This window comes from Salmo salar, chromosome 11 (genome assembly GCF_965601325.2).
Source record: "Salmo salar chromosome 11, fSalSal1, whole genome shotgun sequence".
Lineage (NCBI taxonomy): Eukaryota > Metazoa > Chordata > Actinopteri > Salmoniformes > Salmonidae > Salmo > Salmo salar.
In genome coordinates, this window is record NC_138301.1 from 90,412,998 (window position 1) to 90,485,086 (window position 72,089).

The window sequence follows — 72,089 nt, forward strand, 5'->3', positions numbered from 1 at the left end:
CGCCAGCACAGGCAAAAAGATTTCTCCTTATTCCTATATTGTCCTTTTGCTCGTTTGATGACTTTGTGGAAGTCATAGCAGCACTTATTTGACTTGTTCCTCTCCTCAGCCATAGCCTCATGGTTGTCTGCGATAGCCCTGTGTGTGGTAGCCCTATCCTTTAGTTTAGCACCAACCTCTGTGTTAATCTATGGACAAGGCAAAGCTGAAAACAGGTGATCAACAATCATGTAACAATGTAACTACAGTAACAGTCAAAAGTTTGGACACACCTACTCATTCAATCATGGAATCATGTAGCGACCAAAACAGTGTTAAACAAATCATCATATATTTTATATATGAGATTGGTCAAAAGTAGCCCTTTGCCTTGATGACTGCTTTGCACACTCTTGGCATTCTCTCAACCAGCTTCACCTGAAAATCTTTTCCAACAGTCTTGAAGGAGTTCCCACATATACTGAGCACTTATTTTTTGCTTTTCCTTCACTCTGCTGTCCAACTCATCCCAAACTATCTCAATTGGGTTGTGGTCAGGTGATTGTAGAGGCCAGGTCATCTGATGCAGCACTCCATCATTCTCCTTTTTTATCAAATAGCCCTTACACAGCCTGGAGGTGGGTTGGGTCATTGTCCTGTTGAAAAACAAATAATAGTCTCACTAAGTGCAAACCAGATGGGATGGCGTATCGCTGCAGAATGCTGTGGTAGCCATGCTGGTTAAGTGTGCCTTGAATTCTATATAAATCACAGTGTCACCAGCAAAGCACCCACACACAATCACACCTCCTCCATGCTTCGCGGTGGGAACCACACATGCTGAGATCATCCGTTCACCTACTCTGCATCTCACAAAGACACGGCGTTGGGAACCAATTGCTGAGGCTGGTAACTCTAATGAACTTATCCTCTACAGCAGAGGTAACTGGATTTTTCTTTCATGTGGCGGTCCTCATAAGAGCCAGTTTCACCACAGCGCTTGATGGTTTTTGAGTCTGCACTTGAAGAAACTTTCAAAGTTCTTGAAATTTTCCAGATTGACTGACCTTCATGTCTTAAAGTAATGATGGACTGTGGTTTCTCTTTGATTATTTGAGCTGTTCATGCCATAATATGGACTATCTTCTGTAAACCACCCCTACCTTTTCACAAAAGAACTGATTGTCTCAAACACATTAAGAAGGAAAGAAATTCCACAAATTAACTTTGAACAAGGCACTACTGTTAATTGAAATGCATTCCAGGTGACTACCTCATGAAGCTAGTTGAGAGAATGCCAAGAGTGTGCAGAGCTATCATCAAGGCAAAGGGTGGCTACTGTGAAGAATCTCAAATATAAAATATATTTTGATTTGTTAAACACTTTTTTGGTTACTACATGATTCCATATGTTTAATTTCATAATTTTTATGTGTTTACTATTATTCTACAATGTAGAAATAAAGAAAAACCCTGGAATGAGTAGGCGTGTCCAAACTTTTGACTGGTACTGTATGTAAACATTTTGTTATGTAACTACATGTATGGGTGTCACGTCCTGGCCAGTATAAGGTTAATTGGTATTGTAGTTTGGTCAGGACGTGGCAGAGGATATTCGTTTTATGTGGTTCGGGGTGGTGTGTTTTGTTGAAGGGGCATTTGGTTTAAGTATTCCGGGGTTTTTGGGCACTGTTTGGTTTTCAGGTATTCTATGTTTAGTCTAGTATGTCTGTTTCTATGTTTGGTTAATTGGGGTTGGGACTCTCAGTTGAAGGCAGGTGTTGTCTATCTGCCTTTGATTGAGAGTCCCATATATTAGGGTGTGTTTGTTATTTGTGGGTGATTGTTCTGTGTTGAGCCTTATGCTTTGCCAGACTGTTTGTTGTTGGTCGTTCGTTCTAGTGGTTTGTTATTTTGGTATTCATTTTGAAAATAAATAAACGTCAAGATGAGCCTGCACTTACCTGCTGCGTTTTGGTCCTCCTTCACCGACGACAAGCGTGACAATGGGGGGGGGGGTGAGGTTTTAAGTTTATCTGACAAAACTTGGGAGCATCGCCTCACAGAAGAAAAGCATAAAAATAAAAACACAAACTCAAGTGCAGTCCCTGATTTAAATAAGTGGTAGGTGTGCGCAGTCGGGGTGATGGTGGCTCGGCGGGCCGTGATGATCCTGGTTGGGCCGGAGGAGGGCGGTGAGCCCCCCTGTCCTCTCCATAGAGCAGTGTGAGGGGGTGAGGCTCCCGCCACCTCAGGCCAGATGTGATGTTGTGGTAGTCTCCTAGGAACTAGAAACTCTCATGGTCTAGTCTACGCCCCGGTTTGGGTATGGAGAGGCTCTGATCCTGCTGGGTTGGTTCACTAGGGAGTGAAAGGGTTTGTGGGTCTTCAGAGGTTGTGGTAGGGCCTTGAAAAGTACAATGGACGACACATTATACCACAACACATCAATGCTAAAGTAAGCAAATAGGCTAATATTGGATAGTGTGCGTAATCATACCGATTAATAGATGAACATGGGTTCAGAACGTCCTCTTTCGCCGTCAGCAGAGATTCATTAATTAATTGCTTGCATTTTATAACGGTAACTTTTCAATAAAGTTTAGTTGCTTTATCCACTTGAGTCTGTTTGAAACACACATAGGCTAAGCACACTAGACACATTCACTCACTATAATCCACAAGATCGTGCCAAATTGCACTGTTTTGTAAGATTATTTTCATGTGGTTCTTTAGAAATGTTGTGAACCAGTCCCTGGATTGCTGCTCATGAGAGAGCCTATTGGTCATTCATTGGCCACTCCACCTGTTCAGTGTGTGTGAGATGCAAAAGTAAATATATTCTATTCTAGTCTCATGACCATGCCTAAAGTAACAGTAACTTGGCTTCAGAGAGATTGTTTATGTTCTGAGTGGTATCCTCCTCTGAGCATTGAAACATCCACAGTAGGGCTGTCCCACTGCATTTTTTTAAATAATAATCATTCAATGGTGAATGTCTTGAGAAATAGCCTAAACAATTCAACATGCGTGATGTGTCCATAGAGATCCTACTAAATTACTAGAGGGGCTATGTCATAAACCCTTCAAAGTTCCAGAATGGTGTGAAAATGGCAGCCATATTGATCAGGGAGAAATCCAAACTAGTCTAATTGGAATGAATAGAGGCAGTAGAGGCATAATCCTGATTTTACATATGCAGGAAAATACAATGCATGTGATATATCAGAAATTATGTAATATAAATATTGTCAAACTAAAATATTGTCATATAATTATAAATACAGTTTATACCGGTTTTATACAAATTTTCTATATAAATAGCCTAAAATATATGCAAACAGACCTAAGGTTGCACATTTGGGGGAATATTCAGAGGTGGAACCTTTCTGTAGGAATTAACGGAAATATATGGGAATTAACGGGAATATATGGGAATTAACGGAAATATATGCAAATTAATATCATTTAAATGTAGATGTTTTTTGCATTGGATATACAGTATTTACCATATCATATAGAGACAGAAACATAAACCTTTTACCTTATCATAAGTAGACATAATTGAAAATTATTAAATTCTTCCAATAGAAGAAGAAACATTGTTTTACAAATTGAACTTTAATTATATGAGTTGACTCTTCACATGGGATGATTTCACTGAACAACAAAAGAAAGGGAATATTGAATGATCCCCAATAATCCATTGCATCTCCCAAAAACATTTTCAACATACATCTGTAAAATTATGGTCTAGAAACTAAAGCTTTGTTGTCTTCCTCTCAGGCTTCCATGTCTTCTCCCTGGACCTCCTCCATGTCCACCTCTTGAACATCAGACTCTGAGGCCTCATCTTCACTGTCACTTTCCAACCCTGTTGAGGATGGCTCAAAAAGCCTCAAATTTGCCCAGATGTTCACCAATTTTTTAACCCTTATATTGGTCAGCCTGTTGCGCGCTTTGGTGAGTGTGTTCCCAAACAAGGAACAGTTGCGCTCTGAGGTGGCTGATGTTGGTGGGATTTGGAGGATGATGGAGGCAACACGAGAAAGAGCCTCAGATCTACAAAGTCCTTTCCACCAGGTGGCTGATGAGATATGTTGGCATGACTGCCATATTGCATCTTCATCCCAAAGCCCTTGCTTGGAAGTGTACTTCGCCAGACTGCCAAGACCCTTGCCCTCATCCAGGCCAAGGTGGCGAGACACAGTAGTGATGACACCATTGGCCTTGTTGATCTCTGCACCAGACAGGATGGTCTTGCCAGCATACTTGGGGTCCAACATGTATACTGCAGCATGTATGGGCTTCAGGCAGAAGTCTTCATGCTTTTTGATGTATTTCAGAACAGCAGTTTCCTCTGCTTGGAGCAACAGTGAAGTGGGCAGGGCAGTATGGATTTCTTCTCTTACATCTGTAAGGAGGATCTGAACATCAGACAGGATGGTATTGTCTCCCTCAATCCATGCAATGGCTACTGCTATAGGTTTCAGGAGTTTCAGGCTGCCTACCACTCTCTCCCAAAATACATCATCTGGGAGGATCCTCTTGATGGGGCTGTCCATATCGGCAGACTGTGATATGGGCATTTCTTGGAGAGACTCCTACCCCTCCAGGAGACTGTCAAACATGATGACAACACCACCCCAACAGGTGTTGCTGGGTAGCTTCAATGTGGTGCTCTTATTCTTCTCAGTTTGCTTGTTGAGGTTGATTGCTACTATAACTTGATGACCCTTCACATACCCAACCATTTCCTTGGCTCTCTTGTAGTGTATCCATTGTTTTCAGTTCCATGATGTCCTTGAGGATCAGATTCAATGCATGAGCAGCACAGCCAATGAGTGTGATGTAAGGGTAGTACTCCTCCACTTTAGACCAAGCAGCCTTCATGTTTGCAGCATTGTCTGTCACCAGTGCAAATACCTTCTGTGGTCCAAGGTCATTGATGACTGCCTTCAGCTGATCTGCAATGTAGAGACCGGTGTGTCTGTTGTCCCTTGTGTCTGTGCTCTTTTAGAATACTGGTTGAGGGGTGGAGATGATGTAGTTAATTATTCCTTGCCCACGAACATTCAACCAACCATCAGAGATGATTGCAATACAGTCTGCTTTCTCTATGATATGCTTGACCTTCACTTGAACTCTGTTGAACTCTGCATCCAGCAAATGAGTAAATAAAGCATGTCTGGTTGGAGGGGTGTATGCTGGGCAAAGAACATTCAGAAATCTCTTCCAATACACATTGCCTGTGAGCATCAGAGGTGAACCAGTTGCATACACAGCTCAAGTAAGACATTCGTCAGCATTTCTCTGACTACTGTGATGACCCTCACACTCTGTCTGCCGAATTCTTTCTCTTTGCTCTTGTTTTCCTTAATAGGATGTCGGTGGGAGGGTCGTTAGCAAAATGGGACACATCTGGGCCCGGGTGTCCCGGGATACTTACGCCTTTTCCCCATTCTTTGAGACTCTCTCCATGCAGATACACTGTTTAATTTTGGTTGTGGCATTTTTGTGGCCATTTTGTTTGGTTGCTTTGGCACCTTTCAACATTTCCCAGTATCACATCTATACGCACAACCACTCAATTACGCTGCTGATTACTGACTACACACACCATTGTTATTTGTATATAGGTTACCTCAGTAAATAAATATATATTTGTTATTCCTTATCTCCACATTCTCTCTCTTTGTTACGGGCTATGAGCCGGTTCGTGACACTACATTCCTCCATTGAGTCAAAAAAACATCTGATTCCAGGAGGACCATGAGCTGTTGCTATCGATAAGGTGTCTGATTCATAATTTTCACCTCGACTAGAAGTAGAGGGACTTTTGTCAGAGGGTGATTGTTGTGAGCACTGACGGAACTTTATGCACTTGGCCAGATGTATCTGCATCTTTGTTGCATTCTTCAGATATGATTTGGCACAGTATTTGCAAATGTACATAGCTTTTCCTTCTACATTAGCTGTAGTAAAATGTCTCCACACATCAGATAGTGCCCGTGGCATTTTCCCGTAAAGATTAGATAAAAATGAGTAAAAAACATTATATGCGATTCCATGTACCGAATAAATAGTTAAATAGTAAGATTAAACTACTCCTTTGTAAGATAAATGTTTTAAACTGAAACATGTATGGAAACAGATGAATTAACACTCCTCAGTTAGCAGGCTCAAGCAAGCTAAAACCCACATGGTAGCAAAAACTAACTAGCAGAAATTGTTAACAAGTTAGAAATTATTTATACACACTTTGCTGTAGGCTACTATTTACTAGTTAACAAAAAAAACATGTATGTCATATAAACTATATTCACCCCACCCAGTATTGTAATCAAAACTTACCAGAAAGCATGTAGTCCTTGGCTGACTGTAGTAGTGTGGGCCCAATAGCATCTCATTACTGTGCAAGATCTTGAGAATCAGCTGTACATGTGATGGAAGAATGCACTGTGCATGCAGAGGGTTGCAATTCCATTAAATTGGATGTAGTTTAAATTTAAGCAAAATTCCCCAAATTCCCAGGCTTAACTTCCCATGGAAAATTTCTGGAAACATTTCCGGAAAAAAGTTTCCGACCATTTGCAACCCTAAACAGACCATCAATGTCTCAATTGTTGTTTTCTTGGAAATCTGTGAGTGCTATTATACAATATCAGTACTACTTGTTGCATTTACAAGTTGTCTTAGTCCTATCATCAACTGATTTCAGACAGTGCATGGCTGTGGATTGACTGCATTGTTTGACTGGAATGTTGGCATATTGGCAGTTTATTTTTTTATTGAATCATTCCTCTCTCTGGCTATCTAGCTAAACAAATATACAGCTCAGATAAATTCTTCAAATTCATAATTCTACATAATATTTTATCACAGCACTGGCGAACCATGGTTGGCAAACTCCCTGACCAAAATGGCAGATCCCGTCATAAAAAGGTTCATTTCCATTCTAGTATTCTAATGCGGTAAATAGGTCAATCGAACTCGACCAAAACAATGGAATTGCAATGGAAACGCGTGGAGGAAACGCGTGGAGGAAACGTGGGGGAAAGAGCCAGTCTCCCCCCAGCAAAGTGTGCCTACATTTAGGCTATTGTTTATATGAGTATGTCACACTATGTTGAGGTAAAAATCTGAGTCACATGTTCATGTCATCTCACCAATCAACTGCATTAGTTAAAAACGGTTTTGACTACCACCACCGATTTTTGTATGCTAGCTATGCTAACCGTTTATACAAACGGGAGTTAGCGTTTAGCAGTCACTTCTTCTAAACCTGAAAAAAGGGACAACCTAGCGAAAACTGCCAAATATATCAAAATCAGACTTAAGTAACCACATTGTAGGCCTGTTACAATACATAAATAATGATGGATTTGAGGAATATCCACTTTGTTAGATCAGATTTATTGAATGTGCACCAATCTGGTCAACAGAACGGCCTGCGCCTCTGTGACTCCTTTACCCCATGTGTCACAAAATTCTTTAAAGAACGCTCACTTCAAGAAAGTTCCATGAAACTCTTAGTTCTAGAACGACACACTCAATAATTGTAACTTTTGCTGCAGCAACATTATTTCCTTCAAATTGGTGGCGCATGCGGTTGCTGAGCAACAGGCGTCTCACCTACACTTTGACCAGACCAACATTAACCAGCAGAAAGTGCCAAAATTCTTTCTCTGAGGCATTCTCTACTGGCATGGATCGGTGCACAAACACAAAGGCAGGGGAATATTCAAAACATTCACAGCAAAACACCAACTCCTCTTTCTCACACACACACACACACACACACGCTGAGCTGGAGGAGTGGCCAATGTAATCTCTCTCATGAGCTGCGATCAAATGACAGGTTCGCAACATTTTAGAAGACACATACATTTACAAAACATAACATACAAAACATTGCAATATTGCATGTTCTTGTGTAATATAGTGAGTGGGTGTGCCAAGTGTGTTTAGCCTATACGTGTTGCGAACAGACTAGAGTTGATGAAGCAACTAAACTATTGAAAAGCTACCGTTATAAAATGCAAGCAATTAATTTAGACTGCTACAGCCTTTCTCTGCTGACGGCGAAAGAGGACGTTCTGAACCCACGTTCATAATTGGTATGATTACGCACAATATTTATTCATAACCTACAATAGTAGTTGTATACTTTAGCATTCATTTGCATGTGTTGTATAATATGTCGTCCTTGTAGTTGTTCAACGAGTGTTTTGTATTGCGCTCGCCTTTCATTACGATCTTGGTTTTTCAGAAAACGAAATTCAGGTTGTTTTGTGATAGTGAGCAGCTTTTTGTATTAGGATTACATTTGACATTAACACTTACTGTTATAGTTTACTCACTAATGAGTAGGCTACATTCTATAAAGTCGGCCTGCTATAAATTGAGGGGGCAAAAAATACTTTTAGCAGAGGATGGTTTCGATCCATCGACCTCTGGGTTATGGGCCCAGCACGCTTCCGCTGCGCCACTCTGCTACGACGAAAATATGGTCAGTCAAAGACAATATGGCTGGTCTGTATGTATCGCGCCCCCACTGGTCTAAAATGTTTTGACAGCTCTTTGCATTGGGTACTCTCGTCTCATTGTCACGCTCTCATCATTGGACCATCAAGCCACATCAAGCCAATTCGCTATATGCCGACTCACAACATGAACTGATGAAGTTAATTTCTAACCTTAATTCAATTTCAAACCTTAAAAGTCATCAGACCTACACAATGTGTATTGCAATGTAGTGAATAGTAGACTATAGGCCAGGGGACATTTTGCACAGACTAATAATATATAGTATGACTAATGCTATGCCCTATGGTGACTTAATTGATGGGATGGCCAAAATGTAAGTAATTTGAGTGAAATTATATGTATTTAGTTTTATGCCAGTCTGATTCATAGCCCTCCATGAGGCCAGCCTGGTAGGAGTTGCTGATCCCTGCTGTGATTTCTGTCTGTCTGTCTGTCTGAACCAAATAGCCTTGCTAGATATCATGTCAGACTCAGGTCTGAACAAATCGGGTGCACTTAGTTGGATGTAGCCTGCATAAGGTGCATTTTCTATTTGTACATTCTGTCTAAACGACTAAGGCCTTACCTTGTAGAATGTTGTAGAATGGTGACGACTGGCTGAGTAGCCTTAAGTAGTTACATGGGCCTCTAAACCTATAGAGCTTCAACTACTGTATTTACACAGTATGTGTGAGAAGTGCTTAAACAAGGCTTATATTTGTGTTTATTTAAAGTGCTAAAAATGCACTGGTCAGACGAGTGGCGCTGAAACGAGACGTTATCGTCTCCCTAGTGGATAGAACATCCAGATAAAAAACTAGACTATTCTGAAGAGGATTGGAGTTATCTTGCTTCCCATGTTTCCTCCTCCACCAAATTCAATCTCAGCATCTCTGCTCCCATGCTCTGGTCTCTAAAACAATGTCTCTCTCTGAACATTCAGGCTCTATATGATTGGGCTGTTATTCAAATCGTAAAACTGTCAAACTGCTGAACTTTAATGACAGTGTGGTGAGACATAACACTATGCTACATCCAGTGGGTGCTTAGGTTTGACCTGTGAACATTCTCTGATCTAGAGGCTGCCCTAAGGAATGCATTCCAGGGACACAGACAGAAAAGGTCCCCATTGTATTAAGCTTGATCTGGATTACAGGTGATCCACACACATACACACACCACATCCATAATCCTCATACCCAGCTCCCTTCTGCATTTGCCCCTTCTAGGGTGGACCATTCTGGGATTAAGTGGTGGGGTGGCACAGGCCCCTGGCTGGCTTGGCTGTAGTCAATTGCTCATCAAAAAGGGTGAGAAGGAGAGTTGTGTCTGCTAGTTGTTAGTCGTGCCGTTGTGCATGCTACCAGCTTTGGGACACAATGGCCCTACTGTTCTGTAATCATTTATTACTGGATACCTAATCATTTTCCCCCTACACACTGTGCAGTTGTATGATTATGAGATAATTATTGTGTGAAATAGTGAACTACAGCCAATTCTCTTTCTTCCCATTTATTTTGCAGGGCATTGTTTGCATCTGATGGCATCACAAACAACCTCAAGCTGTCGGATTCTGGGGGTAAGCATGAATGACCGAAAACCTATGACCTGCCCTCTTATGACCACTAGGAAATCAACACAAGTCATATTTCTCGGACTTGAACTGCCGCACATAGGCCTGCATGAGCTCATGCATTTTATGTGTTTATATTCTCCTCTTAAGAACCACAGGTACAACTTTGTGCAGGTACAAATGTGTAAATAAAAAAATACCCTCTCCCTCTCTTTCTGCAGCAGGTGATGTGTCTGACCTGGCAGGAAGGTTCCATCCCAGACGTCCCCTCTGCAGGCTCTGAAGGGTAGGCACAGACCACTGCATTGTTCTCATTGCCTGGTGTGAGCTACGGATGACAATCAAATCATTTCTAGCTCATTACTTAATCAGTCACACACACACACACGTGAAGTTCAAACGCTCTTCGAGTAAATCTAAGGCTGGGCCTTTATGAGAAAACCTCTAAAACAAGGCAAGCAAGAAACTTAAGGTAACAAGAATATTTATTGATGAAAATACATTTTCCTGCCTGGTCATTGTAGGTGGGGGACGAGGTGGATGAGTTTCGACAGGGGGAGTGTGCCAGCCATGTTCCTGCCATCAGGGCTTTCTTCAAGGTAAAACACAGCACATTAGAGACCCACAACAACACAGTAAAAACTGAGACTGGAGTAGTTCAATATAGCTCCATTGGCAGTTACTGTAATAAGCTTATGTAAATGAAAGGGATCAGTAGCCCAGTTGATATTTACATTTTATTACCATAGGAAACATGACTCAATTGACGATAAGAGAATCTGACGATAAGAGAATCTTGACAGACTTTTTTCTGTACAACCTTTTGATATGTTGATGTCTTCATAATCATATTTATTTAACATTTAAGTCAGAAATGTAATCTCTTACTTTGTCTCTCTCACTCTCTCAAATCAAATCAAATGTTATTGGTCACATGCACATGGTTAGCAGATGTTAATGCGAGTGTAGTGAAATGCTTGTGCTTCTAGTTCCGACTATGCAGTAATATCTAACAAGTAATCAAATAAATTCACAACAACTACCTTATACACACAAATATACACAAATGTAAAGGGATGAATAGAATATGTACATATAAATATATGGATGAGCGAAGGCTGTGCGGAATAGGCAAGATGCAGTAGACGGTATAGAATACAGTATATACATATGAGATTAATAATGTTTACATATCCTACATTATTAAAGTGCCGTTATTTAAAGTGACTAGTGATACCTTTATTAAGTCAATTTTTTAAGTGGCCAGAGATTTGAGTTTGTATGTTGGCAGCAGCCTATCCATGTTAGTGATGGCTGTTTAACAGTCTGATGGCCTTGAGATAGAAGCTGTTTTTCAGTCTCTCGGTCCCAGCTTTGATGCACCTGTACTGACCTCGCCTTCTGGATGATAGTGGGGTGAACAGGCAGTGGCTCAGGTGGTTGTTCTAGATGATCTTTTTGGCCTTCCTGTGACATCGGGTGCTGTAGGTGTCCTGGAGGGCAGATAGTTTGCCCCCGGTGATGTGTTGTGCAAACCGCACTACCCTCTGGAGAGACTTGCGGTTGAGGGCAGTGCAATTGCCATACCAGGCAGTGATACAGCCCGACAGGATGCTCTCGATTGTGCATCTGTAAAAGTTTGTGAGTGTTTCAGATGACAAGCCAAATTTCTTCAGCCTCCTGAGGTTGAAGAGGTGCTGTTGCGCCTTCTTCACCACGCTGTCTGTGTGGGTGGACCATTTCAGTTTGTCTGTGATGTGTACGCAGAGGAACTTAAAACTTTCCACCTTCTCCACTACTGCCCCGTCAATGTGGATGGGGGGGGTGCTCCCTCTGCTGTTTCCTGTAGTCCACGATCATCTCCTTTGTTTGTTTTTTTTACGTTGAGTGAGAGGTTATTTTCCTGATACCACACTCCGAGGGCCCTCACCTCCTCCCTGTAGGCCGTTTCGTCGTTGTTGCTAATCATGCCTAGCACTGTAGTGTCATCTGCAAACTTGATGATTGAGTTGGAGGCATGCATGGCCACGCAGTCATGGGTGAACAGGGAGTACAGAAAATGGCTGAGAACTCACCCATGTGGGGTCCCAGTGTTGAGGATCAGCGGGCTGGAGATGTTGTTTCCTACCTTCATCACCTGGGGTGCAGCCCGTCAGAAAGTCCAGGACCCAGTTGCACAGGGCGGGGTCTTGAGCTTAATTACGTGTTTGGAGGGTACTATGGTGTTAAATGCTGAGCTGTAGTCAATGAACAGCATTCTTACATAGATAGGGCAGTGTGCAGTGTGATGGTGATTGCATCGTCAGTGGACCTATTGGGGTGGTAAGCAAATTGGAGTGGGTCTAGGGTGGCCGGTAAGGTGGAGGTGATATGATCCTTGACTAGTCTCTCAAAGCACTTCATGATGACAAAAGTGAGTGCAATGGGGCAATAGTCATTCAGTTCAGTTACCTTAGCTTTCTTGGGAACAGGAATAATGGTGCCATCTTGAAGCATGTGGGGACAACGGACTGGGATAGGGATTGGTTGAATATGTCCGTAAACACACCAGCCAGCTGGTCTGCGCATGCTCTGAGAACGCGGCTAGGGATGCCATCTGGACCGGCAGCCTTGCGAGGGTTAACACGTTTAAATGTTTTACTCACGTTGGCCATGGAGAAGGAGAGCCCACAGGCTTTGGTAGCGGCCGTGTCAGTGGCACTGTATTGTCCTCAAAGCGAGCAAAAAAGTTATTTAATTTGTCTGGGAGAAAGACGTCGATGTCCGCGACGGGGCTGGTTTTCTTTTTGTAATCCGTGATTGACTGTAAACCCTGCCACATACGTCTCATGTTTGAGCCGTTGAATTGCGACTCTACTTTGTCTCTATACTGACGCTTTGCTTGTTTGATTGCCTTGCGGAGGGAATAGCTGCACTGTTTGTATTCTATCATGTTTCCGGTCACCTTGCCATGATTAAAAGCGGTTGTTCGCACTTTCAGTTTTGCGCGAATGCTGCCATTAATCCACGGTTTCTGGTTTGGGAAGGTTTTAATAGTCACAGTGGGTACGACATCTCCGATGCACTTGCTAATAAACTCGCTCACCGAGTCAGCGTATACATCAATGTTGTTGTCTGAGGCTATCTGAAACATATCCCAGTCCACGTGATCGAAGCAATCTCGGAGCGTGGAATCCGATTGGTCAGACCAGCGTCGTATTGACCTGAGCACGGGCGTTTCCTGTTTTAGTTTTTGTCTATAGGCTGGGAGCAACATAATGGATTCATGGTCAGATTTGCTGAAGGTAGGGCATGGGAGGGCTTGTATGCATTGCGGAAGTTCGAGTAGCAATGATCCAGAATTCTGCCTGCTCGTGTCGCGCATTCGATATGCAGATAGAATTTAGGGAGTATTGATCTTAGGTTAGCTTTGTTAAAATCCCCAGCTACAATAAATGCAGCCTCAGGATGTATGGTTTCCAGTTTACATAGAGTCCAGTGAAGTTCTTTCAGGGCAGACAAGGGATCTGCTTGGGGGGATATACACGACTGTGACTATAATCGAAGAGAATTCTCTTGGAAGATAATGCGGTCAGCATTTGATTGTAAGGAATTCTAGGTCAGGTGAACAAAATGACTTGAGTTCCTGAATGTTGTTGTGATGACACCATGAGTCGTTAATCATAAGGCATACACTTCCGTCCTTCTTCTTACCAGAGAGATGTTTGTTTCTGTCGGCGCAATGGGTGAAGAAACCGGGTGGCTGTACCGACTCTGACAACGTATCCCGAGTGAGCCATGTTTCCGTGAAACAGAGAATGTTACAATCTCTGGTGTCTCTCTGGAAGGAAACTCGTGCCGTAATTTCATCCACTTTGTTATCTAATGATTGGACATTGGCGAGTAATATGCTAGGAAGCGATGGATGGTGTGCTCGTCTTCTGAGTCTGACCAGTAGGCTGCTCCGTCTGCCTCTCCTGTGGCGACCACGTTGTTTTGGGTCGGCCTCTGGGATAAGATCGCATGTCCAGGGTGGAGGTCCGAACAAAGGATTCGCTTCGGGAAAGACGTATTCCTGGTCGTAATGATGGTAAGTTGACATCACTTTTATATCCAATAGTGCTTCCCGACTATATATAATAACACTTGAGATTTTCTGGGCTAACAATGTAAGATATTGTACATAAAAAAAACATAATAACTGCATAGTTTTCTTAGGACCTGAAGCGAGGTGACCATCTCAGTCTCACTCTCTCTCTCTTCCTCAGGAGGCCCATGTGTTCCTCAGTACAGGTTCTACAGAGGAGAGGGTCCTGGCAGTTGTCAGTGAAGCCAGCCAGCAGACTGACACATCCAGAAGACCATCTAGAGATGAAGAGATAGAGGAGACTGAGCGGTGAGACTGAGCGGTGGTGCAGTTCTTAACTCAACCACTGGAGGGCCACATCGACCACCTAAACTGACGTTCCTTTCCCTCTGACCATGTAAACTCCTTAAAGAAATAATACCTGGGGCCCTGTCTAAAATTAACCTCTACCTCTGAAAGGATTTGATAAGTATATGCAATATTAGCCTATCAGAGGTTTACTAGCATAAAATTGCAGTATCTATCCTATCCATTCTCAGCTAAGGGAGTAGCGTATTTTGTATGGAAGCCAGACTCTGACCATATTCCTCAATCCATCTCTCACACACAGATAGAGGAGGAGAGGAGAGAGGAGGAATGCAGAATGGCAGCAGAGGAGAGGAAGCACAGGGAGAGAGAGAGGATACAGCAAGAGAGGAGGGATGTGGAAGAGAGGGAAAGGAGGATGAAAGAGAAAAAGGAAAGGATACAGGAGCAGGTACAGGTCAGTCATGCAATATACACACACACACACACACATTCACAAATGTGTTATACTTATACAACAGGGTTGGGTGCAATTCGAATTGAAGGCAGTCAATGCAGGAAGTGATTTTGAATTTAAAAGTCAGAAATTTAAAAACTTTTGAAGTAAATAGCTTTTATTTTTTGTCATTGAAAATGAATTAAATGTTTTGATAACTGAATTGTAATTTTAGTTTACTTCTTGAATTGACTGTCTTCAATTCAAGTTGAGCCCAACCCTGTTATACACATTTATTTGACAAATTAATATAATCCTTTTCTCTCTCTCTTCTTTCTCTCTCCTAATCTCATTCTCTCAGGAAATTACAAACCCAGATTGAAGCAGAGACTCACAAACAAGAAAGACTAAGATGGGTAAGAATGTGTGTGTGCGTGTGTGTGAGCATAGCTGCATGTCTTACATACAGTACACATCTCCACCATGCACAGGAGCAGCAGCAGAGGGAGTGTGAGCAAGAGACAAGAGGTGGTCTGGCTTGAACTGATTCTGTACAGAGAGTAGCTATAAATATCACCTCCCTATTTTGTAATTTCAACTACAGTGGCAAGAAAAAGTATGTGAACCCTTTGGAATTACCTGGATTTCTGCATAAATTGGTCATAAAAATTGGATCTGATCTTCATCTAAGTCACAACAATAGACAAACACAGTGTGCTTAAACTAATAACACACAAACTATTGTATTTTTCTTGTCTATATTGAATACATCATTTAACCATTCACAGTGTAGGTTGGGAAAAGTATGTGAACCCCTAGGCTAATGACTTCTCCAAAAGCTAATTGGAGTCAGGAGTCAGCTAACCTGGTGTCCAATCAATAAGACCAGATTGGAGATGTTGGTTAGAGCTGCCTCGCCCTATAAAAAACATTCACAAAATGTCAGTTTGCTATTCACAAGAAGCATTGCCTGATGTGAACCATGCCTCGAACAAAAGAGATCTCAGAAGACCTAAGATTAAGAATTGTTGACTTGCATAAAGCTGGAAAGGATTACAAAAGTATCTCTAAAAGCCTTGATGTTCATAAGCCATTGGTATGACAAATGGTCTATAAATTTAGAAAGTTCAGCATTGTTGCTACTCTCCCTAGGAGTGGCCTTCCTGCAAAGATGACTAAAAGAGCACAGCGCAGAATTCTCAATGAGGTTAAGAAGAATCCTAGAGTGTCAGCTAAAGACTTAAAGAAATCTCTGGAACATGCTAACATCTCTGTTGACGAGTCTACGATACGGAAAACACTAAACAAGAAAAGTGTTCATGGGAGGACACCACGGAAGAAGCCACTGCTGTCCAAAAAAAATATTGCTGCACGTCTGAAGTTTGCAAACGTGCACCTGGATGTTCCACAGCGCTACTGGCAAAATATTCTGTGGACAGATTAAACTACAGTTGAGTTGTTTGGAAGGAACACACAACACTATCCACTATCTGTGGAGAAAAAAAGTCACAGCACACCAACATCAAAAACCTCATCCCAACTGTAAAGTATGGTTGAGGGAGCATCATGGTTTGGGGCTGCTTTGCTGCCTCAGCAAGCTGTCCAGGCCCTATCATCGACGTCAAAATTAATTCCCAAGATTATCAAGACATTTTGCAGGATAATGCTAGGCTATCTGTCCGCCAATTGAAGCTCAACCGAAGTTGGGTGATGCAACATGACAATGACCCAAAACACATAAATAAATCAACAACAGAATGGCTTCAGCAGAAGAAAATATGCCTTCTGGAGTGACCAAACCGATTGAGATGCTGTGGCATGACCTCAAGAGAGCAGTTCAAACCAGACATCCCAAGAATATTGCTGAACTGGAACAGTTTTGTAAAGAGGGGTTTTGTAAAGAGAAATTCCTCCTCACCATTGTGCAGGTCTGATCCGCAACTACAGAAAACCTTTGGTTGAGGTAATTGCTGCCAAAGGAGGGTCAACCAGTTATTAAATCCAAGGGTTCTGTAACATGCGTCCTATAGAGGGGACCAAGGCGCGGCATGTTGAGTGCTCATGAGTATTCTTTAATGAAAACTAAACACTTTTACAAAGAAACAAAAACGACAGCAAACAGTTCCGTCAGGCAACAGACAACAAAACGGAAAATAACTACCTACAAAACACAATAGAAAAAAACCCAACTTAAATATGATCTCCAATTAGAGGCAACGAGGACCAGCTGCTTCCAATTGGAGATCAATTAAAAAAACAACAACATAGAAATAGAAAAACTAGAACTTAAACATAGAAATAGAAAACATAGAAAACCACCCAAAACACCCCCTGTCACGCCCTGACCTACTTTACTATAGAAAATGACATCTTACAAGGGTCAGGACGTGACAGTACCCCCCCCCCCCCCCAAAGGTGCAGACTCCGAATGCAACAAAAAAAAACAACAAAAGAAACCACAAAACAAAAAGGGAGGGTAGGGAGGGTGACAATTGTCTATGGCAGCTCTAGTGCAGTACCCAGAACCTTACCATCCAGCAGATCCTCCAGCAGCGGAGGTGGCTCCGGTTCGAGGCGTAACCCCCGCTCCGCCCGCAGATCCCTCTGCTTCTGTAACACCGGACCGTGGATCGTCGGAGGAGGAACCGGACTGTAGATCATCGCCGGAGGCTCTGTGCTGCGGGCCGCCGCTGGAGGCTCCGGGCTGCGGACCGTCGCTGGAGGCTCCGGGCTGCGGAGCGTCGCTGGAGGCTCCGGGCTGCGGAGCGTCGCTGGAGGCTCCGGGCTGCGGAGCGTCGCTGGAGGCTCCAGACTGGGGAGTGTCGCTGGAGACTCCGGACTGGGTAGCGTCATTATAGGTTCCGGACTAGGGACCATTGCTGCAGGCTTCAATACCATGGATCATCTCTACAGGCTCCGGGCCATGGATCATTGCTACAGGCTTCTTGCCATGGATTATCCCTACAGGCTCCAGACCATGGATAATCCCTACAGGCTTCTTGCCATGGATTATCTCTACAGGCTCCGGGCCATGGATTACCTCTGGAGGCTTCGTGCCATGGAACATCCCTACAGGCTTCGGACCATAGATTATCACTGGAGGCTTTTCTCGTGGAACTGGAAAAGGTCTCACCGGACTGGAGAGACGCACTGGAGGGAGAGTGCGAGGAGCAGGCACCGGACGTACTGGGCTATGGAGGCGCACTGGACGGAGAGTGCGAGGAGCAGGCACAGGACGTACTGAGCTATGGAGGCGCACTGGAGGGAGAGTGCGAGGAGCAGGCACAGGACGTACTGGGCTATGGAGGCGCACTGGACGGAGAGTGCGAGAGGCAGGCACATGCTCACCACAATAAGCACGGGGAGTTGGCTCAGGTCTCACCCCTGGCCCTGCCAAACTACCCGTGTGCCCCCCCAAAAAAATGTTTTGGGGCTGCCTCTCGTTCTTCCTCGGGAGGCTACGATACCTGTCTATTACCTGGCCCAAGTCCAGGTTCTCCTTTCAATCCAATCCTCATTAGACCAGGTATCCATCTCTGCCAGGACACGCCGCTTGATCCAATTGTGGTGGGTAGTTCTGTAACATGCATCGTATAGAGGGGACAAAGGCGCGGCGTTTTGAGTGCTCATGATTATTCTTTAATGAAAACTAAACACTTTTACAAAGAAACAAAACGACAGCAAACAGTTCCGTCAGGCAACAGACAACAAAACAGAAAACAACTACCCACAAAACACAATAGAAAAAACCCCAACTTAAATATGATCTCCAATTAGAGGCAACGAGGACCAGCTGCCTTCAATTGGAGATCAACCCCAAAAACAACAACATAGAAATAGAAAAACTAGAACTTAAACATAGAAATAGAAAAAATAGAAAACCACCCAAAACACCCCCTGTCACGCCCTGACCTACTTTACTATAGAAAATGACATCTTACAAGGGTCAGGACGTGACAGGTTCACATACTTTTCCCACCCTGCACTGTGAATGTTTGCACGGTGTATTCAATAAAGACATGAAAACGTATAATTGTTTTTGTGTTATTAGTTTAAGCAAACTGTGTTTCTCTATTGTTGGGACCTAGATGAAAATCAGAACAAATTTGATGACCAATTTATGCAGAAATCCAGGTATTTCCAAAGGGTTCACATACTTTTTCTTGCCACAGTACACAACTGAAATGCTGCTCTTTTTTCTGACCCATCATTTCACCCTAATCATTAGATGCAAGGATGTTTATTATCTCTAGAAATAATTTGGACTCACAATCAGATTAATGTGACTAGTTGGCAGACGACTGTTAAACTAATGGTTGGTAATGGCAGACTATCAAGCTATAACCACAGAAATATGTGACCCGTTTGAGGAAAATAGGCGTATGTCGCAAGTCACGGACAGCCATTTTAAATGTATTTCTTGATTTTTTTCAAAACACATTTTTTGGGCAGAAATGCCTTCTGGAACATGTGAACTTTCATGTGCCTTAATAACAAACTTGTATGCCATCTGTAAATTACGAGCCTTGTTGGTTAAGCCACAGAAAAAGTGAGCAACCTTCCTACTAGCCATGATTGGCTGAGATAATGAGTGGGATGGACATGCTGAGAGAGGAGTTCGGATTGGTCTGCCATATAGAAGGCTTCTGTCTATTTGAGCTGGTCAGTCTGTTCGTAATCCTGTCGAACGCTGCTTTTTTTATGTATCGTGTAGTGGAGCTGCACAAGTGTTGCTTTCCACTTTCTGGAGGATCGAGTTTTGAAATCAGTGGAATTAGAATATGATAGCTAAAGAGTTGGAGAAAACACCTGTCTCTGGATTACATCTTTAAACTAAAGGCAACCGTGGCATGGCATCCATGACAGGGAGACACGTCCATCATGCATGATGATGTATGCGGGTAAGATAATCAAGTTAGCAACATTTTCAGATATTACACGTTTGAACTAACATTGGACCTGGTTGGTTAGCTCCCAGCAGATTAATGCAGGGTAGTAACGACATGATTTGGCACTATGTTCATTGTTGTTTAACTAGCTAGCATTAGGTGGCTGGCTCGTTAGCTAACGTTACATGTGTGATCTTACACGTTGTTTACCTAGCTAGGTTCATTGTTTACCTAGCTAGCTAGCTACATGTCTTAAGCTAAAGTGTACAACACCCGTTGAGTATGGCCGGTGTCATTAAACGTCGGCAAAAAGGTGTAATGAAATTGTTACCAGCAGAGCTGTTTTCCTGTTATCCAGAGTTAAACAAATAATCAGCCAGAGCGTCAAGTGTGAACTTGAGCGAAATGAGATGGGTGGGACTAAAGCATAACAGGGTGTGAACGATGCTGAGTGGGTGTAGACAAAGAAGAGCTCTTCACTAGATACCAAAACATTCAAAGGCCATTTTCTCAAAAGTGAGTTTACAAGTTGATAAACTTTCAAGGCAGAATTACTTTCCCATTTTCCTCAAAAATGCAGTGTATGCTATACCATTTTGTAGCTCTGAGTCTCTACTTTTATCCAATGTAAAAACCACAATTTAACATTTTTCTATATACAACCAAATCCAGGTGGTGAGTCACATATGGCAGGTGTGATGTAAAACTCTATTTCTCCTGCAGGAGGCAGCAGCGCTCATGTCTCAACACTACAAACCCTAGGGAGTTTTTCAAGCACTCTTCCGATTCCTCAAGATCTCTTCCTCTTGCACAGGGGGGGGGGGGGGGGGGGGGGGGGGGGGGGGGGGGTGTGTGTGTGTGTGTGTGTGTGTGTGTGTGTGTGTGTGTGTGTGTGTGTGTGTGTGTGTGTGTGTGTGTGTGTGTGTGTGCGGGTGTGCGCATGAGTGTGTTTATTGATCTCAAGATACAATATGCTGTTATTGAATATCATGCATACTATTCTCTTTATTGGTATTTCCAGCAATATTCCATCCACTTTCTTTGTTTGTATCCATGTTTAGGCCTTCATGTTATTTTAATGCAAATGTATTCTACCTGATGTGTATATTTGTGTATTTTTCATTCTCTTCGTAGTGAGGCCTACATTCAGACGATACCAACGGACCCTAACAGACAACTCTTTCATATTCAGGAAGTCAGAACCCTCCACTCCCACCTTCCCCCATAGCCCAACAATGGTCTGTTCTTTCAGCCAGAAACCCAGTCACCCCCGTAGTCCAACAATGGTCTCTCCCAGCTCTTCTTCCAAATCCTCTAATTCCATCCATCCGCAACAACCATCTTGTGTGGAGCCTAAAATTCCCCTCTCCATGTCCTCTCAGGCCCCTTCCCCTCCCCAAACCCCCTTCTTCACACCTCCATGGACTCCCTCTGTCCCATCCCGGACCCTCTCTCTTCCTCAGGCCAGTCTGCCCCCTCTGCCCCGATCCAGGCCCTTGCCTGCACAGCCTGAGACCCCCTGGAGCTGAGAGAACTGGAAACGGAGCTTACAGAGGTCGAGGAAGAGGAGGAGAGGCAAGGAATTAAAGTGGTAGTTGAGAAGAAAGAAAAAGAGGAGACATGCCGCCATCACTGCAGAGGGGGGGAGGCGAATGAGGTACTACAGGAGAGGGGAGGGATGTGTGTGGTGGAAGAGGAGAGAGATGGATGAGGGGATGGAAGGAGTAGAAGAGGAGGAGGAGGAAGTGATTGAAAAGGAAGAGAAGGATAGTAAGACTACTGAAGGAGAGGCGAGAATCAGAGGATATAGATGGAGAGGAAGAAGCAGACACAGTAGCATCAGAAATCGAGTTAGACACATCCCTGGATGTAATAATGAGTGATGAATAATACACAGCCCTCAAACTCCCTCAGAACAAACAGTCCTCTCCAACTCCCGCTCCGACGAATCCAACCTAGCTCCCGAAGTGTCTGGAACCTTCGTTAATCCAGCCAAGCAGCAAGGGAATTGAGACAACTATCTCTCTAAAATATTAAACAATACATATTATATGTTTAGTTGAGTAAAGTAGAGTGCAGTTCAACCCAATTCAGGGGAAAAAACGATTCTTCGTACATAAAATGTTATCCCGCTTCACAAGAGCATCTCTCTCCCTTTTGTTTCTCTCCTCGGCAACAATGGAAAACCTGCAAAACCATCTGCACACCACCCATAGTCCATCTTGATTGGCCCAAATGATCACACACCCTTCAGGTGAACAAAAACTGTCCCAACATATTTCAAGTAACAGTACATAATAATTTAACCAACATAGGCCAACAGCGAAGGCTGTAGTAAAACGTAATTTATAAAAAATAAAACCAATCTGATTAAATGTTTACAAAATATACATTCACACACATAATACTACCCAATCCACTTGTATATAGAAGTGATATATCTCACTATAGGAACAGACACCACACTAGGAACTCCAGGTGTGTCATAGGTCAGCAGTGTAGGAGCTTTCTTAGTTCTTAGAGATCATCTTATCTCTGCTTCTGCTTCCTTCATTTCTTCTGAGTTGTCTTCAACTGAATCAGATTTCTTATTTCTTAACCTCATTTGTTTCATCCTCATTTGTTCTATATGTTTCCTCAGCTTCAGTTGCTTCTGTTGCTTCTTCAGTTTTATTTGTTTCTTCAGTGGACTCAGTTTATTTTTCTTCTCCTGTTCTCGCTTTAGGTTCTCCAGTCATTACCTTCCATGTAATGTCCAAGTCCAAACTTATTTTTAACCTTTATTTAACTAGGCAAGTCAGTTAAGAACAAATTCTTATTTACAATGACGGCCTAAGAACAGTGCCTTGTTCAGGGGCAGAACAACAGTGCAGTTCAACCCAATTCGGGGAAAAACGATTTTTAGTACATAAAATGTTTTCCCGCTTCACAAAAGCATCTCTCTCCCTTTCTTTCTTTCTTTCCTCAGTAGTGATGGGTCGTTCGCGAACGAGTTGGCTCTAAGAGCCGGCTCTTGTAGGTGAACGTTGGGAGCTTGTTCGCATATCAGAAGAGCCGAATCTATTTATTAAAAAATAAACAAATTAAGATATGAATAATCAAAAGATTTAAATGAATAGAATTAACTAATTCAAAGAAAGAAAAAAATTATACAATAATATAGGCCTAAATGCTCAAGCGCACACACATTCGTTCTGACTGTCTGCTCAGACTAACAGCCTCACCTGGTTGTTCCTGTCAATCAGACACGCAGTATCAACCAAAGATGTGTGAGGAAGGGCTGAGGGAGGGGCTGAGCCAACTCACTCACAGTCACACAGAGGAAGGACAACTGTGAAAACAACAGTTGGAAAATGAGTCGGAGGCACAGTAGCATTTGGATGCATTTTAATAATGTAGACAATGTTAGAGCACAGTGTAGAATTTGCCAAAACAAAATCTCATATGAAGCCGGTTCTATGCACAACCTACACCGGCATATGCGAACTATGCACCCAACTGTGAAGCTTGCTGTAGCAGAACTTCGAGAAACTAGCAGGCCTGCTAGTGATAGTGGTGGAGCCAGCACCTCCACACGTGGTCAGTCAAGTAGGCCTACTCTGCGACCCACAGCAACGCAGTCTTCTATGGAGCAGTTTATGCCAAAGTCTATGTCTGTATCAAAACAAGGCCAAATTGATATTGCATTGGCTAAAATGTTTGCCACTGATTTCCAGCCATTTTCGATCATGGAGGACAGAGGTTTTAGAAATTATAGCAATAGTCTAAATCCAATGTACACAATTCTAAGCAGAAAAACCCTTTCAAAATCACGTATTCCACAACTGTACGAGAGCACACAGGCATCAGTGCGGGAAAGAGTCCAAAAAGCTACAGCAGTTTGCCTTACCACTGACTGCTGGACATCAAGGGTAACCACGTCTTACATGTTGGTTACATGTCATTTCATTGAAGATTTTTCGGTGTCTACACCAGATGGGGATGCCTGAGCTGAGGCCTAAACAAGACTGCACTACAAAGTGGAATTCAACATTTTACCAGGGAAACAGGAAGAAGAGGGATCAGATGGAGCAGAAGCACCAGCAGTAGTGCCACAAACGTCTGCTGTTTGGATTCTGTTTGACAAGAGAGCAACTGGGGATGCAGCACGAATGATTCCCTCAGCAGATGCCATAATGGAGGTCCGATCCAATTTGGAGGAGCCCTGAGCTGGTGGAAGAACAAGGCCTCTGTCTACCCACGGCTTACTAAAGTCATGATAGGGAGACTCTGTTTAGTGGCCACATCCGTTCTCCCTAAGAGGGTCTTTTCGAAAATAGGACAAATAATTACTGAGAGAAGAAACCGCATCAGCCTCTCGAAAGTGAGGCAGCTTTCATTTCTGAATGCAAATCTCTCATAAAAGAAAAATATGGTCAGCATTACTGTGTGCTGCTGGTTATAACATGGCAATAAATAAGAGAGAGAAAAGAGAGACCAGTTTAATGTTTTAAGTGGGATGCTGCAGTTTTGCACATTGTTATTTATTTGTCTTTGATATGGTGCAATATTCTATTATGCTGTTCAGATTGTATTCGTTTTGAATGGTTAGATGTATATGCACTTTGTTTATAAACATTAAAAAGTTATACTTTAAATGCAAATGTTTAATAGCATTCGTTTTACATTTTACATGTACATTACATTTACGTCATTTAGCAGACGCTCTTATCCAGAGCGACTTACAAATTGGTGCATTCACCTTATGATATCCAGTGGAACAACCACTTTACAATAGTACATCTATATATTTTTTTGGGGGGGGGGGGTTAGAAGGATTACTTTATCCTATCCCAGGTATTCCTTAAAGAGGTGGGGTTTCAGGTGTCTCCAGAAGGTGGTGATTGACTCCGCTGTCCTGGCGTCGTGAGGGAGCTTGTTCCACCATTGGGGTGCCAGAGCAGCGAACAAACCAATGCATTTTTAAATACATTGTGGTTAATGTAGAGTACGATTTCATTTTATAATTTAATTTAGAATTGTTTTATCACCAATCATAGTCAAACCATCGCAAACCGTTTGACTTCAAAAAATACTAAACATATTTTTTTTAAAGATCCGTTTGGGAGCCAAAAGAGCCGTCTCTTTTTGGTGAGCTGAGACGAACGAGCCGGCTCACTGGAAAGAGCCGGAATTCAAATCAAATCAAATCAAATTTTTTTTTTTTTTTTTTTTTTTTTTTTTTTTACTACGAGGCCTCAGCAACAACAGAAAAACCACGTAGCCCTCTGCACACCACCCATAGTCCATCTTGATTGGCTCAAACGATCACACACCCTTCACGTGAACAGAAACTCTCCCAACATTTTTAATGTAACAGTACATAATAATTTAACCAACATAGGCACAACAACGAAGGCTGTAGTAAAACGTAGAGTTTATGAAAATAAAACAAATCTGATTAAATGAATACAAGGTATACAACACATACATCCACATATTATTATTACCACTAAACCATAGTTCTAAATACGTTTTGATAGGGTATTTCATATGCATACTTCCTTTTATTCTCCTCAGAAGCAGTGATTACCCGTTGCATTAACATGTGGTGTTGGTCATGTGATCAAGATGATTCGATCACTATATGATCGAGACTTGTTGCATCTCCACATGGTAATAAAATGTGTCTCTAGCTGGCCACTACATCCATATTGTGACCAGATTCCATGTGCCTTCTCTATATATAAATTAATCCAACCTGCCTTGAACCTACCCTTATCAGATCAAATCATATTTTATTTGTCACATGCGCCAAATACAACAGGTGTAGACCTTACAGTGAAATGCTTACTTACAAGCCCTTAACCAACAATGCAGTTTGAAAATACATTTTAAAAAAGTAAGAGATAAAAATATAAAATAATTAAAGAGCAGCAGTAAAATAACAATAGCGGGGCTATATACAAGGTGTACCGGTGTCGAGGTAATTGAGGTAATATGTACATGTAGGTAGAGTTATTAAAGTGACACGCTGTATAAATCGACAGAAAACAGCACACTTTTATAGTCAATAGTTTATACTCTCATCATTTGAGCCTACCTTTGTTATCCAGCGATTTAAGACAGGGCGTAATAGGCTCCTGTCCGGATAACCGCGACCTGTCCACCACCATTCAAATAAATAATCAGAGAATCTCTCCCGTCCCTAAAAAAAGTAATCACACAAACGAGCTGAGTATCTGGATGTGTGCACAAAATATAATTGATGCACGGTATAAATACAAATGCCACTTTGGGCCCTTATGCACACAGTAGAAACAGAAACTGGTTAAATTACAGAGTAGGCTAAGCACATCTCCGAATGGCGCAACACATTAATTCAAACAAGTCTGTACGGGTTGATCTTTACGCATGGATGCTTACATACGATGTCTTTATAATTATGTTCATGATTGAAAAGGAAAATATTTTAAACTATTAAACCACGCATGTAAAGCAAATACTATGGAGGAAATACTATGGAGGGATAAAGTGTAAATCTAAAAGTAGCCTAGTCCTTCCTATTGTAGGCTACATTATATTGGACAGCGTCATACAGAAAGAGAAAGTTGTGCGCCTTTACGCATCAGTTTGGACATCTTCTGCACTTTATTGCTATAGATAGATTTGTCTGGAAAATACTCAAAGATTCACAGAATATCCTATAATAAACAGGACTGCATTATATACCAGAGATTGTTATTTTGTATAGGGTTAAACGGTAGCCCACCAAAGGGGGGGAATGTGACATGCTGGGAGAAGAACGAACTTGGCTTCGTTTCCTCCAAATCATTGATCAATGATAATTCACTAACATAGACTGATAGCCTGCCCTATACTAGCATTACATAATATAAACTGAATTATGAATTGGGGATGCATGGGACGGTGGGACAGTGGGCAGGGTGGCGGGATGCTCACTCAATACCTCGTCCAACTGTGAATAAAATTGGGATTGGGTTCTTCCATTTCCACTCCTGCTATTACAGTCCTTGACCTTTATGTACAATGTTTTGAAATGTTTGCTTTGCGCTGGCATTGGATGTGGGAACGGGAGAACCCATTTTCCCCTCATCACGACTATATCTACATATCTTTATTTCTATATGCTTGAGCTAATTTTGCCAATTTTGTCAATAGGCAATTGGTTTCTAATGAAGACTAGGATCTTAATTCTGGAGGAATTGTAGAGGTATGATTGTCCATAAATATACCTCAACTGGCCAGCGTGATTTTTTGTTGTTGAGAAGGCTGGACAACCGTGACGTTAGCCAAATGTTGTGCTTTGGTTGTCAGGATTCGTTTACACGTCAAGGATATCCATACAAGATGCGTCTTCGACTACCTCTGGATGTGGTCAGGAAGATCTAATCATAGTCAGATCACAATGCATTTTTTGACTGTCTACACCTGTCAACAAATATGTGCACAATCAGAATGTGGACAAGATCAGGACAACAGCATGTTGGAACCAGGTATTAACGGGGCTAGGGAAACCTCAGCCCTGATGAAGCAGATCAGCACCCAAAATGGCCATATATCAAATCAGCAGAGGAGGACTTCCTCACCATGACTCAAGTACAATTGAAAGCATCCTTTCGGGCTGTATCACCGCCTGGTACGGCAACTGCACCGCCCGCAACCGCAGGGCTCTCCAGAGGGTGGTGTGGTCTGCCCATCGCATTACCGGGGGCAAACTACCCGCCCTCCAGGACACCTACAGCACCCGATGTCACAGGCTAAAAAGATCATCAAGGACATCAACCACCCGAGCCACTGCCTGTTCACACCGCTATCATCCAGAAGGCGAGGTCAGTACAGGTGCATCATAGCTGGTACGAGAGACTGAAAAACAGCTTCTATCTCAAGGCCATCAGACTGTTAAACAGCCATCACTAGCACATTAGAGGCTGCTGCCTATAGGCATAGACTAGGACTCACTGGCCACTGGAATGGAACACTAGTCACTTTAATAATGTTTACATATCTAGCATTACTCATCTCATATGTATATACTGTATTCTATACTATTCTACGGTATCTTAGTCACTTTAATAATGTTTACATATCTGGCATTACTCATATGTATATACTGTATTCTATACTATTCTACGGTATCTTAGTCACTTTAATAATGTTTACATATCTGGCATTACTCATATGTATATACTGTATTCTATACTATTCTACAGTATCTTAGTCACTTTAATAATGTTTACATATCTGGCATTACTCATATGTATATACTGTATTCTATACTATTCTACGGTATCTTAGTCACTGTTTACATATCTTGCATTACTCATCTCATATGTATATACTGTATTCTATACTATTCTACGGTATCTCATTCACTTAATAATGTTTACATATCTTGGATTACTCATCTCATATGTATATACTGTTTTCTATACTATTCTACTGTATCTTAGTCCGTTTCGCTCTGACATCGCTCGTCCATATGCATGTCGTCTTAATTCATTTCTACTTAGATTTGTGTGTATTGAAAGGAGGAACGCAGTGGACGTTGCACACGAATGCACGTATGCACATACCTCTTATTCAGATCACTCAACGACATCATTCAAGATACAATGATATCGTATTATACAAAATGGTCTATCTTCACATTCAATCTATCTTGCAGGTTGTCACTAGTTTACAGCTGTACAGCGCCTTCAGAAAATATCCACACCCCTTGTCTTTTTCCAAATGTTTTTGTTTTACAGCCTGATTTAGGATTATTTAAAAAAAAATACAATATCATCCACCCTCTTCAGAGGACACATATATATATTTTTGTTTTTATAGCTTTTCTGCTACATATACATACCATTGTACTTTTAAAAACAGCAATCACATAACAATAATACATTACCGAACATAAACTCTTAATCCCACCCCTCAGCCACTCTCAGCCCATCCCACCTATCACCATAGACCACCCTCGTTTGGTTTCCATGTGCCATATATTTTTCAATTGTGCTGTGATGTTTTACATTCATTTTGAACCTTTCCAATCGCATAGTATCCACAGATTGTAAACTAAAGATGAAAACGTTTCCTATGAGTATTATTATATTATTGATTGATTGACAATATGGCTTTCCAAATCATCCAACACTGCTATTTGTAAGGTTAATTTTAAGTGAATGTTGTGATTTTTTTAACCATTCCTGAACCTGTGACCAGAAATATAGCATTATGTTACTGGTAAGGATTTTGTATAACAATTTAAATGGAAAAACTCAGTGTTGAATCAAGTGTTGTTTTTTGTATCAGTTCATATACCATGTGCCATGGAGTGCTACATGGAAAATCTCTTCCAATTTATTTTGCAACCTGTATGGCGCAGCAGCCCAAAAAAAATTCCTCAAATGAAACTGGTATATTTTTCCATTTATGCCAATCCTTTTCAGCCAATTTGTATCTTTAATATACATAACCAGTCAAAAGTTTGCGCACATCTTCTCATTCCAGGGTTTTTCTTTATTTTTACTATTTTCTACAATGTAGAATAATAGTGAAGACATCAAATGAAATATGAAATAACCCATACTGTATGGAATCATGTAGTAAACAAACGAGAGTTAAACAACTCATAATTTATTTTATATTTGAGATTCTTCATGGGAGCCAGCCTTTTGCCTTGACAGCTTTGCACACTCTTGGCATTCTCTCAACCAGCCTCATGAGGTAGTCACCTGGAATGAATTTCAGTTAATAGGTGTGCCTTGTTAAAAGTTAATTTGTGGAATTTCTTTCCTTCTTAATGCGTTTGAGCCAATCAGTTGTGTTGTGACATGGTACTTGAGGTATACAGAGGATAGCCCTATTTGGTAAAATACCAAGTCCATATTATGTCAAGAACAGATCAAATAAGAGAAACGACAGTCCATCATGACTTTGAAACATGAATAAGGAACATTTCAAGAACATTGAAAGTTTCTTTAAGTGTAGTTGCAATACCCATCAAGCGCTATGATGAAACTGTCTCTCATAAGGACCGCCACAGGAAAGGAAGACCTAGCGCTACCTCTGCTGCAGAGGATAAGTTCATTAGAGTTACCAGCCTCAGAAATTGGTTCCAGCCGCTGTGTCTTTGTGAGACGCAGAGTAGGAGAACAAATGATCTCTGCATGTGTGGTTCCCTCCGTGAAGCATGGAGGAGGAGGTGTGATGATGTGGGGGTGCTTTGCTAGTGACACTGTCAGTGATTTATTTAGAATTCAGGGCACACAACCAGCATGGCTACCACAGCATTTTGCAGCGTTATGCCATCCCATCTGGTTTCTGCTTAGTGGAACTATCATTTGTTTTTCAACAGGACAATGACCCAACACACATCTAGGCTGTGTAAGGGCTATTTTACCCAAGAAAGAGAGGGATGGAGTGCTGCGTCAGATGATCTGGCCTCCACAATCACCCGAACTCAACCCAATTGAGATGAGTTGGAATGCAGAGTGAAGAAAAAGCAGCCAAGTTCTCAGGATATGTGGAAACTCCTTCAAGACTGTTGGAAAACCATTCCAGGTGAAGCTGGTTTAGAGAATGCCAAGAGTGTGCAAAGCTGTCATCATGGCAAAGGGTGGTAACTTTGAAGAATCTCAAATAATGAAATACATTTTGATTTGTTTAACATTTTTTTGGTTACTACAGGATTCCATATGTGTTATTTCATAGTTTTGATTTCTTCACAACTGTAGAAAATAGTAAAAATAATAATAATAAAAATACCTTATTTATAATAGAACCACCAAGACTCTTCCTAGAGCTGGCCACCCGGCCAAACGGAGCAATCAGGGGAGAAGGGTCTTGGTCAAGGAGGTGACCAAGAACCCGATGGTTACTCGGACAGAGCTCCAGAGTTCGTCTGTGGAGATGGGAGAACCTTCCAGAAGAACAACCATCTCTGCAGCACTTCACCAATTAGGCCTTTATGGTAGTGGCCAGACGGAACCCACAACTCAGTAAAAGGCACATGACAACCCACTTGGATTTTGCCAAAAGCCACCTAAAGGACCCAGACCATGAGAAACAGGATTCTCTGGTCTGATGAAACCAAGATTGAACTCTGGCCTGAATGCCAAGCATCACGTCTGGAGGAAACCTGGCACCTTCCCTACAGTGAAGCATGATGGTGGCAGCATCATGCTGTGGGGATGTTTTTCAGTGGCAGAGACTAGTCAGGATCGAAGGAAAGATGAACGGAGCAAAGTACAGAGAGAGATCTTTGATGAAAACCTGCCACAGAGTGCTCAGGACTTCAGACTGGGGTGAAGTTTTATCTTCCAACAGGACAACGACCCAAGCACACAGCCAGAACAATGCAGGAGTGGCTTGGGGACAAGTCTCTGAATGTCCTTGAGTGGCCCAGCCAGAGCCCGGACTTGAACAAGATTGAACATCTCTGAAGAGACGTAAAAATAGCTGTTTGGCAACGCTCTCCGTCCATCCTGACAGAGCTTGAAAGGGTCTGCAGAGAATAATGTACCGTCATTCCCAAGACTCGAGGCTGTAATCGCTGCCAAAGGTGCTTTAACAAAGCAAAACAAAATGGTCTGAATACTTATGTAAATGTGATATTTCAGTTGTTTTTTTAAAATACATTTTCAACAATTTCTGAAAACCTGTTTTTGCTTTGTCATTATGGGGTATTGCGTGTAGATTGATGAGGATTTCTTTTTTTTTTAATTACATTTTAGAATAAGGCTGTAATGTAACAAAATGTGGAAAAAGTCAAGGGGTATAAATACTTTTTGAATGCACTGTAGGTAGTCTCTCCCTTTATCCCACAGGGATTACTGAACACAGACAGAGGAATTCAAATGCAAACTCACAATTACTACCAAACAGGTTTTTATATCTCCTTTAAAACCTTTTAACTACTTGTATTTGTTTGACAACGTTGGTCTAGACGTAGATATATTCCTTTGTCTCTCTATCGTCATCACATTCCACTAAAAACAAAGCTTATCAGGAGTAGGCTACTGTACTACCTGCACCACTATTAATATCTCTGTATTTTATCTGCATATGATGGCGAAATCCTATTGTCCTATCCAGTCATGCTCTGAATGTGTCTTTGTTTTCCATTGCTGTTCTGTATCCCACCCACACATACACCCGCACCGTGAAAATACACCAATGTATTATTGTGAATGCCTTCATAGAGTACAGATAATGACATAGTTAGAATTACCACGCCATGGTGATCATTTTTTTGTTGTTGGGTTGAGAGAAAGGTTGAGAGAAAGACCACGCCTCACATAGTTATGGCTGATATGAGGTGCTTAGGTAAACCCGTAGACACAGTCCACGTAGATTTAGTATAGTCCAACCGGATTGTCCACCTATACTGTACAGTTCACCCGTAAATTGTAAAGGACAGAATGCAGGTAAATTGACAGTGGTGTGTTGTGACAAGCATTAGTATCTCAGGTGTCTATCAGGTTCTGTTCCGATCCCTGATTTGTTTGTGTCCTCTCTGCCTCCAGCTCAATCTCTACTGTGAGCCTGGTGTACTGTATGTCAAATTCTCCAAACATGTACTGGCAGAAACATTATGCCACACTCGTATGATAGGGGAATTCTCTTTTCTGGTTTATCAAACTGGTGAGTGAACACATTATTTAAACACATTGACTGGAAGATACACTACATGACCAAAAGTATGTGGACAACTGCTCGTCAAACATCTCATTGCAAAATCATGGGCATTAATATGAAGTTGGTCCCCCCTTTGCTGCAATAACAGCCTCCACTCTTCTGGGAAGGCTTTCCACAAGATGTTGGAACATTGCTGCATGGACTTGCTTCCATTCAGCCACAAGAGCATTCCTGAGGTCGGGGACTGACGTTGGGCATTTAGGCCTGACTTGCAATCTGCATTTAAATTCATCCCAAAGGGGTTCGATGGGGTTGAGGTCAGGGCTCTGTGCAGGCCAGTCAAGTTCTTCCACACTGATCTTGACAAACCATTTCTGTATGGACCTCGCTTTGTGCACGGGGGCATTGTTATGCTGAAACAGGAAAGGGCCTTCCCCAAATTGTTGCCACAAAGTTGGAAGCACAGAATTGTCTAGAATGTCATTGTATGCTGAAGCATTAAGATTTCCCTTCACTGGAACTAAGGGGTCTAGCCCGAACCATGGAAAACAGCAGGTAGCGTTCTCTTGGCATCCACCATACCCAGATTTGTCCGTTGGACTGCCAGAGTCCAATGGCGGCGAGCTTTACATCACTCCAGCCGACGCTTGGCATTGCGCATGGTGATCCTAGGCTTGTGTGTGGCTGCTCGGCCATGGAAACCCATTTCATGAAGCTCCCAGCAAACAGTTATTGTGCTGACGTTGCTTCCAGAGGCAGTTTGGAACTCGGTAGTGAGTGTTGCAACCGAGGACAGAACATTTTTGGAGTAACCCTGGATTGTAAACAGTCATTGTCAAAACATGTTGATACAACAGTAGCTAAGATGGGGAGAAGTCTGTCCATAATAAAGCACTGCTCTACCTTCTTAACAGCACTATCAACAAGGCAGGTCCTGTAGGCTCTAGTTTTGTCACACTGTCGCACTGTTCAGTCATGTGGTCAGGTGCCACAAAGAGGGACCTCGGATAATGACCATTGGCTCAGAACAGGGCTGCACGACCAGCCCTTAAATGTACATAGAGAGCTAACATTAATAATATGCATGTAAATCTCTCATGGCTTAAAGTGGAGTGGAGGAGAGATTGACTTCATCACTACTTGTGTTGACATGCTGAATGCACCGAGGTGTCTGTTTAAACTACTAGCACACAGCTCAGACACCCATGCATACCCCACAAGACATGCCACCAAAGGTCTCTTCACAATCCTCAAGTCAAGAACAGACTATGAGAGGCGCACAGTACTACACAGAGCCATGATTACATGGAACTCTATTCCACATCAGGTAACTGATGCAAGCAGTAAAATCAGATAAAAAAAACGGATAAAAATACACCTTATGGAACTCTACACACATGTACACATGGATTTTGTATTGTAGATACAGTATGTAATAGTAGAGTAGTGGCCTGAGGGAACACACAATGTTTTGTGAAAAGTGTTATGAAATGTAATGTCATGTAATATTTTAAATTGTATATAACTGCCTTAATGTTTCTGGACCCCAGGAAGAGTAATGGCAATCCTTAATGAATACAAATACAAACAGCACTTACAGTTGACCGGGGGAGCTCTAGCCGGGCAGACATTTTACGAACTGACTTGTCAGAATGGTGGCATCCTATGAAGGTGCCACATTGAAAGTCACTGAGCTCTACAGTAAAGCCATTCTACTGACAGTGTTTGTCTATGGAGATTGTATGGCGTGTATGGGTGTGGCTGAAATAGCCGAATCCACTAATTTGAAGGCGTGTCCACATACTTTTGTATATATAGTGTATGTCGCTCGACTGTGAAGTCTGCAACCTCTAGCCATGCCGTTCCCTTCCCTTCAAATGACTTTGCCCAATCAATTCTATAAAGAGATGTGTAGGTCAGGTGAGTACAGGAGTGATATCTGGTGGTAGAGGAAACCAGAAATAATGTTTCTCTGTCACATACTCTCTAAAATGTATCCGACCGTTTCATCTTACAGTTAGAATATTTGCAATGTTTTACAAGACGGCATTGTTATCCTGCCAGGGGTATCATTGCACTGCCTTGCTGGATGCAACACAAAGTGAAATGGAGAGGCACTGCTTAAACTGAGTATGGATGCAGCCAAACTAAATTAAGTGCCAAAAGTAGGCCTAGTGGCATGACTTGTTCGTCAATGAGAAGCCAAGTGAACGTTTAACTGAAGAGTGAGAGGTGCACTTCTACTTTCTGTACATGGGTGCAACACAAGCCCAGCATCATCTCCAGTGCTGTGCTCTTAGCCCAGTTTAGGATAGAATTGTGAGATGTCTACCCCCGAGTTTAGTCAATTTCAAAGCTGCTTCTGATAGTATGTTATTGGTTCTACTACTGGTGGTGGTGCAACTGTTGTTGGCATCAGTTACAATGTTCTTGGTTCTAGTTTGAGTATTATCTAGCATCTAGTTCGAGGTTCTAGTTGTAGTAGAGTGGAACTGGTGGTTCTAGAGTGTCATTGGCATCAGAATGTTGTTGATTCTAGTGTCTTTTTAGAGGTTCTAATTCTAGTAGAATATGGTTATAGTGCTAGTATCATCCTGTAGAGCTGTAGACCACCTGGACTAGGGTGGTGAAGAAGATGGATTCTGACATCTCCATCCTTCCAGCTGGGCATAGGGCAACCTGGAAGACGTAGCTGAGTTGATATAATAGGTAATAGATTTTCACCATGCACTGTCTAATCTCGTCACCCAATGTCACGTTCGTTATCAAAATGATCGGACCAAGGCGCAGCGTGAGTAGCGTTCCACATAATTTATTAGAAAGTGAAACTTTAGAAAAATACAAAACAAATAAAGAATAAACAAACTGTGACTACAATGAAACTACACATAAACAATATCCCATAAACCCCAAGTGAAAAACAAGCTACTTAAGTATGATCCCCAATTAGAGACAACGATTACCAGCTGCCTCTAATTGGGAATCATACAAATCACCAACATAGAAAATATAACCTAGAACCCCACATAGAAATAAATAAACTAGATCACCCCCCAGTCACACCCTGAACCACTTCACCATAGAGAAACAATGGGCTCTTTATGGTCAGGGCGTGACACCCAATCACTATTAATCTGTATAGTTTTTAATCACACCATATTATAGAGATCATTTACATTTCACATTTCAGTCTTGTTATTGTCTTCTGCTAAAATTAAAACATACAGTGCATTCGGAAAGTATTCAGACTTTTTCCACCTTGTGTTACGTTGCAACCTTATTTTAAAATTAATTTTAAAAAACATTTTCGCTCATCAATCTACACACAATACCCCATAATAACAAAGCGAAAACAGATGTAAAAAATGTTGAGCAAATGTATAAAAAAAAAACAGAAATACCTTATTTACATAAATATTCACACACTCTTTGCTATGAGACTCTAAATTGAGCTCAGGTGTATCCTGTTTCCATTGATCATCCTTGAGCTGTTTCTACAACTTGACTGGAGTCCACCTGTGGTAAATTAAATTGTTTGGACATGATTTGGACAGTGCATGTCAGAGCATAAACCAAGCCATGAGGTCGAAGGAATTGTCCGTAGAGCTCCGAGACAGGATTGTGTCGAGGCACAGATCTTGAGAAGGGTACCAAAACATTTCTGCAGCATAGAAGGTCCCCAAGAACACAGTGGCCTCCATCATTCTTAAATGGAAGAAGTTTGAAATCACCAAGACACTTCCTAGAGCTGGCCTCCGAGCCAAACTGAGCAATCAGGGGAGAAGGACCTTGGTCAAGGAGTTGACCAAGATCCCGATGGTCACTCTCACAGAGCTCTAAAGTTCTTCTGTGGATATGGGAGAATCTTCAAGAAGGACAACCATCTCTGCAGCAGCATCAATCAGGCCTTTATGGAAGAGTAGCCAGAAGGAAGCCACTGCTCAGTAAGAGGCACATGACAGCCCACTTGGAGTTTGCCAAAAGGCACCTAAAGGACTCTCAGACCATGAGAAACAAGATTCTCTGGCATGATGAAACCTCTTTGGCCTGAAGGCCAAGCGTCACGTCTGGAGGAAACCTGGCACCATCCCTACGGTGAAGCACGGTGGTGGCAGCATCATGCTCTGGACATATTTTTCAGCAGCAGGGACTGGGAGACTAGTCAGGATCGAGGCAAAGATACAGAGAGATCCTTGATGTAAACCTGCTCCAGACCGCTCAGGACCTTAGACTGCGGCGAAGGTTCACCTTCCAACGGGACAACAACCCTAAGCACACAGCCAAGACAACACAGGAGTGGCTTCGGGACAAGTCTCTGAATGTCCTTGAGTGGCCCAGCCAGAGCCCGGACTTAAACCCAATCGAACATCTCTGGAGAGATCTGAAAATAGCTGTTCAGCGACGCTACCCATCCAACCTGAAAGAGCTTGAGAGGATCTGCAGAGAAGAATGGGAGAAAGTCCCCAAATACAGGTGTGCCAAGCTTGTAGCACCATACCCAAGAAGACTTGAGACTGTAATATCTGCCAAAGGTGTTTCAACAAAGTACTGAGTAAAGGGTCTGAATACATATTGTGGCAGCCCAGGGGAGTCAGAGGTGAAACTCACAATAAAATAGGACAGCAGGAGACCGTTTTGCAGTGCTCAAACAAAAGTTGTTCTTTAATAAAGGTTAATAAAGGGGGAACGGGGAGGGGAGAAATACAAATGTCAGGCCTCAGGTAACGACGTGGTGGCTCCTCATGCCGCCTGTGTTAATGAACAAAACAGAGAGAGAGAGCGATGAGTCCGGGGTTTCAATACATGCTCTCAACTTGAGCCGTGTGGTGTGCTGCCCGGGAATGTGTCCTCTTTCTTTGGGGCAAAGAAAAGGAAGAGAGAGAGACAAGTGAGTCAAACATTTCCTAGTATCTTCTTAGGTGTCTGATCGAGGTGCTTATCATACTCACTCCAGTTCTTCTGAGGTCTAGGCGTACCCTTTGCCTGTCTGTCCAAGCGCTCGAGTGACTGCACCTGTACTTATACACATTTGGGGTAACAATAAGCAAACAATAAAATGCTCATCCAGAAGCGGCGCACCTAGTGAACTCAAGACCACCTTTATTCCACACACAGAGAAGCATACAAAGCTCTCCCTCGGCCTCCATTTGGCAAATCTGACCATAATTCTATCCTCCTCATTCCTGATTACAAGCAAAAACTAAAGCAGGAAGTACCAGTGACTCGCTCAATACGAAAGTGGTCAGATGAGGCAGATGCTACGTTACAGGACTGTTTTGCTAGCACAGACTGGAATATGTTCCGGGATTCATCCAATGGCATTGAGGTGGTATGGTATACCACCTCAGTCATCGGCTTCATCAATAAGTGCATCGACGTCGTCCACTCAGTGACAGTACATACATATCCAAACCAGAAGCCATGGATTACAGGCAACATCAACATCGAGCTAAAGGCTAGAGCTGCCGCTTTCAAGGATCGGGACACTAATCCAGATGCTTATAAGAAATCCCGCTATGCCCTTAGACTAACCATCAAACAGGCAAAGCGTCATTACAGGATTAAGATTGAATCCTACTACACCGGCTCTGATGCTCGTCGGATGTGGCAGGGCTTGAAAACTATTACGGATTACAAAGGGAAACCCAGCTGCGACCTGCCCAGTGATGCGAGTCTACCAGACGAGCTAAATGCCTTTTATGCTCGCTTTGAGGCAAGCAACACTGACGCATGCATGAGAGCACCAGCTGTTCTTGACGACTATGTGATAGCACTCTCGGTAGCCGATGTGAACAAAACCTTTAAACAGGTCAACACTCACAAAGCCGCAGGGCCAGACGGATTACCAGGACGTGTACAGTACTCAAAGCATGCGTGGACCAATTGTCAAGTGTCTTCACTGACATTTTCAACCTCTCCCTGACCGAGTCTGTAATACCTACATGTTTCAAGCAGACCACCATAGTCCCTGTGCCCAAGGAAGCGAAGGTACTCTGCCTAAATGATTAGCGCCCAACAGCACTCACATCGGTACCCATGAAGTGCTTTGAAAGGCTGGTCATGTCTCACATCAACAGCATCATCCCGGATACCCTAGACCCATTCCAATTCGCATACCGCCCCAACAGATCCACAGATGACGCAATCTCAATCGTACTCCACACTGCCCTTTCCCACCTGGATAAAAAGGAACACCTATGTGAGAATGCTGTTCATTGACTACTGCTCAGCGTTCAACATCATAGTGCCCATGAAGCTCATCTCTAAGCTAAGGACCCTGGGACTAAACATCTCCCTCTGCAACTGGATCCTGGACTTCCTGACTGGCCGCCCGCAGGTGGTAAGGGTAGGCAACAACACCTCTGCCACGCTGATCCTCAACACTGGGGCCCCTCAGGGGTTTGTGCTTAATCCCCTCCTGTACTCCCTGTTCACCCACAACTGTTTAGCCAAACACGACTCCAACACCATCAATACATTTGCTGATGACACAAAAGTGGTAGGCCTGATCACCGACAACGATGAGACAGAGACCTGGAAGTGTGGTACCAGGACAACAACCTCTCCCTCAATGTGAGAAAGACAAAGGAGCTGATCGTGGACTACAGGAAAAGTTGGGCCGAACAGGCCCCCATTAACATCGACAGGCCTGTAGTGGAGTGGGTCACCAATGAACTATCATAGTCCAAACACATCAAGACAGTTGTGAGGAGGGCACGACAACACCTTTTCCCCCTCAGGAGACTGAAAAGATTTGGCATGGGTCCCCAGATCATCAAAAGTTCTACAGCTGCACCATCGAGAGCATCCTGACAGGTTGCATCACCGCCTGGTGTAGCAACTGCTCAGCATCTGACCACAAGGTGCTACAGAGGGTAGTGCGTACGGCCCAGTACATCACTGGGGCCAAGCTTCCTGCTATCCAGGACCTATATACTAGGCGGTGTCAGAGGATAGCCAAAAGAATTGTCAAAGACTCCAGTCACCCAATCATAGACTGTTCTCTCTGCTACCGCACGGCAAGCGGACCTAAAGGCTCCTTAACAGCTTCTACCCCCAAGCCATAAGACTGCTGAACAATTAATGAAATGGCCACCCAGACTATTTACATTGACACCCTCCCCTCCATTTGTTTTTTACACTGCTGCTACTCGCTGTTTATTATCTAAGCATAGTCACTTCACCCCTACCTACATGTACAAATAACCTCGACTAACATGTACCCCTGCACAAGCATTTCACGGTAAGGTCTGCATCTGTTGTATTCAGCGCATGTGACGAATAAAGTTTGATTTGAGGGACAGGTGGGACCAATTCGAGGTGCCAATTGGTTGCAGCACCTGGACTGGGTAGTATTGGTGTTGACTCACCATCCCTAGTTGGTGCCTGTAGAGCTGTCCATAGTGCTGACTCACTTTGGCCTCTCTAGCCCTCTGGAGCTGACCAAGGTCTTGCTCCTTCCTTTGTCGTTCCCTGCTGCCCCCCACGTTGCCAGATTATGTAAATGTGATATTTCATTTTTTAAATTTAAATACATTTGCTTTGTCATTATGGGGTATTGTGTGTAGATTGAGGAGAGAAAAAACTATTCAATCCATTTTAGAATAAGGCTGTAACGTAACAAAATGTGGAAAAAGTCAAGGGGTCTGAATACTTTCCGAATGCAGTGTAATTTGCTTGCAGAATGTTATGGTATTGTTTTCTTCTGAGCTCTTCTGCAAGCCTGTCCTTCAAAAAGTTCAAACTGAGTGTTGAAATTTAAAGATGTCTCTTTTTCAACAAAACATCTGATTGTTTAATCATATTTGTTTAATATTTGTCTCTCGTCTATCAACTCCCAAGAGTAAAAGCCAAATCCAGGCAGTCAACAAGAGTTTCGGCTTTCATTCTCTCCATCAACACTCACAAAAATAAATTCCTCTATGAACAGACATTCCTGAGCGATGATACCAGACATGCCATCTGTCTGTTGTCACTCCCAGTCGGGATACTATCATAGTTGGCAAAGAAAATGGAGGAGAAATGCTTGTGTTCAGTCTGATGTCAAATGAAGACAACTGTCTGACGACTTGAGTGGGTTATATATCCCTCATACTGTATAAAACTAGCAGAAACAAAAAGCTCAATTAAGAAACAAAAAGCTTAATTTAGAAGTCAGTTTGTAGACATTGAGCTTGAATGATTAGGTATTAAATAAAAACCTGACAATATAGGAACAAGGAAGTCTTGGCCGGGAAAGCAAAAATGGGGAAATAGGTTTGTATTTCTTTCAAATGTCACCCAACCCAACTCTCACGCAACATACCTGATGCTGTCTGTAGATTACATGATTACGGTTACCAGAGGTCATTCAATTGAAATTATTTCCAATAAAATAGATGATAGAATTTGCAATCTTATCAAATCAAATAAATGCTAACCACGGGAAGTTTAAGATGGATGTGGATAACAGCCAGGTTTAGCATGCAGTGGTGATTTAAGCTGTCAGAAATACAAGAGGTCAGATTCAAATCATTACTGAAAGTCAAAGATGCTGCGAGTCAACCACCAGGCTTAAAACAATAAGAGGAAAAGCTTGTTTAGTCCTGTCAAGGTGACATAGTGAGATAATTGCTACATCTCCTCTGTGTCACTGAGAAGGGTGTGACTGAATGTTTTTGTCCTGGTCCAACTGACTTCAGCTAAAAACAGCAGTACGTAATGTGATATCATCCAGGAATCTTAATGTCTTGATTCTATTCTAACTTAATATTCACTGATCACGTTTAGACCTATAATCTGAACAAAAGTAGTACAACATTTTATGAGATACACATTCCAGGAAAATAAATGTCATCTTGGTCGAATCCAGTGGTTCCCAACCAGTGGTACTAGGACCCTTGGGGGTGGGGGGGGGGGTTACTTGAAACTATTCAGGAGACCATAGGTTTACTGGTAAAATGCTCATGAGTGGGTACTTCAGGGCAACTCCGGGCAGAGCAAAATTCAGTTGATGGTACAGCAACCGAAAAAGGTTGAGAACCACCGGTCTAATCAATAAGATCTAGACTTTGCACCATGAATACTAATATATATGAGGAGTCATTTTCAATTTTGTCATCCCTTATTGCACTTTGTTCTTAAGTTTCTCTCATGGTCTCATCCTATCCGTAGCCCAATAACAGTGTTATTAGTAGTTAGTCATTTATTACCAATGTTCACAAATTTGATAGTGGTGTGAAATATTAGGTATACATTTCCCAATAAAAAATCATAATAATCCCAATCTGAGCAAAAGCAGAGGTAGCGAACCTTAAAGGTCAAATCTGCGTATACTACATTCATTTTCGTAATTTAACAGACACTCTTGTCCGGAGCGACTTAGAAGAGCAATTATGGGGAAGTGCTTTGCTCAAGGTAAAACAGTGAGCTGACATTGCTTTATATTCTATGTATTGTAGCCAGGCCTACATTATTTTAGCCATGCTTTGGATCTGCTTAAAACCCCCATCCATGATGTAGGCTACATGTGTCTATGCCCACCATGAAACGAGAGATGAGAACCTCTATAAATACCGGTAAACCTCGTATTCAGAAGTTATTTTCCTGTAACAATTGTTTGTTTTCCGTTGCACATTTTTTAAACCTGAAGCCCTCCATAGGCTACCCTTAACCTTTATTGTTTGGTTGTCCCCTATTGTAGTCCATTCAAGTTGTGATTTTTATCTTGATTCAGTATTTTTCCACCAATGGTTGCACAAATGTAATAATAACATATTTGATTTCATTAGCAGATGCTTTAATCCAACGCGATTTACAGCCATGCGTGCATAAATCTTTTGTATGTGAGGCTCCAGCGAGAATCGAACCCATGAGCCTTGGTGTTGTTGGCACCACGCTCTTCTGACTGAGATTGCTTGCTGAACTACATGTAGATTTGCACTGCTGCACTCGCTTGGTCTCATAGTTGGATGGTTGGAAATGAGGCTGTCAACACCTCTGTACAGCCTTGCAATGTGACACCTCAAAATCTATGGCAGGAAAAGGTGTGAAAATAGAATCAAACGTATACAATAAAAATACAAAAAATAATCTTGACACATCTGATCTAACTGTAGATTTCCATCATCGGAATATGTCAATGAGGGTAAACAGCATTCAGAATGTGACATTACCTGTATTCCTGGTGTTAATGACTGGGTTGAGGAGCATATAAGACAGCAGGTTACAGTATCTCACATTAGGTCAACAGGCAGTCACACAATTCACTTTTATTGCATTGAAATTCAAGAGTTGCCACTCTGAGGAAGACGTCAGCTTGACGTCAGAACCTTAGTCACCTGTTTGCATCTTATACACTGGATTAAAGTGAGCTAAAATAAATCAATCTCTGCTTTTTTTGTTGAGCGCTCCAACTTTCTACCTCGAGTCCCTTTGGAAGTTTTTCTTGGTAAATCCTGCTCCTGATTTTTGTCATTGTCGTTGAGCACCCGTCCTTTCCTTTGTTTGCCTTTATTGGTGAAGGCCCACCTGAAATCAAGACTTGCAGCATCAAAACAGTTTCATTGAGAGAGATTCTTAAAACTTAGGATATTTTTGTTTTCACTGACAATATATTATATTGGTAAAACATTATGAATATGAATTCTGTATCTGAATTGTAACTATAAACTGTGATTGTGTTAGATGTTGCAATATACGGACTGTAGCCTATGTACCAATTTCTTGTAATCACATATGGGCTGGGCTCCTGTAAAACGTATAGGACCGTAAAATAAATAATCCATTTGACATATGGTTTGTTTTAAGATGGAGGTTTGTGTTTTAACAATCAAAATATAAACAATACTAAACAACTTTAAGACAACTTTCAGACAACATCCAGACAACATTATGCAAATTTTCGAAGGCCCCTTTTTTGCCACTTCCTGTCTGAATGACGTGCCCAAAGTAAACTACCTGTTACTCAGGCCCTGAAGCCAGGATATGCATATAATTATTACCATTGGAAAGAAAACACTTTGAAGGTTGTAGAAATGTTAAAAAATAATGTAGGAGAGTATAACACAATAGATATGGTAGGAGAAAATCCAAAGAAAAACCAACCAGATTTTTTGTTGTTGTTGAGAAACCATGCTCTTCCAATGGCCAGTATAAGGGCATACTCAATTCTACCTCCCAGGATGCAATTCCTATGGCTTCCACTTGTTGTCGGCAGTCTATGTTCAAGGTTTCTGGCTTGAAACTTGAATAACGAATAAAAAAATAACAGTTTTAGTCCAGGGACACAGTCTTGGAAATCCGTGTTTGTGCGAACCGAGAAGACAAGACGCACCTGCTAAAATCAGTTTCCTATTGAACATACTTCTTTCCGTAAGAAATATTATAGTTTGATTACATTTTAGAGTATCTGAGGAATAAATAGAAATTTAGTTTGACTTGTTGAAACAAAGTTTAGGGGTAGATTTTCAGACTCCTTTCTTTGCATGTTGAACGAGTGGATTACTCAAACCGACGGCGCCAACTAAACAGACTTTTTGGGATATAAAGAAGGATTTTATCTAACAAAATGACACTACATGTTAAAGCTGGGACCCTTTGGATGACAAATCAGAGGAAGATTTTCAAAAAGTAAGTGAATATTTAATCGTTATTTGTGAATTTATGAAACCTGTGCCGGTGGAAAAATATTTTGATGTGGGGCGCTGTCCTCAAACCATCGCATGGCATGCTTTCGCTGTAATAGCTACTGTAAATATAAGACAGTTGTATGTACCTAAATGTTTAATATCCATAATATTTATGATTATTTATTTGAATTGCGCGCCCTCCAGATTCACTGGAAGTTGTCCCGCTAGTGGGACCCCTAGGCTTATGAAGTTTTAACAAACAGATTACCGACCATTTTGAATCCCACCGTACCTTCTCCACTATGCAATCTGGTTTCCGAGCTGGTCATGGGTGCACCACAGCCATGCTCAAGTTTCCTAAACGATATCATAACAACCATCAAAAAAAGACAGTACTGTCCAGCAGTCTTCATCAACCTGGCCAAGGCTTTTGATTCTCTCAATCATCGCATTCTTATCGGCAGACTCAATAGCCTTGGCTTCTCAAATTACTGCCTCGCCTGGTTCACCAACTACTTCTCAGATAGAGTTCAGTGTGTCAAATCGGAGGGCCTGTTGTCCGGACCTCTGGCAGTCTCTATGGGGGTGCCACAGGGTTCAATTCTCGGGCCGACTCTTTTCTCTGTATATATCAATGATGTTGCTTTTGCTGCTGGTGATTCTCTGATCCACCTCTATGCAGACGACACCATTCTGTATACATCTGGCCCTTCTTTGGACCTTGTGCTAACAAACCTCCAAACGAGCTTCAATGCCATACAAAACTCCTTCCGAGGCCTCCAACTGCTTTTAAATGCAAGTAATGCTCTTCAACTGATTGCTGCCCGCACCCTCCCGCCTGTATGCTCTCGTTGGCTGGCCCTCACTACATATTCGTCGCCAAACCCACTGCCTCCAGGTCATCTATAAGTTTATGCTAGGTAAAGCCCCGCCTTATCTCAGCTCACTGGTCACCATAGCAACACCCACCCATAGCACGCGCTCCAGCAGGTATGTTTCACTGGTCACCCCCAAAGCCAACACTTCCTTTGGCCGCCTTTCCTTCCAGTTCTCTGCTGCCAATTACTGGAACAAATTACAAAAATCACTGAGGCTGGAGACTATTATCTCCCTCTCTAACTTTAAGCATCAGCTGTCAGAGCAGCTTACCGATCACTGCACCTGTACACAGCCCATCTGTATATAGCACACCCAACTACCTCAACCCATATTGTTACTTATCTTCTTACTCTCTTGCACCACAGTATCTCTACTTGCACGTCATCATCTGCACATCTATCACTCCAGTGTTAATGCAAAATTTTAATTATTTCGCCTCCATGGCCTATTTATTGCCTTAGTTCCCTACTCTTCTACATTTGCACACACTGTATATTGATTTTTCTATTGTGTTGTTGACTGTACGTTTGTTTATGTGTAACTCTGTGTTGTTGTTTTTGTCGCACTGCTTTGCTTTATCTTGTCCAGGTCGCAGTTGTAAATGAGAACTTGTTCTCAGCTGGCCTACCTGTTTAAATAAAGGTGAAATAAAAAAAATGTAAAAACAATTATTCACTGTCTTTTTACTGTTGTTTTTTATTTCCTTACTTATCTATTGTTCACCTAAAACCCATTTTTTACTTAAAAATTGCACTGTTGGTTAGGGCTTGTAAGTAAGCATTTCACAGTAAGGTCTACACCTGTTGTATTCGGCGCACGTGACAAATAAACGTCGATTTGATTTGATGTTAGTTCTGGTTTCTACTGAGCAAAGGGCCACATACTTGCCTAAAGTTTGTTTACATCTCACCATCTACTAACGTAAGCATCATCAACACAGGAAAAAGGCATTGACGAAAAAACCAATAATAATTATGCATGAGTGAATGGGTGTCATCACCACCAATGGTGAACAAAATACCTTTCTCTCAGCAATTTTTTTTTTACACTTTCTACCTAATTCTGTGGACTATTCTGATGCCAAGCCTTTGGCAAGCTACCATGAACAGGTTGGACTGGTCTGACTTCCAACACATAGCAGGAAGAACTTTGGGAATTCACCTCCCCAAGAGCGTTGGACCTTGGTGTCATTCAGAGGCACAGGACAGGTGTGTGTTAGTATGTATGTGTGACAGGGAGAGGTGACAATACTGTGGAAAACGGGAGAAGACTACAGAGACAGGAGTGGAGACTGTATTGAAGCTACCAATCTGCAGATCTAAAACACTGATCTATAGAGCCTGTGGATGCGCTGCAGCCTGGTGTGGAGGACTGAGACCTAGCCACCTCTATTCTGTCTCTGAAATCACAGGTGAGCACCACCACTAAATGCTCTAGTGTTACTCTCATACAGCTTGGTTGGTGGTTCTGATATCATCTTGGTTTCTTCCCAATTCCTAAGTCTTCATAGCTGAGAGGAGGCATTGATGTGGTCAAATGTTGGAGCTACTGATAATACTCTTGGTACTGACGGTATCTCCATATTCTTGTGTGATTTAGGGTCAAATTTCCATTAAATGTCATACAATTATTCAATACAAAAAGGGGATATGGAATTTAATTGGAAAAAATGCCCAAAGTGGAAGAAACTATTTTCCCTATTGAAAGCCAATTCCAATCATGAATAGGATAATAGTGTTTTTTTCTTTACAAGTTTTTAAATAATGTGGTCAAATGTGGTTCACGTCTTCGCATTGAATTTCTTGTAGCTATTGAAGTAGTTTTGGAAAACCCAGACCTAGGGCAGCGGCACTGTGTAACAGAACAACGTATGCTGGAAGATTGTTCACATTGTGGGAGACAACCCATCTGCCTAAGGAGACTACTACTGAAGTAGCTGGTGCCACAATCAACCTAACTTCTGTAACAGAAATGTGTAGCCAATGGCATGTATCCTCTAGGCTGATACTATTTGATTTTTTTGTTCTGTAATATGAAATTCATATTTATATTATTTCATTCAATTCGCAATCCATAGCTCAACCAGCCATTGGTATGTCAACACACATGGAGTGATGGCGTCACTCCAGATTGCTCTCAAACTGTGTGGTGTCTCAGAAACAAATTGCGGTTTGTGGTTGTATTCATGAACTCAGAGTGAAATTGAAATATCCATCATCAAATAAAATCAAATGTTATTTGTCACATACGCCGAATACTACAGGTGAAACGCTACAGTGGGTACCGGAACAGAGTCAATGTGCGGGGGCACCGGTTAGTCGAGGTAATTGAGGAAATATGTACATATAGGTTGAGTTATTAAAGTGACTATGCATAGATAATAACAGAATCTTTAATGAAATAATAAAACAAGCACAATATTTTTTACTTTTATACAAGACAGATTTCTCAGAGATTTATAGTAGATTCATCAACGCCTGAAACAGCATATGAAAAACATGACAGAAACATGACACACATATTTAAAATATATATTCTATACTATATATTGGATCTCAATGACATGTTGAGCAATAAATTAGCCCAAAGATATGTACACGTCTCACAGGACCAAGTGTGAGACTGTGCCATATTCCGTCTCTGACTCTTCTCCACTCTCCTAGCTCGGCAGGGCACATCTGGCACTTATTCAGGGGTCTTTTCAGGAGGGTGAAAAGTTACACAACATTTAGATAGAAAAGTATTGTGTATAACATGATTTACCAGTAAGCAAAATAGGGAATAATATTGGGTTTATTTGTTGGATTTCTATCTGCAATGTTGTGAACGCTTCACCTCACTGAATGCAGCCCTAGTCTATGATTGGTCTGTCCTCTCCAATATAAAACAATACACAACAGTTCAAAGTATAGGAAACAGTGACTGCATTGATCAAGCCTCTGATCTATGCCGTGACCACAGTCAGCTCAGTGGCAATGTTTGCCGATTGTGACAGCCTGGGTGTTGACACTGGTACCACTGTGCCAGGGACACACATGGTTGAGTGATCAGTCAAACAACCTTAGTCATCATCATCAATTAGTTATATTTGGGAACACCGATTGGCAGTCAATCAAGAGACTGTGGGCCCTTAAAGACCGGTTGAAATGCATACAGTAGTCAAACATGTCGCTTTATTTGTCCGTTCATCAGTCACACTCATTGTTTGATTTGCAGTCAAGCCACGGTCAAATATGTTTTATGTGCATTGTAAATATGTTGTGTACAGTATGTGTACAGCCGGATCCGGGCATAAGCGACATGAGCGGTCGCTCCCTGACCCAAAGGAATTCAGTCGGGGTTTCAACTTACTGTTGCGGGTTAGAATAGTAGAATTTGGTTGTCCGTCAGCAGTTTGTCTCTTGTTTTGTCAGTCACTAACAATCACTTGAATAGCCATGTCAGCTAACAATTTTTAGATTGATAATTTAGTCTAGCCAGTTATCTAAACTTGTAAACCCCATGGCAAAATGTGTGGAACTGCAGAAAACGTGCTTTAAATATCTCGCTAGGGGACTCACCTGTGTATGTGTGATAAATGATTGTAAAATACTGTTTGGCTATTATGAAAAATGTTAATTATGAACATCAGAAATGCATGAACAACATGATGCTGTTGTCTTCTTCAGGATGTTGTGTAAACGTTGTGGTAATTGTGTGGTTGCATCGTGTGTGTTCACAGGCAGACATCATGGCCCATGCGGAGGAGGAGAGACCCTCAGAACAGGAGAAAGAGATGGGAGAGGAGACCTTCCTCAAAGACCTCTATCTGTACATGAAGAAGAGAGATACACCCATAGAGAGAATACCACACCTGGGCTTCAAACAGAGTGAGTGTACTGTACGCAGAGAAACATAGGTGCACACACACACACACAGTGCATGCACTCACACACAGTAATTGTTGACATCTCTCATACAATGTATAGCTGATATTCTGTATATATGTTTTATGTTTCTAGTCGATCTGTTCATGATGTATAAGACTGTGAAAAGCTTGGGCGGCTACCTCCAGGTAAAATAATATCAATCATTTCCAACACGTATTAGGTTTCAGTTTTTCCATAAAAATAGGTGTGAGGAATTCATATTCCAAGTCAAACCCCAGAGTTAACCGAACATCCTGTAAAGTTGTATTTAAAGGAAACTTTCCTCATCACCCTCTCACCAGTTTTAGAACTATTGTAATGGGGGCCACATCACATGCATGTTTTTGTTACACGTACACAACGACACAATGTTCAAATGAAGCTGAATTTCTACAAGGTAACAACCCAGCAGCTGTGGAAGCAAGTTTACAACATCCTGGGAGGAAACCCCAGAAGCACCAGCGCAGCCACCTGCACCCGTAGACACTATGAGAAGTATGTCAAAGAAAACGTATCATACATCTTATATGCATGCGTGTCTGTGCGTGTATGTGTGCGGTTGTGCATATGGCTGTGTGCTTGCATGTCTTTGACACAGATATCTTGAATATACAGTATAAGTGTGAAGTCAGTGATGTGTGCGCGGGGTATGTTTTAAATGGTGCAGTTTCAAAAATGGCCTTTGTGTTGCCGTAGGCTGCTTCTGGCATATGAGTGTCATGTAAGAGGAGAAAACTACATGGAGGTCCTGCCACGGCACCAGCAGAAGCGTTTACATTACAGTAGTCTCGGTGAGGAGGAAGAGTGCCCCAGGACAGCCAAACGTAGCATGACATATGGCGCTTTCCAGACCTCCCAGCAACAGGTACACTAACAAGCAAACATACACACATGCACACATACATAAGCATGTACGCACACACACTGACAAGTGCCCGCAGACAGATGAATACAAAGAGACAAAGATGCAGAGATGCAAAGATGCAGCCCAATTCAGATTTTTTTCCCCCACTAATTGTTCTTTTGACTAATCACATCAGATTTTTTCACATTAGATCTTTTTCAGAGCTGATTTGATTAGTCAAAAGCAATTAGTGAGAAAAAAGACACCCATGCGCACACACATACACACACATTTAAATCCATTGACTGACTCATTATTGGTATTTTCTCCTCTCAGAACCCCCATCATTTCCTGACAGACTCCAGAGTGAGGATCATCCCTATGCCTGCACACTACCATCCAAACTATCACCACCCTGGCCACCCCGCTCTGCCCCCCTATGTCCACCCACCTCTGACCCCCGGCAGCCACCCCAGACCCCAACCCCCATATCTCCCCTCCCCTCAAGGGCAGACAGAAAGGGCCAAGCAGCCTCTGGAGCGCTTGCGCCTCCTGGCCAACCGGTACAAGTGCTCCTCAGACTGGAATGAGCCACTCAACCTCAGTTGCAAGAAAGCTTGTCTAGAGTCAGGTGGTCAGCCTGCTTCGTCCTTTGCCCCTCCTCCCTCCAACAAATCCCCAAAGTTCTTGAATACGCCCTCACCACTTTACCCCACCAAGGAGATGGCTAAAGATGAGGGCTGTGAGATGCCGGAGGGGACGTCACCCCCCGAGAGATCCTACCTCTACCCCTTGGCAACCAGAGATGGCTATGTCATCGACCTCACTTCCTCCTCTGGCGGTTCCTCCCGCAGCCCGACTCCAGCCTCCAGCCCAGGCATGAAGACGGAGTCCCCTGTCCCCTGTCCACTGCAGAGTCGCAAGGCCAGCGCCCCCTCCATGGTCCACGTCCCTAGACCCCTGAAGAGAGAATACCCAGATTGGCCCAGGGGGGAGAGTAGGGGAGAAAGCCCCAAGCACAGTCCGGGGCCTCTCAATCTCAGCTGCGCTCTGCCCAGTCCCCCCAGAGAGACAGGGGGAAGGATGGAGATCCAAATCCCGCTGGCGCTTCTCCAAGACTGGATAAAAGGAGGCCTGCTGTGTGGGCCTGCTAGTTCCCGGCCTGGAGCTCCATCCCTGCAGGGTCCAACACCACCAGAGCCAAGGGAGAGGACACAGACCAGAACAGACATCTCCCCCACCATTGCGAACCATGCTGACCAGGTCTTTCACAGCCCTCACAGAGACCAGGACAGGAGCTCTGGGTATCTGAGGGAGAGGAGTCTGGAGAGGTACAGGAACCTGCCTAGCCCCACCACCACATCCCCTACTTCCAGTCACCGCCACCCCATGGTGCCCTACCAGATCTCCAGCTACAAGGCTCAGCTGTCAGGGAGCATCCTATGTAACCCGGCCAGCGGGTACTTGTACCCCTGGGAGAAACAGGAGAACACCAGGAGGCCCTACCACCCAAATCCCATGCACCCCCATGATCTACAGGACAGAGCCCAGCCAATCCCCTTGAAGATCCACCCCAGCAGTCAGGCTCTGGAGCAGGATGATGTAGGCCCCACATCCCTAGCCTGTAGTCCAGACACATCCCAGGGAATGGTGGAAAACTCTAGGATGGCTTTGATGGCAGACCCCTCATCTTCCTCTCTGATACCACTGACACCTGAGGAGTTCATGAAGTTGAAGCGGCTCATCTCAAGCTCCTCGTGAACAGAATGCAACAACAAGCCCACAATCCTGCTAATTAACAGAAAACATGATGCACTCTGGGCAAAAGATATAACATGTCAATGTTGACGTTGGATGATTGGAAAAGCACGCATTACTGTACATACAATATTGCATAGAGACATGCCCTGACACATAACAAATATACATGTATATAGAGTACTGTTTCAGTTATAAGACACAGTTCAAAGGACACTGTAGCACTTTTGAAATACTACAGAATATGAATTGTCTTTTAATATTCTGTGTTTTTATCCTTTGAAGATTGCTAACAATTTATTATGCACTGGAGTAAAAAGTTATTATCCAAAATTAAGTATTTTTGTGCCTTCATTTCTGGGATTTGTTTTGAACATAAAGTAGCATTGAAATAAATACTTTTTAAAGTTTAATAACTGTCACAAAACTATACAAGTTTACCACCTAGACAGCAAAGGTACATTTTGTGGGTGTTGAGAATTGTGAGCCATACTGTTTTGAGGAGGAACAATTACAGTATCTACAAACAAAATGTAAAATAAAAGTTTTATTATGAAAATGTGAATGTTTTTATATACACTGAGTGTACAAAACATAAAAAATTACTGACCAGGTGAATTCAGGTGAAAGCTATGGTCCCTTTTTGATGTCACTTGTTAAATCAGTGTAGATGAAGAGGAGACAGTTAAAGGATTTTTAAGCCTTGAGACATAGATTGTGTATGTGTGCCATTCAGAGGGTGTATGGGCATGATTGAAGTGCCTTTGAACAGGGTATGGTAGTAGGTGCCAGGCTCACCGGTTTGTGTCAAGAACTGGGGGAGGGTGCAACTCAATATTAAGGTGTTCTTAATGTTTTGTTCACTGTGTATATATATTTGTAAAACTTTTTTTTCCTATTTTTATTTTCCTACAAGTAATGTTGGAATCTTTTAACCCTTTTCATGTTGGCAAATATTTCACAATAAATATTCGGATCGTTTTTTTTCTTATTTTCTTCAAATATTGACACAGTATTGTACAAATATGGCAAAATCTAACACCTACATCAACTCATTATGCCTAGTCAAACCCCTAACCAAGGTGGAACCTTGAAACGGTCACAACAGCGAGAATGTGTTATTTGTGGCTGTAACACGACTGAGATGCCAGGCAGTGTCAGTGTGAAACCCCACACTAACTACAGTATGTTCCTCAGAAACATGTGTGTACAGCATCACCTGTCTGTTGACTTTGGACCTGAGCTTGTTTTGCCAGATGCATAATTCCACAGGGCGTATCTTACATGAAATGTATAATTGCATTGAAGACGCCCACTGAAGCAAAAGCATGTGTGTTTAACAGGACATAGCCTTAAACACAGCTTCCCCTGAGTGAAAAGGGAGAGAATAGAGAAAGAATAGTCATATTCCTAAAGAAATAACACAAAAAACACATCAACTGACACTCATATACTGAACAAATATATAAATGCAACAATTTCAAAGGTTTTGCTGAGTTAGAGTTCATATAAGGAAATCAGTCAATTGAAATAAATGCATTAGGCCCTAGTCTATGCATGTCACATGACTGGGCAGGGGCGCAGCCATGGGTCCACCCACCTGGGAGCCAGGCCCAGACAATCACAATTAGTTTGTCCCCAACAAAAGGGCTTTAGAGACAGAAATTATCCTCAAGAAAATATTTTTGTACATATGGAACATTTGAGATCTTTTATTTCAGCTCATGAAACATGGGACCAACACTTTACATGTTGCATTTATATTTTTGTTCAGTATATTAACCTTCATACGACCAACATATTTTACATACATGGATTACCAACTGGGGTCATTATGACTCTGATAAGAAACTATTGGAAAAAGCAACAATCACAGCGAAATATCAACTTAAATATTTTAAAAACATTAGACATGTAAATGTTATCTGAAATAGAAAAATAACCAAAACAGACTTATTTTAGCATATATTGTTCAATAACAATATATGCATTTCTCCCTTAAATGTGCAGCCCACATTAGTACTTAAGCTGATTTACCATCATTTGATTGTATATAAAGTAGTATCATTTAGTTTAGCATTTAAGTAAATATTTATGTGGTAAAAACAGCTGCAATTTAAAGGGGCTGTACACCAGAATGTGAAACATACTGTACTTAAATTTATTGACAAAAAGCATTTCACCCATTGATCCTGAGAAACCAAAAACTTAGGCTTAGTTCTCTTTACTTACATACCCCACAGCCAGCATTAGCATCACTGCTAGTGAATCAATGGGATTGGTATATAGAGCCTATGGCAGGATGTTTCAAAAAGCAAAGTCACTTCAAACTAAATGTTATAGAAACAATACCATAACAAGTTAAACATACAGAATATTGGAAGATACTATAGGAATTATGGTATTTATATAACATTCCTTAGATCATTTTTTGGGGGGAGAAAACACCAGTACAGCACCACATGTACATTCAGAGGAGGGCTGGTTTCTGTGTTACAGTTATACCAAGTAGTTATACCACTGAAAGACTTAAATGTGCGGTTTTGACTGCAACTAAGCATACATCTAAGTTCGTTTTGATTTTGAACACGGTCATACCTAGTTATAACCATAGTACATAAGGTGCTCCATCTCTGCAGGTGATCCGTCTATCAGGCAGTGGCGACCCGTCATTAAGGGCAGGTGTTTTGAGACCCACCTGTTTAGCTAAAAATATATAAAAAACAGTTGAAGTCGGAAGTTTACATACACTTAGGTTGGAGTCATTAAAACTCGTTTTTCAACCACTCTACAAATTTCTTGTTAAAACTAGTTTTGGCAAGTTGGTTAGAACGTCTACTTTGTGCATGACACAAGTCATTTTTCCAACAGTTTACAGACAGATTATTTCACTGTATCACAATTGCAGTGGGTCAGAAGTTCACATACACTTAATTGACTGTGCCTTTAAATAGCTTGGAAAATTCCAGAAAATGATGTCACGAACCGGCTCAAAATGCGTAACAAAAAAGGAGACAACGTGGCGATAAAGAATAACAAAATATATTTATTTAACTAAAGTAAACTAAATATGATTAACAATGGTGTGTGTAGTCAGTAACCAGTAGTGTAAGTGAGTGGTTGCTTGCATAAATATGATAATGAGAGGTGTTGAAAGGTGCCAACGCAAACAACCAAAAACAGCCACAAAAATGCCACAACCAAAATCTGTGTCTGCAAGGAGAGAGTCTCCTCAAAGAATGGGGAAGAAGTGCATTTATCCACCCGAGCCCAGGTGTGTCCCATTCCGCTGACGACACGCCCGGCTCCACCCACCGACATCCTATTAAGGAAAACAAGAGCAAAGAATTCGGCAGAAAGAGTTGGAGGGACGTCACAACCCCTCCATAAAACCAGGGACCAACAAAGACCCCGGAACACCATACCAGTGACACAACAAATTGACCCAGCCTTTGCGTCCGCTTGCCCCAGCCAACCCCGTCCTCCCCAGACCTCAGCAACCTTTGCGGACAGGAAACAACCTTTAAGAGGAAAGAAAGAGACCAGAAGGGAACAGACAGAAGCGACAGAACAGGACAATACCAAACACAAAATAACAGTGGTCAGCCACGTGGACATTCAGGAACAGGGCGCACGAGAGAGAGTGTCAGCAACTCGCTCAAACAACAAAAAGAATGTCTCAGGGTGATATTCATTCAATTTAGGCAACAACCGTAAGTTCCCAACAATATCAAATGTGTCCGGGGCACAACCAAAAGAGGAGCGACCCCTAGGCACTTCTGGGTCACCTTCCCAGAGCAAACTCAACCCTGAGAGCTTTCCTTCCCTAACCAGCTCTAGCCGCTCTTGTTGCAGCTTGATTTTAGCACGCTCCAAAAAAATGTTTAAATTCCAATTCCTTTTCATACTTTAGCCTATCATGCTCTAGATGTAACAGAAGCAGTTCTTTCTGCTGTTCAAAAAGAAGACTACTAGGACTAACCAATGGAGCGGCCATTGTAACGTTACGGGGAGACGGCGAGTCCTCAGCAGAGGCTGCCCCAGTGGTAACTTCAAGAATACCACTCTCCATCAGATTGGCCCTTCAATATCAACCTAATAGAATTTTTGTAGACGTTTATCACTTATTTCAACCTTGTAGTGTTCAGCAAACTTCAACAGCTGTTCTTTAGTACATAATTCTAACAGTTCCTCTGATGGAAAGCGATTGAACTCATCTACGTAAGACGCCATAGTCACAAGAAAAAAAAATGAAAAAAAATAGATCGCACTTCCCCTCTGCTGAGCTGACCAGACCATAACCAAACAAATGACAATCACACTGGGCACCACAGAAGAGAGATGAGATATATATGGAGCTATCCCAAAACCTACAGTAACTCAACCCTAGTCTTCGTGCGGATTTGCAGTGGGTAATTACACTGTAGCCTGCTGGCAAGGAAATAAACCACCCAGCACACTGGCAGGTTCCCCCAAGCCACGGATGTGCCCCCGAGACAACTGCTCAGTCCACAGACACCACACAAAAATAAAACAAAATAACCATGCCCAACATATTCCAAAGTGAAACGTCGCTAAGCCTAACAGAGGAAAAAATGCAATAGCTCCGGGTAGCTAGTGTCACTACCCTACCCAGATCTCCCACAGGTACACAGCCAATTGTACTCACCACCTCAAACCGATGTCCCAACAGCGAGTAGAGCAAGAGTCTCCAGCCTGGGCAGGGGCCTGGAAACTAACCAATGTACTTTCTCCAACGCAGCACACAACAAACTATCCACATTTTCAGTCTTTGAACGAAAACGACTCCCTGTCGGAATATTATCGCTATTTTATGAGAAAAATCGCATAAAAATTGATTTTAAACAGCGTTTGACATGCTTCGAAGTACGGTAATGGAATATTTTGACATTTTTTGTCACGATACGCGCGGGCACATCACCCTTCGTTACCCTTCGGATAGTGTCTTGAACGCATGAACAAAACACCGCTATTTGGATATAACTATGGATTATTTGGAACCAAACCAACATTTGTTGTTGAAGTAGAAGTCCTGGGAGTGCATTCTGACGAAGAACAGCAAAGGTAATCCAATTTTTCTTATAGTAAATCTGAGTTTGGTGAGTACCAAACTTGGTGGGTGTCAAAATAGCTAGCCTGTGATGGCCGGGCTATCTACTCAGAATATTGCAAAATGTGCTTTCACCGAAAACCTATTTTAAAATCGGACACCGCGATTGCATAAAGGAGTTCTGTATCTATAATTCTTAAAATAATTGTTATGTTTTTTGTGAACGTTTATCGTGAGTAATTTAGTAAATTCACCGGAAGTGTTCGGTGGGAATGCTAGTTCTGAACGTCACATGTTAATGTAAAAAGCTGGTTTTTGATATAAATATGAACTTGATTGAATAAAACATGCATGTATTGTATAACATAATGTGCTAGGAGTGTCATCTGATGAAGATCATCAAAGGTTAGTGCTGCATTTAGCTGTGGTTTTGGTTTTTGTGACATTATATGCTAGCTTGAAAAATGGGTGTCTGATTATTTCTGGCTGGGTACTCTCCTGACATAATCTAATGTTTTGCTTTCGTTGTAAAGCCTTTTTGAAATCGGACAGTGTGGTTAGATAAAGGAGAGTCTTGTCTTTAAAATGGTGTAAAATAGTCATATGTTTGAAAAATTGAAGTTTTCGGATTTTCGAGGAGTTTGTATTTCGCGCCACGCCCTATCATTGGATATTGGAGCGGTGTTCCGCTAGCGGAACGTCTAGATGTAAGAAGTTAACTAAAGTAAACTAAATATGATTAACAATGGTGTTTGTGTGTAGTCAGTAGTGTAATGGAGTGGTTGCATGCATAAATGTGATAACGAGGGGTGTTGAAAGGTGCCAAAGCAAACAACCACAAATCTGCCACAACCAAAATCTATGTCTGCATGGCGAGAGTCTCCTTAATGAATGTGGAAGAGGTGTATTTATCACCCGAGCCCAGGTGTGTCCCATTTCGCTGACGACCCTCCTGGCTCCGCCCACCGACATCCTATTAAGGAAAACAAGAGCAAAGAGAAAGAATTCGGCAGACAGAGTGGGAGGGTCGTCATAATGTCATAACTTTAGAAGCTTCTGATAGGCTAATTGACATCATTTGAGTCAATTTGAGGTGTACCTGTGGACGTATTTCAAGGCCTACCTTCAAACTCCATGCCATACCCTGTGGACGGCACTTAATTGGAGCCAATTTCCTCCAACAACAGGACAACGACCCAAAGCACTGCTCTAAACTATGCAATAACTATTAATAAGGGAAGAAGCAGTCAGCTGGTATTCTGTCTATAATGGAGTGGCCAGCACAGTCACCGGATCTCAACTCTATTGAGCTGTTGTGGGAGCAGATCCAATCCAATTTGTGAGAGGTGCTTCAAGAAGCATGGGGTGAAATCTCTTCAGATTACCAAGGCTATAATTGCTGCAAATAGAGGATTCTTTGACGAACGCAAAGTTTGAAGGACACAATTATTATTTCAATTAAAAATCATTATTTATAACCTTGTCAATGTCTTGACTATATTTCCTATTCATTTTGCAACTCATTTCATGTATGTTTTCATGGAAAACAAGGACATTTCATGGGGATCTCTGCAGATGATCTGTCTATCTCGTCAAAATCACTGATAAAGGTCCCCCTCATCCCTCTGGTGGCATGGATAACTTATTATGTCTCCAGAGAAACCGAAATTCAAATAAACAAACTTTATAATATCACTATTAGCAGAATGTGTTTTTGGCTGGAGTCCAAATAACCCCAAAGGACTTGCATTTTTTAAAAGTCCATATTGATACAGAAACACTAAACAATAATTTAGATTTGTTAAGAACAAGTTGATTGACAAAGTCATGAACAATTTGAAGAATTTAATAAACCACCTTTGGGCTATGATCAGAAATGTGTCTCTGAGGTCAAAATGCCCACAGTCAGTAGAAACCATCAGGATGGTAAATAATCCAACTTTCTGCTGTTTGTTGTGTTTTATCTGACATAGCATATTTTGTTTACCACAGGGTCATTGTTCATGGTGAGAGGAATGCAATGGGGGTATGGTGGTGTCCTTACCATGCTAAGAGATAGCGATTAGATGTTCTTTCCTGATTAGATAGCCACTGTGACATCAGCATTGATGAGTGACCAATGAAATTATGTGACTAACACGATATAGTCCTTGTCACACACAAAGGTTGGAACTGGTTCAGGGAAAAGAACCGAAAACCGGAAAATAACTCAATTATTTGAGGAACAGAACCCAGAACCAGAACCAACACCATAGTACCCTCCAAGCTCATCACTAAGCTCGGGGGCTTGGGTCTGAACCCCGCCCTGTGCAACTGGGTCCTGGACTACCTGACGGGCTGCCCCCAGGTGATGAAGGTAGGAAACAACACTTCCACTTTGCTGATCCTCAACACTGGGGCCCCACAAGGGTGAGTACTCAGCCCCCTCCTGCACGCCTTCAACTCAATCATTATGTTTGCAGAAAACACAACAGTAGTAGGTCTGATTACCAACAATGACAAGACAGCCTTCAGGGAGAAGGTGAGGGCCCTGGGAGTGTGGTGCCAGGAAAATAACCTCTCACTCAAAGTCAACAAAACAAAGGAGCTGATCGTGGACTTCAGGAAACAGCAGACGGAGCGCCCAGTTTGCCATGCATAACTAGCTAGCTACCACAAATAGCCACTGCGGAGCTACTGCTAATCAATTAGAAAGCTAAACAAACCCCATGTTACGTTATAGGGACACATGCTAAGTTGGCTAGCTAGCTAGACACTATGAAATAATAGCTAAATAGCTAGCTAGCTATTGGATTATAGATTTCAAGATTAGATTAATAATACCATTTACAGAACCAGTCAAAAGTTTGGACACACCTACTCACTACGGGGTTATTCTTTAATTTTGACATAATAATAATAGTGAAGACATCAAAACAATGAAATAACACATATGGAATCATGTAGTAGCCAAAAAAGTGTTAAACAAATCAAAATATATTTTATATTTGAGATTCTTCAAAGTAGCCACCCTTTGCATTGATGACAACTTGGCATTCTCTCAACCAGCTTCATGAGGTAGTCACCTGGAATGCATTTCAATTAACAGGTGTGCTTTGTTAAATGTTAATTTGTTTGTGTTTGAGCCAATCAGTTGTGTTGTGACAAGGTAAGTGTGCTATACAGAAGATAGTCCTATTTGGAAAAAGACCAAGTCCATATTATGGCAAGAACAGCTCAAATAAGCAAAGAGAAACGACAGTCCATTATTACTTTAAGACATGAAGGTTAGTCAATCTGGAAAATCTCAAGAACTTTTAAAGTTACTTCAAGTGCAGTCGCAAAAACATCAAGAACTATGATGAAACTGCCTCTCATTAGGACCACCAACGGAAAGGAAGACCCAGAGTTGTCTCTGCTGTAGTGGATACATTCATTAGTTAGCTGCACCTCAGATTGAAGCCCAAATAAATGCTTCACAGAGTTCAAGTAACAGACACATCTCAACATCAACTGTTCAGAGGAGACTGCGTGAATAAGTAAGCTCATCTTGAGGTTTATTAACTCCAAAATGAACACCAAAATAACAAACGAGAAATCAACACACAGTCTGACAAGGCACAAGGCTAAACTCAGAACAATCTCCCACAATTAAACAGACAAACACACCCAACTAATATAGGACTTCCAATCAAAGGCAACACCACACAGCTGCCTTCAATTGGAAGTCCACCCCAATTAACCAAACATAGACATACAACTAACTAGATCAACATAGAAATACGTGAATTTCAAACAGTGCCCAAAAACCCCGGAATACTAAATCAAATGCCCTTACTACAAAAACACCACCCTGAACCACATAAAACAAATACCCTCTGCCACGTCCTGACCAAACTACAATACCAATTAACCCTTATACTGGCCAGGACGTGACAGTGTGTCCAAACTTTTGACCGGTACCGTACATCTAGCCAGCTGGTAATTATGAAGCTAAATCTATGAAGTTATTTTGCATCTGCATTGCTGCTACAGCGAGTAGTGCGTATGGCCCAGTACCTCACTGGGGCCAAGCTTTTTTATTTCACCTTTATTTAACCAGGTAGGTCAGTTGAGAACAAGTTCTCATTTACAACTGCGACCTGGCCAAGATAAAGCAAAGCAGTGCGACTCAAACAACAACAGAGTTACACATGGAATAAACAAACATACAGTCAATAACACAACAGAAAAGTCTATATACAGTGTGTGCAAATGAGGTAAGATAAGGGAGGTAAAGGCAATAAATAGGCCATTGTGGCAAAATAATTACAATTTAGCAATTAAACACTGGAGTGATAGATGTGCAGAAGATGAATGTACATCCTGCCATCCAGGACCTATAAACTAGGCAGTGTCAGAGGAAAGCCCAAAAAATTGTCAAAGACTCTAGCCACCCAAGTCATAGACTGTTCTCTCTGCTACCGCACGGCAAGCGGTACCGGAGCGCCAAGTCTAGGAACAAAAGGCTCCTTAAAAGCTTCTACCCCCAAGCCGTAAGACTGCTGAACAATTAATCAAAAGGCCACCGGACTATTTACATTGACACCCCTCCCCCCTTTAATTTGTTTTTTTTTACACTGGAATTTGTCTTTCAGCATAAACCTACTTTCCGCAACCAGTACAAGATGATTGAGCAGGGTTGCCAGATTAAGCAAGCATTTATAGACCAATGACCTCTCAAAACCAGCCCACAAAGCCAGAAAACCTAGCCCCATTTCTTTTTGCCTCAGCAAGAGAACAGTTGTCACATTTATCCAATAAACCCTTTTTCCAAAACGTTATCGAGTGAATTCAGGAATATCGGCGTAATTTCTAACAACGTCGGCTAAGAAGCAAAATTAGGTTTCCAATCAAAATAAGAATTATTGTGAGTTTAAGAATGTCACAAGAGAAAAGATAATTAGCCCTCATTAAACTTGCCAGATAATTTTCCATCAATGGTATGTTGATTTAACTTGTTTTGACAGCTATGATTATGAAATAAGGCCCAAGGAAATGTGTTATATGGCCAATCGACCATGACTAAGGACTGTTCTTAGGACACAGCCCTCAGCCATGGTATTATGGCCATATACAACAAACCTTCTCAGGTGCCTTATTGCTATTATAAACTGGTTACCAACGTAATTAAAACAGCAAAAGAAAAAAGTTTGTCATACCCCTGGTACACGGTCTGATATACCATGGCTTTCAACCAATCAGCATTCAGGGCTTCCAACCACTCAGTTTATAATTGTAAATAAATCAATTTTTCTGGCAATTGTGCCGTTATTATGTGCCAGATATTAAGATTACAAACCGTTATAAAGTGCCTTCGGAAAGTATTCAGAACCTTTGACTTTTTCCACATTTTGTTTTGTTACAGCCATATTCAAACATTGATTAAATTGTATTTTTTCCTCATCAATCTACATACAATACCCCTTAATGACAAAGCAAAGACATTCTTTTTTATTTTACCGTTTATGCAGTACTTTGTTGAAACACCTTTGGCAGCGATTACAGCCTCGAGTCTTCTTGGGTATGACGCTACAAGCTTGGCACAGTTGTATTTGGGGAGTTTCTCCCATTCTTCTCTGCAGATCCTCTCAAGCTCTGTCAGGTTAGATGAGCGTTGCTGCACAGCTATTTTCAGGTCGCTCCAGAGATGTTAGATTGGGTTCAAGTCCAGGCTCTGGCTGGGCCACTCAAGAACATTCAGAGACTTGTCCTGAAGCCACTCCTGCGTTGTCTTGGCTGTGTGCTTGGGTCATTGTCCTGTTGAAAGGTGAACCTTCGCCCCAGTCTGAGGTCCTGAGTGCTCTGGAGCAGGTTTTCATCAAGGATCTCTCTGTACTTTGCTACGTTCATCTTTGCTTCGATCCTGACTAGTCTCCCAGTCCCTGCCGCTGAAAAACATCACCACAGCATGATGCTGCCACCACCATGCTTCACCGTAGGAATTGTGCCAGGTTTCCTCCAGACGTGACGCTTGCCATTCAGACCAAAGAGGCCATTCTTGGTTTCAATAGACCAGAGAATCTTGTTTCTCATGGTCTGAGAGTCTTTAGGTGCCTTTTGGCAAATCATAGCGGGCTGTCATGTGCATGTTACTGAGGAGTGGCTTCCGTCTTGCCACTCTACCATAAAGGTCTAATTGGTGGAGTGCTGCAGAGATGGTTGTTCATCTGGAAGGTTCTCCCATCTCCACAGAAGAACTCTAGAGCACTGTCAGAGTGACCATCGGGTTCTTGGTCACCTCACCGGTCAGCTCTAGGAAGAGTCTTAGTGATTCCAAACTTCTTCCATTTGAGAATGATGGAGGCCACTGTGTTCTTGGGGGCCTTCAATGCTGCAGAAATGTTTTGGTACCCTTCCCCAGATGTGCCTCGTCACAATTCTGTCTCGGTGTTCTACATACAATTCCTTCGACCTCATGGCTTGGTGTTTGCTATGACATGCACTGTCAACTGTGGGACCTTATATAGACAGGTGTATGCCTTTCCAGATCATGTCCAATCAATTGAATTTACCACAGATGGACTCCAATCAAGTTGTAGATCAGCTTAAGGATGATCAATGGAAACAGGATGTACATGAGCTCAGTGTTGAGTCTCATAGCAAAGAGTCTGGAATACTTATGTAAATAAAGTATCTGTTTTTTGTTTTTATTACATTTACAAAAAATTGTTTTCGCTATGTCATTATGGGGTATTGTGTGTAGATTGCTGAGGAAATTGTTTTACCTAACGTAACAAAATGTGGAAAAAGTCGAGGCGTCTGAATATTTTACGAAGGCACTGTAAATGACTGACTTATTTGCGAGATTTACTGGTTATTTCAATAGGCATAGGCTACTGACTAAAATCTGGGTTTATAATTGCAATTTAACTTTGCCATGGTTTGCTGAGATAGATGCAGGTTGCAGATAGGCCATCTCATTTCAGGGAAAAGTCCACAATGAAACTGACATTAAATGTGGAGAATGATACATTTGTGGTAGAGCTGTGACCATGATCACAATTGATAACCTCCAATTTAATAATAATTGCATATTAACACAAGGCTACAAACACAAACTGAAGTTATAAGCTATTTATTAAATCCGTTTTCTATCTCCAGGTAGGCTACACAAGTAGCACAAATTGATTTGAAATGACTCCAGTGATATCGCCATTTCAACACATATTTTCGTATTTTCTTAAAACTGCATTGTTGATTTAGGGCTTGTAAATAAGCATGTGATAAATACAATTTGATTTGAAACCACCTTTGAGCGAATTTATCTAAAGCGTTCTAGTGCGCCTAAAGTTGTTTTCCAGTGCTTTGTCGCCATTATATCAGTTCTAGCATGTTAATATGTTTTAAGGAAAAAGGGTTGGAAATAGATGTCTACATAATGACAATCTAAATAGCCTACCTACAACTCGGAAAAAAGTTGTCAGATGTGCGTGCATGCTGCTGTCTCCATGACTCAGCTGCTCTCTTATCCAGTGCTCTCAACACACACAACACCCATCTGGCCCCTTTGACGTGCGGCTCCAGCAGTGCACCGACACTGTCCTCGGGGACGACCCGGAGGGTGAGGTGCAGGGCAATCTGGAACAAAGACGGTGGAACTCCTGCAGCAGTGAAGGGTCCAACACATCCTCCACCGGGACCCAGCATCTCTCCTCCGGACTGTACCGCTCCCACTCCACGAGGTACTGAAGGCCCCTCGCCCGACGCCTCAAATCCAGTATGGAGCGAACGGAATATGCCGGGACCTCCTCGATGTCCAGAGGGGGCGGAGGAACCTCCCACACCTCAAACTCCTGGAGCGGGCCAGCCACCACCGGCCTGAGGAGAGACACATGGAACGAGAGGTTAATACGGTAATCGGGGGGAAGCTGTAACCTGTAACTAACCTCGTTCAGTCTCCTCAGGACTTTAAATGGCCCCACAAACAGCGGCCCCAGCTTCCGGCAGGGCAGGCAGAGGGGCAGGTTTTGGGTCGAGAGCCAGACCCGGTCCCTCACTGCGGTGACGATCTGCGCTGGCTTTCTGGCGCAGCACGGCCTGCTGGAGGTGAACATGGGCGGCGTCCCATGTCTCCTCCGCGCACCTGAACCAGTTGTCCACCGCAGGAGCCTCAATCTGACTCTGATGTCAAGGCGCCAGAACCGTCTGGAACCCCAGTACGCACTGGAAGGGGGAGAGGTTAGTAGAGGAGTGGCGGAGCGAGTTCTGAGCCATCTTGGCCCAGGGCACGAACACCGCCCACTCCCCCGGCCGGTCCTGGCAATAAGACCTCAGAAACCTACCCACATCCTGGTTCACTCTCTCCACCTGCCCATTACTCTCGGGGTGAAAACCCGAGGTAAGGCTGATCGAGACCCCCAGACGTTCCATGAATTCCCTCCAGACCCTCGACGTGACCTGGGGACCCTGATCAGACACTATATCCTCAGGCACCCTGTAGTGCCAGAAGACATGCGTAAACAAGGCCTCCGCAGTCTGTAGGGCCGTAGGGAGACCGGGCAGAGGGAGGAGACGGCAGGACTTAGAGAAACAATCCACAATGACCAGGATCGTGGTGTTCCCCTATGAGGGGGGAGATCTGTGAGGAAATCGACCGACAGGTGTGACCATGGCCATTGTGGAATGGGTAAGGGGAGTAGCTTCCCTCTGGGCAGATGCCTAGGAGCCTTACACTGGGCGCACACCGAGCAGGAGAAAACTTACACCCTCACGTCCTTGGCCAAGGTAGGCCACCAGTACTTCCCACTCAAACAGCGCCGGAGGGGCGAGTAGTGGCGACCCCTGTTGTGCTGGTGGAGGCGCTGGAGGGACTCCCTGTCTCTCTCAGCGGTCCATAGTCTGAACGACGCGGCCCGTCATGGCGCCGAGATGGTGGAGCATCGCCGCGTGCTCTCGGACACGCTCCTCGACCCCTACAACAGGGGTACCTGCTCCTGCTGACTCCATAAGATGGTGTGGTATTCTGTCACAGTGGGTGCAACTGGTCGAAGGAAGTCAGGTGCAGGAGAGCAGAGATGAGGAAACAGGCACACTTTAATCAGGCAGAGGAAAACAGCCGGACGCAACTGCGTCAACATACTCCGGCCCAAGGGAAAAAGTGAATGCGCACAAATTACACAGATAGGTAACAAATACCAAAACCACGGGTTACAATAATACCCGGCGCAAAACCAGCCTGAAGCATCACACACGTAACGAAACGAACAATACCACACACAGACATGGGGGAACAGAGGATAATATACACGTAGAGTAATGAGGGGACATAAACCAGGTGTGCGGGAAAACAAGACAAAACAAAACAAATGGAAAATGAAAGGTGGAACGGCGATGGCTAGAAGACCGGTGATGTCAACCGCCGAATGCCACCCGTACAAGGAGAGGGACCGACTTCGAGGGGAGTCGTGACAATATGCTCTCAGGCAAGATCCCTTTGTTTACAGTGGCTTGCGAAATAATTCACCCCCTTGGCATTTTTCCTATTTTGTTGCCTTACAACCTGGAATTAAAATAGATTTTTGACACACTCAAAATAGATTTTTGTATCATTTGATTTACCCAACATGCCTACCACTTTGAAGATGCAAAAAATGTTTAATTGTGAAACAAACAAGAAATAAGAAAAAAAACTTCAGCGTGCATTACTATTCACCCCCCCAAAGTCAATACTTTGTCTAGCCACCTTTTGCAGCAAATACAGCTGCATGTCTCTTGGGGTATGTCTCTATAAGCTTGGAACATCTAGCCACTGGGATTTTTTTCCCATTCAAGGCAAAACTGCTCCAGCTCCTTCAAGTTGGATGGGTTCCGCTGATGTACAGCAATCTTTAAGTCATACCACAGATTCTAAATTGGATTGGGGTCTGGGCTTTGACTAGGCCATTCTAAGACATTTAAATGTTTCCCCTTAAACCACTCGAGTTTTGCTTTAGCAGTATGCTTAGGGTCATTGTCCTGCTGGAAGATGAACCTCCGTCCCAGTCTGAAATCTCTGGAAGACTGAAACAGGTTTCCCTCAAGAATTTCCCTATATTTAGCGCAATCCATCATTCCTTCAATTCTGACCAGTTTCCCATCCCCACAGCATGATGCTGCCACCACCATGCTTCACTGTGGGGATGTAGTTCTCGGGGTGATGAGAGGTGTTGGATTTGCGCCAGACATAGCGTTTTCCTTGATGGCCAAAAGACAAAAATGTAGTTTCATCTACAAAAATGTAGTTTCATCAAATGTAGTACCTTCTTCCATATGTTTGGGGAGTCTCCCACATGCCTTTTGGCGAACCCCAAACATGTTTGCTTATTTTTTCTATAATCAATGGCTTTTTTCAGGCCACTCTTCCGTAAAGCCCAGCTCTGTGGAGTACGACTTAAAGTGGTCCTATGGACAGATACTCCAATCTCCGCTGTGGAGCTTTGCAGCTCCTTCAGGGTTATCTTTGGTCTCTTTGTTGCCTCTCTGATTAATGCCATCCTTGCCTGGTCTGTGAGTTTTGGTGGGTGGCCCTTTCTTGGCAGGTATGTTGTGGTGCCATATTCTTTCAGTTTTTTTATAATGGATTTAATGGTGCTTCGTGGGATGTTCAAAGGTTTCAGATATTTTTTTATAACCCAACTCTGATCTGTACTTCTCCACAACTTTGTCCCTGACCTGTTTGGAGAGCTCCTTGGTCTTCATGATGCCGCTTGCTTGGTGGTACCCCTTGCTTAGTGGTGTTGCAGAATCTAGGGCCTTTCAGAACAGGTGTATATGTGACAGATCATGTGACACTTAAAGTCCACCTGTGTGCAATCTAACTAATTATGTGACTTCTGAAGGTAATTGGTTGCACCAGATCTTATTTAGGGCTTCAGAGAAAAGGGGGTGAATACATACGCACGCACCACTTTTCCATTTTTTATTTGTAGAATTTTTTTAAACAAGTTATTTTTTTAATTTCACTTCACCAATTTGGACAATTTTATGTATGTCCATTACAATAAATCAAAATAAAAATCAATTTCAATTACAGGTGGTAAAGCCACAAAAACGCCAAGGGGGATGAATACTTTTGCAAGGCGCTGTATATCATAACATGACCGGAACCAAAGTTACTCAAAGGATCTTATGATATAGGCCGGGATATTGTTTTTACTTTTATGTGATCGTTTTAAGTTTTTCCTAATTATAGGCTACTACCTTTAGCACTTGAAGTAAATCAAGTATTTTATTGTTTTAATATTTTCTTTGTTTTTAAGCACTACCTCACTGCTTTAGCACATGGCCAGATGTGTTCAAATGTGAATTATTTAAGTGATGGGTGGGTCTAAGGCATTAGAGGGTGTAAAACGATGCTTAATGGGCTTAAACAAAGAACAGCACTGTAACTGTTAAAGGTTATCTTTATTATACAACAATAGGCAATTTAATATTCTTCATGGTTTGCCTAATGAGGTAACTTTGTGAGATAATGTTCAGACAATCCATTGTGGCAATTTGGTGAAAGCATTCCTTTTCTAAATATGTTTCTCAAGGATTAATGTAGAGCAATTGTGAAAATCACAGCAAATGTTTGAATGGCTTTTTCTCCTAAATTGTATTATACATTTATCAACATTTAAAGCAGCATTACTTCCCCATTTTTTTTCTCCAACTAAAGTGTATGACATACCATTTTGAAGCTCTGATTCTGTACTTTTATCCAATGTAAAACATTTTGGATCATAAGACTGAAAAGAGACGGTGGGTCACATATATCACAACACACAGTACATGTACACTGAGTGTACAAAACATTGGAAACATCTTCCTAATATTGAGTTACACCGCCTTTTGCCCTCAGAACAGCATGGAATACAAGGTGTCGAAACCATTCCAGAGGGATGCTGGCCCATGTTGACTCCAATGGTTCCCACAGTTGTGTCGAGTTGGCTGAATGTCCTTTAGGTGGTGGACCATTCTTGATACACACAGGAAACTGTTGAGCGTGAAAAACCCAGCAGCATTACAGTTCTTGACACACTCACCTACTACCATACCCCGTTCAAAGGCACTCAAATCTTTTGTCTTGCCCATTCACCTTCTGAATGGCACACATACACAATCCATGTCTCAAATGTCTCAAGGCTTAAAGATCCTTCTTTAACCTGTCTCCTCCCCTTCATCCACACTGATTGAAGTGGATTTAACAGGTGACATCAATAAAGGATCATACTGTAGCTTTCATCTGGTTAGTCTAGAGCCCTATTCACAGGGGACTAGTATTACTAGAGAACGTTGGTTATGTATTTATTACCCCAGAATGTCCGTTACTCCAGATGACGATTTCGAGAGGATTAGTTTTTTACCCAAACTGCCTCCGGTAATTGTCTTTTATATATATATATATATATATATATATATATGATATATATATATATATTGTGGCGTACAGCAGGTCAGCCACCAGGGGGAGACTCGTCGAGGCCTGGTAACAGATGGAGTATACATCACGAGGCGACAGAGCTAAGGATACAGCAGGTCAGCCACCAGGGAAAGACTTGTCGAGGCAGATGCATCACGAGGCGGTGGCTCCATCTGCTGGACGTGCCAGGTCTCGACGGGCTCTCCAGCCAGGACTAATTGGGGCTGATTGGGAGCTGGTGAGTAATCAAGGGCGGATTGCTCACCAGCTGTGCAAGGCCCATAAAGCTGCCAGAAGGGCAGCACACAAGAGGGAATGGGGGAAGAAAGGACTCCCGTGGTACTGTTGACGGTTGCAGAGGTAAGAAGAGGGAGTTCAGTTTTGTGCCCGACAGAATACAGCCAGACCCGGAATACCAGAAGACGGAATCCCGGAGAGGGTCTCATGTGGGAGACCTATCCTTTTCTTTTTTGATCTATTATTTAAATAAACACCCTTGAAACTGAGCTAATCCTTCTCTGTCCGTGTCTGATATGGGTAAACGTCTTGACCAAACCCCCTGGTCTGCCACAAGTGGTGGAGAATGCGGGCACGTCTGATAACGTGGTCAGATCAGGGTTGACGTTTACACAGTATCAGCATGGACGAGTTGATAGCTCAGTTCGTCCGGGCCCAACAAGCACAACAGGCGGTTCAGGAACGAACGCTGGAGGAACAGCGACTAAAAAACGTCCGCCTCGTTGAGGAAGTCAGGAAGCTGCAAGGAGGAGCGTGTCCTGGATCACATCCCAACCAGTTCTTGATCAAGCTAGCGGAAGAAGATGACATCGAAACATACCTCTGTACATTTGAACGGACAGCACTACGGGAAGGATGGCCAAGGCCGCAGTGGGCAAGTCTGCTGGCCCGTTCCTCTCTGGGAATGCCCAAAAGGCGTATTGGGACGTGAACGACGAACAGGCGGCTAACTACGACGGACTCAAAACGGGAGATACTCAGCTGCTATGGGTACAGCCTGGCCCATCGGGCTCAACGGTTCCACGACTGGAGGTACGTACCCGACGCATCCCCCCCGAGCCCAGATGAGCATCTTACTGCGTGTCACCAGGGCATGGCTCCTCACGGACGTATCCACCCTCGACAAAGTGGTCCTGGATCGCTTCTTACGGGCGCTACCCCATGACATGAAGAGGGCCGCGAGTCTATGTACGCCCCAGACCTTGGAGGGCCTCCTGGAAGCAGTGGAGATGCATAAGAACACTCAGGCAATGCTGAGTGGGAGCCGGGATGAGTCAGCGACCCGTCCGAGGGGACGGAAGGACAGCCCCACCGCGGTGTACCCCAAACCGACAGTTGGCAGGGCCAAAGGACCACAAACCCGTGGAGAGACGGCGGGGGTAGGGCCGACCCGCCACCGACGACCCCAGGTAGAGGAAGACCAAAGGAGGTGTTTTGAGTGTGGCGCCCGGGGACACATTGCCTGGAATTGCCCGGCTCGATAGGAGTCGATGCCATCAGCTAGCCCCGGAGGCGAGGTGGGTCACGCCGTGAACAATGTCACCTCCTGTTGGGCGCACCACGAATCAACTGCACCCATGGTCCCGGTGAAGGTGGACGGACACGACACGGAAGCGCTATTAGACTCCGGAAGCATGGTTACGCTCGTAACCACAAGCCTGCTGAACCAGGAGACCGAACGAAGATGTCCATTTCCTGTGTTCACGGGGACACAAAGCGGTATCCCACCGTATGGACCAACATCGTGACGCCACAAGGGAGTTGTCAGATGATGGTGGGTGCAGAACCAGAGCTGCCGGTACCTCTCCTAGTGGACTGGGATTGTCCACTGTTTGCGGCCCTATGGGGGCACGAATTGAGGAAAAAAGGTACGAGTTGGCCAAAGAAGAGAGCGGGGATGACCAATAGCCTGTACGGCCCGGAAGCAACCGATTAACCAGCCTGTGTCTACGGCTCCGGAGTCGGAGTCAGAGGGGGCGCCAGAACCCGATCCCCTTGGGGAACCCCTGGAGGAGGAGCCCATCCTCCCCTTCCTCGATTTCTAGGGGCCAGTATAGACCCCCGCTGGGTGTCAACTGAGGGGACAATTCGGGATGGCCCAGTGGGAGGATCCGAACTTGAAAGTGGCTGTCGCCCAAGTGATAGCGGTGGATGGACAGCTACGTCCGGGGGTGAGTGACTGATGATAGCCCCATTTCCAAATTAAGAATAACCTTTTGTATCAGGTGTCGCGCTAACAGGGGGAGCTTCGAGAGGTATTGTTGCTGCCCCGACGGTACGTAGGAACCGTTCTTCAGCTGGCCCACACCCACCTGTTGGGGGCGCACCTGGGAATGGAGAAGACCCGGGAATGGATCGCCGCCAGGTTCCACTGGCCCGGGATGAGGAGGTCCGTGGAAGACTACTGTCGCAGCTGCCTGCGGTGCCAACTCACTGCCCCGAAAGCACACTTCCGAAACCCTCTGGTCCCCCTGCCAATGATCGGGGTGCCCTTTGAACACATCACCATGGACATAGTGGGACCCCTGGTAAAGACTGCATGAGGGCACAGGTACATCTTGGTAATAGTGGACTATGCCACCCGGTATCCCTAGGCCATTCCCCTATGGGCGGCGGTGTCCAAGGGAATCACCCGGGAGCTGTTCCACCTCTTTAGCCGGGTGGGCATCCCGAACGAGATCCTGACAGACCAAGGTACGGAGTTTATGTCCCGCCTCATGAAAGAGTTGTGTGCCCTCCTACAGATCAAGCAGATCCGGACCTCCGTTTTTCACCTGCAGCTGGATGGGCTCGTCGAGCGCTTCAATAAAATGCTCAAACAGATGCTGCGGAAGGTCATCGAGCAGGACGGGAAGAACTGGGACCAGCTACTACCCCACCTAATGTTCTCAATCCGAGAAGTACCCCAATCCTCCACTGGGTTTTCCCCGTTCGAACTCCTCCATTGGAGGAGGCCACGCGGCCTACTGGACCACGCCAAGGAGGTGTGGGAAGCCCAACCGACCTCCTTACGCAGCGTGGTAGAGCAAGTTGAGACGATGTGGGAGCAGAAGACAGCCATATGGTCAGTCGTGAGGGAACATATGGAGAAGGCCCAACGCGCCCAAGCCCAGGTCTACAATCGGGGAGCCCAGCCCCGAGAATTCCAGGTGGGAGACAGGGTGTTGGTCTTGATCCCCACTGCCGAAAGT

The 72,089-nt window shown here is 43.0% G+C and overlaps 1 protein-coding gene and 1 long non-coding RNA gene across 2 annotated transcripts; both read left to right on the forward strand.

Moving 5' to 3' along the window:
* The first annotated feature begins 7,222 nt into the window (after nt 1–7,222).
* On the forward strand, nt 7,223–20,597 carry LOC123725185 (uncharacterized). The gene is made up of 10 exons (XR_006757634.2): nt 7,223–8,099; nt 9,738–9,818; nt 10,032–10,087; nt 10,303–10,367; nt 10,606–10,680; nt 13,778–14,150; nt 14,329–14,456; nt 14,758–14,910; nt 15,251–15,305; nt 20,502–20,597. It is a non-coding gene; the product is annotated as an uncharacterized LOC123725185 (long non-coding RNA).
* A 25,450-nt stretch (nt 20,598–46,047) lies between these two features.
* LOC106563137 (uncharacterized) lies at nt 46,048–52,387 on the forward strand. The gene is made up of 6 exons (XM_014128389.3): nt 46,048–46,307; nt 48,618–48,765; nt 48,898–48,950; nt 49,202–49,299; nt 49,501–49,669; nt 49,985–52,387. The coding sequence occupies exons 2-6, from the start codon at nt 48,627–48,629 to the stop codon at nt 51,407–51,409; spliced, it is 1,884 nt and encodes a 627-aa protein (XP_013983864.2). The 5' UTR covers nt 46,048–46,307; nt 48,618–48,626; the 3' UTR covers nt 51,410–52,387.
* The last annotated feature ends 19,702 nt before the right edge of the window (nt 52,388–72,089 follow it).

Coding starts and splice junctions, on each gene's coding strand:
- LOC106563137 (XM_014128389.3), top strand. CDS start 48,627: ATGGCCCATGCGGAGGAGGAGAGACCCTCAGAACAGGAGAAAGAGATG. Junction 49,300..49,500: donor ACCCGTAGACACTATGAGAA/GTATGTCAAAGA, acceptor GTGTTGCCGTAG/GCTGCTTCTGGCATATGAGT. Junction 49,670..49,984: donor TCCAGACCTCCCAGCAACAG/GTACACTAACAA, acceptor TTCTCCTCTCAG/AACCCCCATCATTTCCTGAC.